Genomic DNA, 72,089 nt, shown 5'->3' with positions numbered 1-72,089 from the left:
TAGTAAGTAAGTGTGTCAATCGCAAACAAAATAGCAGACGGCGACTCAGCAAGACGTACTGATCGATAAGGTTTTAATGAATCATATTTTTAGTCAGTCGTGCTCACAATTTCTATTTTGCTTTCGTAGCTCTATTAAAAGAAATAGCTTAAAACTGGATCGATTCGAATTCAGTTCCTTAATCGCGTCCCTTTCAGCATCATATCTTTGACTCTTACAATCGATGCTGCAACGTCACGCTGGGACTGTACATTTCTTATTCTTATACCATTTGCATATCTATTAATTGTTATCTATTATAACATTTATAACTGAGAGATGGCATTTGTAAACGACCGATTTATTCGCTTGTATAAATCGACCACGATTATTTATGGCTTTAATTCTATCTACGCAGCCACATGGTTATCTTTCTGCAACGTGTGAACGCGCTTCTTCTCTTCTAACCCATACATTTTCAGCACCTTTAAATGGCATGCGCGTGAGTCATTCGTGTCCAATTCCATTTTGTATGTTAAAACATTAAAAGGCCTAAAAAGTTTTGAAAAATTTTACACATCTAATTTAAAGCTTCTAAGACATTTCTAAGTAATCATTATATTTGTAAAAATTAAAAAATAAATTAAATATTTAAAAAATTATTTTTAAAAACGTGATAAAAGAAAGAAATTTTTAGGTAATTTTTTTAATATTAAAACTTTAATTAAAATTTTAAATTGTAGTTAACGTAGTTAACTGTTTATATTCCTATCTTAACTGTCTGCTGGCAATTAAAGTCTTTAAAGGCATCATAAATATTTTGATTATAAAATTTGGTAAATAAATTTTAACATATAAAAAATAAGTAAAGTACAATCCGGCTTTTATGATGATAAAAACTTATTATTAAAGCTCTGGTAGGTATATCAGAATTTTTTCAGATTTTATATAATCCGCTGATAGAAGAGTAAAATTTTTGTTATCGACAAAGAATTAAAATAATTTATAGAAACAAACGATTTACATTAAATTTTCTAAAACAATGTCAAGTAGTATAGACGCATTTAACTCATGTGTACCATTTAACGAAAATATTTGCCCTCGCCCTGATGAAGTGGACTGCAAGGTTCACGAAACGTTGGCATCTCAAGAATAGATCTGGACACGGAGGAAACCCGCGAAACGCATAACCTTTATACAAAAAGCACCCGTGGAAGCCTCAAGAATGTTTGCTAATTATTTATTGATGTGAGTGCAGCAGACATGCAGTGCATTATATTATCTTTCCACATAGATCTAGTCATATCCTTCGATAATTCTGAGATGTACTTAAATTAATCATGGCTGAATTAATCAGTTGGTCACAGTTCGACGACAAGCCAATTATACATATATGCTCCAGAGAATGTATTTATGCGCGATTCGTGCTACTCGACGCAACCGCTAACAAGCGAAACGCACCACAGGCGACTTTAAATCAACTATATCGTATATAATTGTGCAATCGTATGTCGCGATGTCGCTCGTTTAATTTGCGTAACATTTGAATCCAATCGCTCCCTCGCTTGACAGGGGATTAAGTACTTGGAGAATTGCAAGTGTGAATCACGCCGTGTATAGTTAACAAGTGTGATATATACTGAAATATTAACTACATTTAGTTATACTACTTGAAAGAATAATTTTGCTAAAGTATTTACAAATTTAGCTATAAATGTAGATCTGAAAATAATTTTGTTGGACTATTAAAATTAGTAGAATGCTCACACAAGTATGAGCAACATACAAAAAATTTTTACATTCTAATCTGTTTGAGTATACTACATAATTATTTTGATGTCCAACAAAATTATTTGCAAATCTATATCTAGCTACATTTTTAGATATTTCAACGAAATTATTCTTTTTGTGTAGAATCCGATATCATTATATGTATATAGGGAGACGTATATAATTTACGTAACATTATAAATAAATAAATTACGTCGAAGAGAGATTTTTATATTTTTCATCGTCACGCAAATTCATGTAATTTTTATTTTATTTTCATTGTTTCATTTTTATGTCAAGCAAGAAACATACAGTTTTTTATTAAAGACTCACTTAAAGTTTCTTAATCAGGATTTCAAAAAGGATGTCCATTCAAAAATTCTAAAGTCAGACCTAATTTATGTGGTTAAATCGATAAGCCGGTGCACGACATTGAAGATCGTTCGCGTCGATTAGTACTTAGATCGTACAAAAGCACGTTCGCACGTGCAACAGAATGCATGACATACACGAGTGCGTTCACACCTCTGTTGAACATTAGCGACACGCGCGCGTTAGCGATGCAAGTTTTTTCTCGACTTGCACGAATGTTGAGTCGATTGGTTTTGAAAAGAGGTCAACGTTTTCTCAAGAAAATCGAGTCTTTAAATACGCGTTTATGTTCTTTGACATTTAATTTTACTTAATAAAAACGATTTATTGTTTATAGATGTGTGTGTGTGTGTGTGTGTGTGTGTGTGTGTGTGTGTGTGTGTGTGTGTGTGTGTGTGTGTGTGTGTGTGTGTGTGTGTGTGCGTGCGTGTGCGTGTGTAAACGCGCGCTGGGTTTCCAAAATAGTATGAAAACTTCGTAATAATTTTTGTAAAAATGAAGATATCGAAAAACAGACATCGTGAAACACGTGTTCCAATATTTCGAAAAAAGCATACCTTTTAGCATGGATCGAGGGGGTAATTACTTAATGTAATCGTGGGACAGAGTTCTCGAAATCATTATAAAATTTATATGAAATCTCTACGTATAATCCGATAATTACATATGCACGAGAAATCATTGTATAATATTAAAATTAATTAAATAAAATCGTATATTTTATCAAATTACTTCATATATAGTGAAAAAAATTATTTGTAATCAGATAAAATCATATGAAATCATGTAATCTGCGGGACAATATTTCAGCTAGTGGTTACTCCCTCGGCATGGATGCTGATCAGCGATCACCCAATGGTAAAAATTTTAAATGACGCTAGGGATCAAATCGGGGCTTATTTAAAACCTTTTTTGACAGCAATCAAAACGATGTCAATTTTAAGTCATTACGAACGATCTTTTCCGAAAATAGTAGTCATACAAAGGAGGAAATTTCATATACTTCACCAGAATCAGTCCTCCCGCTCTCACACACCTGGATGATTGATCAGCATTCATGTCAAAAAATAGCTTTTTTGAAATGAACAAATGATGTTTCACCGTTTTTCGATATCTTCATTTTTACAAAAATTATTTTTACACTTTTGGGAAATCCTGTATGTGCACACGCGCGCGTGCACACACACACACCAATCTCTAAGTTGGTCATTATTTAATTGCTTTTCACGTCTTAGCTTTTGAAAAACGGCGTTTCCGAGTTATTTCTGCGGAAGACAACATTCTAAAATGTACACATTTAACGAGGTTTAACTTTTGCACGTTTGTCAACATTTAAGGTGTCGCGCCTTGCACTTTCGCAATCTTTGCAAACTACACGTGACATTCGTCAAAATATACGAGTGACAATATGTAACTTAAGCTAATTATTACAGTCATCGCGTTTCGACATTGGTCGTCCGGTACCATTACGACATACCATAACTTACGTGTTCTTATTTATCTGAAATGTTAAAAATATATAGAACCATATCAACCGTACCCTGCGCCAGCTTAAACGTTCTTTTCCTCTCTCGTAAAATGTAGGTACATATATGACAGCTAAGGTGTAAAGACTACCTTGGAATTAGATAAATACTAAGAAATAACTAGAATAGAAATAAGAAAGAAGATAACGATAAGAGCACCAAAGTGATCCAACAAAGATGTGGACGTCGCGGGTCGCAGGTCAAGTGTCGACCAATTTGTCCATCAGATCTGGTCGCACGATTCAGGATTCAGTATTCGTTCTGGACTGTGCCAAGAAAAGACGAGAATTAAAAAGCGATCGCACGTATTTTGATCGGGTTCTCTCTCTCTCTCTCTCTCTCTCTCTCTCTCTCTCTCTCTCTCTCTCTCTCTCTCCCCCCTCTTTTCTCTCTCTCATCCCATGTGATCGGACTCGCGTGTATACCCAAGGTACGACCGATAAAACCGGATACCCCCGCCAACCGAAAAGGGTTAAGTCGCCGGGATGCCTAATGTCGCTACTCGTTACGATTCCCTTATACGTTTACGGAGCGACGTCGCGCGCGAATCGAGATAAAGGTTCGTTCACACTCCGTGTCGTGGCCAGTTCCCAAGTCAGGCCGACTTCCTCGATCTCGCGATCACGTCGATTTCGCTAACGAGAGAGATGCACACGACCAAACCACTGAAAGAGAAAAGATATAGGTAAACGTGTTATAGGTGTTGTAAAAAACTGGCGTTTTTAATCGATTGAAGTACAATTGCAGTTTAAAAAACAAGTTATTTAATGCTTGTTTAAAAATGGAAAAAGAACAAAATTTTAGATGTAAAAACCAATTTGTTTTTAATTCGGGGGTTTTCGAAAAAAAGAATAAATTTTTTTATTGTTTCGCATTATATAAAAATCTGATATATCTCTTGTCAAAACTTTAATAACAAAACTATCACAGTAGTTGGATTGTATTTTATTTATTTTTTACGGGTTTAAATTTATCTATTAAAATTTGCAATCAAAATATCATCGATGATATCTTTAAAGACATCATGTTGCTGGCAGAGAGTTAATTATATTTTATCTCATTTTAAATGAGAAAATTTCTCTTCTTAAGGATTTATGTCTCTTGGACATTAAACGGAACAAATGCGACGGAAGATGACAACTCGTGCAACGAAAATCGTATCGCACTTTGCGTAGGCGCAAATGCGATCAAAAGTCACGGAAATACGAGCTCGTATAAAGAAGAACAAAGCCCGCATAAACATCCTCTCTCTATCACATGGTAAACGGCGAATGTTGGAATATGCTATAACGGAGAGGAAAAGGGCAGCTCGACGATTCCGTTTAGATAATGCGTTATCCAGTAACTCGCGTTATCTTAAAAAGAAATCACAGTAAATTGCGATACTGTCATAATTATCACCAATTGCTGTTTCGTTCAAAGACAGCTAAATTAAAATCTTTAAGAAAATAAAATCGAATTAATGTAAATAGCAAAATATCTTTATGAATAAAATTGTAACTAATAAAATAGTCATTGTTATTACTTTTTTAATAACAAATTCAACTAATTTTTCGTCAGTTAAAAAAAATTAGTTGAACTATTATTTAAAATATATTAAAATAGATTATTGTTATGTTCTGCACAATACACAATCTATATCCGAGTGAAATAAATCTTTTTATTCTCGGATAGAAATAAAAATATCTTTATTGTTTGAGAGTATACGCTCTTTATTCAATATAGAGATAAAAATTACATGCATAAATATAATAAATAAAAATCGATTTTACATTCCTAGGTTGAGTCATTAATAACGTCACATTGCATATACAGCGTTAATTTGGTCAAGTTTAGCTAAATGGAAGAAGACGAGATAAGAGACTTGCTGGATGCGCGCGTTCCGGTCTGCGAGCGAACCTGCGCCGCCGCAGGCGATGCGGTTCTCCTTTAAAATTTCTGCACGTGCAAGCGAGGCCGCGGGAAATCAAGTTCAATGGCGTCTTGGATGAAGATCTAAGCTGGCCGCACACGCGTACGGTCCATACGTGTGTAAGACGTAGTACATGCGTAAGAATCTGCACCGAAGAAGCGCGTCGCGCGACTCTCGCGGGCAGTTGCGTGTGGGCATGATACATGGTATACACATCTTTTAAAAGAGATAGAGAGAGAGAGAGAGAGAGAGAGAGAGAGGAGAAGGGAGAGAAAATAATGTATTTTACTTAAAATGTAATTTTATCTAGAAAACATAGTAAATAATCATTTCCAAATTGTACGTCCTGCAGTCTATCACTCTGCTAAAGAGAAGAAACGCTTCTCTTTTGTAGGAATGCTACATTTCTACATACTTGCTTCACGCAAGATATTATCACATCTCCTGAGTTATTTATGTGTACATATATGTATTTTCTCGCATACAAATTGTCTCACTATACTTGCGGACTTTCCTATTAATCCTGACGACGCTAACATATTTTCTGTACAAAAGCATGCGTGATGTCTGTTGCACAAAGTTGCGTTTCCTGTTATTAAGTTTTTCTTCAACTCCTGATGCTTTGTGAGAGAATGTTTGTGAATCTGTGAAGTTAGCACGATACTTTATTAATATAATAAAAATAGTGATAGTAGCTCTAGTAGCACTTTTCATAGTTCTATAGTTCCTCATAAAAATAAAAAAGTTCCACATTTTTATATTAACCCTTATCATACCATATACAATTTGGTGCCTCATCCATACTATCGAGGGTCACTAGAATCTCTTCGTTTTTTCGCCTCTTCAAAATATAATTCAAAAAATCTCTAAAAATTCACCAATATCCTTTCAACTTTCTAGAATAAATATTAACTCTTTATTTTGGAAAATAATAAAATGTGTAGAATAATTTATAATTACCGAAAGACTCAAAGAAATTTGCACGAACAGGAATCGCTCGGTCACTAGTTACCCATATTGGTACGGTACACGGAGAAAATTTTATATTTAAAATTACTATAACGTGTGATAGTAGCTGCGATCTTTATGTAAATTATAATAAGTTTAAATACTATAGTTATTTTTTTAAAAACAATAATATAACGTAATTTTTACACTTTTTCATAGTAAAAATTTTTTATTACAAAATCAAATATACTTAGCAAATTTTGTTTGCGTACCATAGTAAAAATTAACTGTTTTCATGTTAGAATATGGCTTAACAAAATAATTACTTTATTTACGTGATAAAAATTAGTATTACCATAGTAAAAGTTAAGTCGGAATCATGTTGTCAGAGTCCATCGAAAATACAAGATATAGTAAAGTGTAATTTAAAATTGTATATATATTAAAACTTATAATATAAAATTTTCTCCGTGTAAGGGGTAAGAAACCAAAATTGAAAATATGGAGTGCTAACTTTGTTTTTTAGTATAAAAAATGTGAAATACTTTTTATTTTTACAAAGAATTATAAAACTATGAAAAGTGCTACTGTGATTGATGTCATTATTTCTTTTTTTGTTTATAAAATGTCGTGCTAGCTCCCAGAAATGTCCCTAATTTTCATACTCCCTCTCGCAACAATTTCTATAACCCTTACAGAAATTTAATACTGGCCAATTAATCACTTATTTTTAGTATTAAAAATACTGTCAACAATATATTAGTATATTAAATTTCTATAAGGAAGAATATTCAGTCAAAAAAATAATAAAGAAAGTTATTACGTAAATGATCTACAAATTTTTCTATGCATATTTTAGATCAAGTTTTTTTTACACATATTGGTGATAACAAGTGAACCAAATATTTTTTATTTATTCCGATTCGCGTAGGACGTAGGTAATTTCTACGTGATATATAGGTACATATACATATATGTTACATAAAGCCATAATAAATTGCTAAAACAATTAAATGGCACTAAACATACTAACGCATTTGCCGAAACATATGAAGAGCATCACGTCAACGATTTGATAACTGTTATCTCTCTTATGTTCGAAAAAATCTCCAACGCCATCCATTACGTCCTCTTGGATCGCCCTCGGCGTTCTCGGCGCAGAGCTATAGAGAGCAAGAAGTGCGGCGTGTAGCACGCCCACGTTCCAGCCGAGGCCCACGCCACCAGGACCGTAAGTATCTTGGTGGCCGCGATGTCGTGCGGCCCAGAACGTCCGTTGTACACACGCGAGACTATCTGGATATCTATTCTAAATGTTAGTCACCGAACCGCGGAAATGCTCTTCGCCGAGAAGAATCGTCGTTTAAACGCGCGCATATGATCGTGTCCCGATGGCGAGGCGCATCTAGATCGAGTATTCGGTCATTTATTCGTCTTGACCGTGCACGCGAAACTGTGAGGACGATGCCAGTGAACAAATGCGGTTTCGTCTTTGTATTTTCATTCGCATACATCGAACATGTTCTTGACAAAATTCAGCGAATTTCAAGATTGGAGTTTTATTAGAGAATATCGAAACTATTAAAACTTATATGTTCGTTTCTATCAATGTAATTTAATTTTAATCCTGGTTTAACTAACTCTTCATTTTCTTCTAGTTCTCAGGAACGGTTCCACCAATGTAAGATTAACTTTAATCTTGGTTTAACTTACTGTTTATCTTTATCTTTAAATTAAGAAAGTTCTAAGTGCCAAAGGAAAGAGCCTAAAAATTAGAAAAAGATGAAAAGTAAGTGAACCAAGATTAAAGTTACACTGAGAACAATTTCCAAACTTTATTCGTTCAAAATGTAACAAACGGATATTTCCGATAGATTTTGATCGTATATATATTAAATATATCGGATAGTCCTAAAATTTTATCGGATAGTCCTATAAATACGATCAAAATCTATCGGAAATATCCGTTTGTTACATTTTGAACGAATAAAGTCTGGAAATTTTTATCAGTGTATCTATATAATTAGTAGAAACGGACATTAATGGATCTTTAATTCTCCACAACTTCTTTAACAAAGATCTTCAACAAAGATCTTTGAAGGCATCATCGACATTTTGAGTGCGAATTTTTGTAGATGAATTTAAATCTATAAAGGTAAATAAAATATAATTCGACTCCTATAACATTAAAAACTCGTTAAAACTTTGACAAGTATACCAAAATTTTGTCAGATATTAATATAATCTGAAAGAAGAAAAAAATTTACTGTTTTTCGAAAATTCCTATTGCTGATGAAAGATTGAATTAAAATAAAAGTTAGGACTTATCTCTTTAATTGCTTAATAGAAAGTTGACACTCCGAAATTGGAGGATTTTCGAGAATTTACGAGATTAAATCTTTCGACATTTGAAATTCGAGAAACTTAAGAACGTTACAAATTTCACAACCGTATTTAGAAAATACGAGTCAACGTACTGTAACGTGCTTGAAAAGGTACAACGATGACCCTTGTACTGCCAGAAAGATTCGAGCAACTTTAGACTGGCATATAAAGATCCAGACGAGAGATCGGTCGCTCGAATTTTCGCTGCGACACGACGTAAAAGGGCAAGAAATATATACGATACGCACACACGTTTGTAAGAAAGAAACGCGCGCGCGTTCGGCCGTCATTCTAAACTGCATCCGGCAAAGCGGCGGTTTTTTGCGTCACGCCGGGTATTGCATCCTTAAGTTCTGCCACTTGTCTTGGAAGTGGTCGAATGGTCGTCGTTTTGCAAGCGGAGTTGCAACCCACGAGTGAGTAGAAGCGAGGCGAAAAGTACTCGGCCGAGGAGAAAGCACAAATCCAAGAACTTTCCGAGTTTCTTTTTATGGAATGTATATAATAGTTTTCAAGCACATGTGCAAAGCACATATGCATGAGATATATACAAGGATGGGAAGTAACTCGTTACTTGTAACGAAGTTACAGTTAAAGTTACTTTTTTTCAGTAATTGTAACTTAACTTCGTTACTTTCTTTCCATCTGTAATTATAACTTAACTTAGTTACATCTTTTAAGTAACTACCCGTGTAGAAAATTGTTAAGGCTTAAAAAAGGGCCTTATAAGTATACCCTAAAATTAATCGGGGCCTATTAGTAAAAATAAGTAATACGTCGCGGAAGAGTGATCTTATATCTAATTATTTTCAATGAATTAGAGTGAGCACTAAATTTAGATATGTATATATTTCAATACTACAATGTCTAAGGATTATTTTGATACCATAATCAATCGAGCACCTAATTATTTGACGATCGGATAACGAATAATTTTAGAGCGCGGCGTTCGATCTTGCGCAACGTATTAATTATTTTCAATGACTTAGAGTGAGCACTAAATTCAGATATGTATATATATATTTCGATACTACAATGTCTAAGGATTATTTTGACCATAATCATTCGAACACCTAATTCTTTGACGATCGGGTAACGTACTTTAGTGCGGGGCGCGCTCTAATGTTGGAATTAACACTATTTTCGAATTGACGCTATATTTTAATTTTTTTTTGGCTCTATTTTGGAGCACTAAATTTCCTATGTACTTATTTTTTGTATACGTGCGCTGTATATTTTTTTTTATGGGTTCCAGCTTGCCATTAAGCTGGACCCACCATTTTTTTTTAATTACTACTAAACGGTTTGAGCACTAAATTTCAGAATAAGGTACTAAATTAGCACGTAATTAGCACTAAATTTTTGACCTATTGCGAACTTGATTTTCGATGGTGGGGGATCCAGGTTAATAGGGGTACTTTTGAACTAAGGGTGAGCAAACGATGAGCAATCGAATGCAAAAAAGAAATATTCTATTTTTTAATATTGGGGGGTAGCGTGAAGTTGGCCTCCCAAAGTTTAAATTTCGTATAACTTTTGAACTAAGGATGAGCAAACGAAAATTCCGACGGAGCATTCGTGAGCAAACGATGAGCAAAATGGTATCGATACTACTAGTAAAAATTCCGATGAAAAAAGTAGCTTAAAAGTAACTTAAAGTTACTTTTTCAGTAACTGTAACTGTAACGAATTACTTTTCAGAGTCAATAACTTGTACACTGAAAAAAATTTCTGGTTGAAAATGGACGAATCAGAATTTTCTGGTTATGTCTATTAGAATTCTAGTTGAGATAACCGGAATTCTGGTTGATACTATATTTCTAGTAAAATCTACTAAAATTCGTATTTTTACCAGAATAATTATATTAATCAGAATTCTAGTTATCACAACTAGAATTCTAATAGACATAACCAGAAAATTCTGATTCGTCCATTTTCCAACAAAATTACTGTTTAATCCAACCAGACCATTTTTCTCAGTGTAACGGTAATTAATTACTTTTTGAAAGAGAAAAACTGTAACTGTAATTAATTATTTTTACAAAGTAACTTTCCCATCCCTGGATATATATATTAAAAATTAGTAAAATTATGTTTGCCATCAATCGTTGCTTCATTCGAAATTTATTATTAATTTAGTTCGTTAAGAATGGATGACAAACTAAAAGCGGACGCAAGACGTTTACCTTTATCGATGATAAGAGTCTCAAACTGAGCTAATATTGTGTAACGAGATACTTTAATATTGAGTAAGTCTCGTTGTCAAAAATCAAATAAATTCTATTTTCTTCAATATGTTCACATAATCTCCATTAAATGTCGATATCCTTATCACACGATATCTTACGCTACGCACTAATATCATGTACATATCCTATCTCGAATTTGTCCTTAAAATCTCATAAGCTACATTAAAACGTACCTCTGATTGAGATGATACTTTTCACAATAAATTTCTCAGTAATGGAACTTATTCATTAGTATGGTAAACAATATGATACGAATTTATTTTCATTATCATATTAAACTATTTATTAATATAGATTTAATATTCAGCATATTTCAGTTTTGGCAGAATATTTAACAACCCTCACTTTAGACAAATTACAATTCAATAGATTCCAAAATACAATCCTATTTATAAATTTATTATAAATCAGTGCATATATTTTAATATATGTTTTATATACAAATGTATTTCTGACTTTTCAAACTTTCTTCGTGTTACACGGTACATAAACTAAAAATAGGATCCTACAAACACGAATTGTATATCGTTTAACTAAAATAGATTTGAGATTAAATGATACTGTATCTAACACATGTAAGCCAAGCTAATAATATATGAAACTCACCATTAGATGTACTTAATAACCGTTAAGTGTCATATTTACTTACTCTACGTTGTATCCACACATATATCAATCGCCATTTAATTCTCAGAGCTACCAATATATTTTCGGCCAGCAATTAACCTCTTGAGACAAATGAAATTCAAACGCGAGCGAAAGCATTGCAACTCCGGCGAGCTTTACGCGCCCGCGCCGATTTATTACAAGCGATTAATCTTGGCGACTGGTCTCGAGTTAGCTTCTGACCTTACGGTAGCCTCTCTACGCGCGTAACGTCTCAATTACGCTTTTTGTCATTATGAAATAGCGCATTTTCCGCGGGCGAGGAACTTTCTAATAGAGAAATATGTTACGCCATGCGAACGCTCTCTTCAACCTTCTAATATAGAAAGGTAATTAATCCGGAAGAATACACTAGAATATTGCTGGAAAAACACGGCGATCGAGTCTTCACCGAAGAGAAAATTATACCGAATTCAATATAAAGGAAGTTATTAGATTCGGTAGAAGAGATAGAATTGTAAATCGCGACGTAATATGTCTGGTACATATAACGAATATTTCTGTTACAAAAGTTTAAAGGAATATTACGTGTATATTGTTACTTAATTTATGTAGAAGTCTTTCTTTTAATTTTTATTTTTTTTAAGGAATAATTTGTAAATATATCTTTTATGAAAGTACGTACATGAAAAAATTTAGCGAGATACAGATCTAAAAATAATTTTGTTGAACCATTAAAATAATTAGAGAACGATCAAAATGGTTATTAGAACGTCAAAATTTTTGCAATATTGTTCATCATATTTGAGAGTTCTAATTATTATGATGGTCCAACAAAATCATTTTCAAATTTGTGACTAGTTTTTCAGCAAAATCTTTCTATAAAGAATGCCAGAATTTGTATTCGCATATATGTCTGTAAAAAATATATGTCTGTATGCATACGTTGTTATTTGTTATAATACTTTTAATGAAGATTCTTGTAATAAATAATTAATAAAAAACAAATATTGAGAAAGAAATCACAAAGTATACGTAGGTATCAGTTAGAATAAATTCATTTTATTAAATTGTTATAACCAACAAATTTATTTATTTAGAGAGAGAAAGAGAGAGAAAGAGAGAGAGAGAGTCGTACATATCAGTAAAAACTTAAAATATTTAAAATTTTAATTTTAATCATTCCGTCCAATAACTGAGTAATGTTCACTAATTGGTAGATTTAATTATAGATTAATTATAGATTTCTTAACAAATGCACATATTTTAGTTTTCCCTTCTAAAATTAAAAGATATATGATTACTCCAATTTCATAGTAGAACAGAATATTTCTATCTTTCGTACATTTCATCTATGATACGATAATCCACCTTCTGTATTTTCTACATCTATTTATATCTTTTTACTCTTTCTTTCCCTTTCCGATCTCTAAATGCAAACAGTAGCAACGCTAGTTCTCGTGCAAAGTATAAGAAACGTAATAAACCGCGGAGGAATCAAGCATGGAGTTTACGCGCATGTAGCGTGAGAGTTCCGCGCGATTGCGTCGAAGTCAAAGAGGATAAAAATGCGTGGAGAGAAAGACGATTGCGCATTATTAGACCCAATGAACGCGCGAGCAAGACGCGTATTAATCCGGGTCGTTCGTTTCGAGAGTGCGTTAGTAGTGCGCGCCCGCACTTTTATTTGTCAAGGCGACGCGGGACATTCGCGCCATAAGCTGAACTGTAAACTCTGTGAAATATATACGCAGTGTGTTTCGCAGACAACTTCAAATAGAAGTCACGATGCATAATCGAAGCGTGTGCGTTTGTCGATCCATAAATCGAAATCACAATTCCATGAAGGGTATAATACGAATAATAAATGTAATAGGAAAAATATGTATATGTTATTATATGTATGTATATATTCTAAAACATATCGGTGTAAATTTAACAACACTGTCTTAAAGGATATCGAAAAGACGTCTACATCACAAGAAAGTCTTCAAGATGCCGTTCAGAGAACTGTGTTCTACGGAACTTTTCAAATAGAGATACTTGAAATATTATTTTGATTTCACTTCTTTTTTTATGGCATTATTTTTGGTATCTTTTTTCTGCAAAATATACTTGACGCCTTTTTTTTACATGTGTATATTCTAAAACATATCGGTGTAAATTTAAATCATGCGGTGTCTATATAATTTTCATCAGTGGATTTAACAGTTTAGGTTTTAAATGCACACCAAGATGGTGTTGATATAAGATCTGTTTTTTATTCCTGCACTAAACTGCATTAGAACTTTCTTTCTCGCTTTCGCCAAATATCAAACATGTACCTATTTCGTTTTAAGTTCCGACAGTGTATACTAGTTTAGTCACAGAAAACAAATAAACCCCAGGGGTTTTAAATCCACACCATGTTGGTGTTAATATTATAGTTGCGCTTTCCATTTATATCAAACTCAGATAGTTCTCATTTGTGACGTGATAACTCGGTTAAATGTATCTTCTTTGTTATTTTGATAAGTGAGATTCAACTGAATTTTTACTAACAATCTGTACAAACTTGAAATCGTGCTTTAGTGAATTTTGTTAATTCACATTAAAAGTGAGATTTTGAAACCTATATTTGTTACTCGATAACTTCGTCACCAAAGTAAACAAGTAATGACTAACGCTATTATCTGAAGAAGGAAACTCAGGAAGCGTCCATCTCTGATTTCGATGAGCTTTAAATATATTGTTTTCTAGATAAAAATAAGAGACGCATATTTTTTTTTTTAAGAAACTCGATTTTTTTCTTTCGAAGTGAATATCGTCAAAACTATAAGAGATAGAAAAAAATGTTTAAAATATGTAGAAGTTGACTAATTTTTTTTAAGATTACTTAATAATTATAATTAAAAACATTTCTTTAACTTTTATAAATAAAAATTAATTTAAACAAATTTTTTGAAATTATTATTATATAAATTACTTTTTAAATCATTCACCTTTTATTCTAAAATTTTTCTTTTTCTATCTCTTATAGGTTCGATGATATTCGCTTCGAAAGAAAAAAAACTGAATTTCTTCAAAGAGGTGTTGTTCCCTAAAAGTACAATGGGGCTTTCATAAAAAAATATGTATCCCTTACTTTTGTCCAGAAAACAACATTCAATGTTCATCAAAATCGGAGGAGACACTTCCAAAATCGGAGGGATTTTTCATGGGTAAAAAATACATAACTTTAGACTTTCTTAGTATCACTTGCGTGAAAAAATTAATATTAACATCTGCAACATGGTGAGAATTGTAAGACACCGCATAGTGTTCAATTCACATCGATATCTTTTTAGAGTGTACATATAAAACATGCACTTTCGAATGTGTATATATATAAATCTAAAAGAGACGAAATATAAAAGCACTCACCGAAAAAGTCCTCCCAGCTGACCGAACCGTCGGAATCCACGGCGTTGGTGCTCGCAGCTTCCACATCCGCCTCGCTGCCCATCGTGACGCGCGTCCCTCGTCGAGCAATCTCACGTCGATCGTCAGTGTAATCACGTTGTTACTCGCGAGACACGCCACGATCATCGCTCCGATCGCGCTCGTCACATTGCGCGACGTTTCGCGCCGTGTTGAACGACGCAGCCGCGCGTCCACGAACATGCGCCGATCGCGACTGACATATCTTTCGGCGCCGAAAGTCTCGCCGCGGAAAAAGGTGAATGATCGGAATTATACGATCTCGGATCGACAAACAAGAAACGTACGCGCACACCGAACGGAACGCGACTGACACCACCGACTGCCGTGACCGACACGAAGCAACGCGGCGCGTCAAACTCGCCGAGGAGGATGTCTCGCACGACGCGGTCGCAGGACGAAACGTGACTGACATTCAACCGATTCAACAACCGCGCCAGCACGGCGCGGCGCGGCGCGACGCGGCGCGGAGTTGACGGAGTGCCACGCCGAAAATCACCGAGAGTGAACGATCTCACGAACCAATGGAGGTTCCTGAGAATTCTGTGAAATATACAATTCCGATTCGACACCCCGCGTTTCTAGAAAATACAAATTATTTCGATCTGTATACGTACTATAAAAGATGATAAATGTTATATACTCTTTAAATTCTTTGGAGTGGAATATCTCATTCTGAAGAGTGAAAATTGAGCCAATCTTGAGAAAAAGTAGCTCAATTTTCAATCTGAAAAGAGAGAGATTGTACGTAGTCTTTAGAACGGAATACATCCTAAAAAATTTAGAAAGCAAATGAAGCGAGAGGGATAGAAAATATCCAAGTAATTTTATTAATACTTGAAGACTCGGAAAATAAATGTCAAAAAACTAATATAGTATAATTGAAATTTCCTTGATAGCGAAATTAATATAAATAGTTTTTCGGTAATACCCTGTATTACATCGGAATTAATTATTGTGTGATTGCCAAAAATATCGAATCAATTCAGACTTATAATAGTAATAATTTAATAATAAAGGCATCTTTCCATTAAGGACGGGTAGCTTAATTTCCACCAATGTAAAATTAAAATCGGTTTAATTTATTGTTCATTTTTTTCTAATTCTTAGAAGTCAATTTACTTTTTATCTTTTTTTAATTCTTAGAACTAGAAAAATATGAAGAATTATTTAATCTTGAGATAGGGTAACTGTCCCTATTAATGTACCTTTTAGCCAATTTGCTTATTACTGAATTAATTATTAAATATTGTAGCTTTAATTTTATCTGCTTGCAATCAATATCGGTTTTTCAACTTCTTTTTCTTATAATATTTCTTTAATCTAAAAAATGTTAACACTTTATAATGCTTTTGACAAAAATAGAAAACATGTTTTTGTCCTTATTAGTGAGTCCTCTAACCGGCGATGGCCTTATTAATATGCCCCCAATTTGTGTGCCTATCCACATTTGACTCATTTTAACATATAGTTACTAAAACAGGTAATAAATTTAAGCTAATTGTTTACGTTAATATTACATAAATCATTATTTCAATTATATTTATTTCAAAGTACACTCATAATACAACGTTCTCAGCTCTAATACAAGGCACATTAATAGGGACAAGCTTAAAATCTTGCGGTACGTATTATTAGATTCACATAAATTCCTCACATCTTTCGAAAAATATTTAAAATACTTTAATACTCAAAAAATAAAATATTATCTTTGGTATCGTATGCATTAATAATTTAACTTAACAAAATAAATTTTTTTTCTTATTTATTTGTGCTAGTTTTCTTTATGACTTATGCCCAATTTCTTCACCTCTAGATAACTTTATCCAAAAAATAATATCTCATAGATATACAATGGAGATATCTCCTGGATAAGGTTATCTGCAACTTATCTAGAAGTGAAGAAATTGGGCATTATCGAAATACAAAAGCACACTAATAGTGACAGGCACAATAATTGGGACAGTTACCCTATATACATTTAATGATTGAAGATTCAAGATTAAAATTAAACTACGTTGGTAGAAACAAACATTAGTGCAGGGTGGCAAAAATTCATGTTTTTTTTTAAGAATGAAACATGGTGTGTTTCTTTTTAAATATATTTTTAATGCTTAAAACATGCTTTAAACAGTATTATAAAAAACATGTTAAAAATCGATTAAACATTTAAAACATATTTAAAACATGTTTTTTATCAACTCTTCAATTAGTGACACAAATCGACATAAACGTTGTTCTGTTTTTCTTTATGTTCAATAAATAAAGACAGTTGTGTCGATTTGTGTCATCAAATATATGTACAATGCAAGCAATAAAAGCATCTATGTAATATCAGTGTGTGTATGCAACTTAGATATATACTTATATATAATATTGTGTATATAATACTTTTTATACATAAAAATTTCGACATACTAATTTATTGTTAGTATACTAGCTGTTAGAATTAATTTTTTATAGATCGATATTTACATGAATCGGTTTTTACTATTAATATATATTATAATATATAAAATTAGAAAATCTAATATATAATTTTAAATCCATCTGCGAATACTAAAATTAATTTGATCTAATGGCTTCCGACAGCTAATACAAATCGCTGGAATCTTTCTTGAAATTGTCGAAAAGACGGTATTTCGGAAGATATATTTGAGACGTTTCGATGAGAAAGTGGAACTAAGATGCGCGCACGCATTGCGTAGAATATTAACGAGCGGCGTAACGTCTCTCTCGAAATAAAAGATCTTCTCCTGAATACATATATTGCTCAACCAAGCGCCGTGAAAGTCGTTGCTACACATTCTTACGATCTCCCCCCTTCCTTTCCCCTCTACCCTTTATCCCCCGTGCTGAGTTGCGTTTATTTTTTGGAAGAATACGCGCACCTACACGCGCGCATATATTAGGGATCAGCTACGCGTGCACGATACTTCTACGGAATTGCCGGCGTTCTATTATTAGACGGCCAGCGCTCGCCGTTGCATCCCGCAACGATGAGATGAATGGAGAATGCTTTCTGAGCATTAGGACGTCGCCCCTTAATCCGTCGTAAACGAAAATTATCTTGAAAGATATTATTTAATAATAGGCCAAAAAAACCGATCGTATACGAAGCGTTAAGTATTATAAAAATATATAATTACATATCGTAAGTGAAAAGTTTTCAACTTTTTTTTACTCGGTTTTCATTAACCGCTATTACCGAAGAATTATATATGTACATCTTACATAATAAATTTAACTACTAATTGAATAATCATAATGATAAAAAATATCCGTAAATGTATGTACAAGATTAACGAAAAAAAGGGAATGGCGTTTGAATTTAATTTATAATTAATAATGCTCGAATTAATTAATTAGTTAACATACATTCTGCAGTAATAATTAATTCATGTAATAATTTATATAATATAATAAATATTGTATAAGTTTATATAATTCTATGCACAATATTATAGAGGAAAGAAATCATTCAATCTGTTGATCATACATATTTGTTTTATATTTCGCATCGTATAAACAACGTACATATACAAGATCGCTATAAGAAAATGCCGATGCGAGTATAGTCTAATACACAATTTACTTTATTACATACATTTTCTCTTCTGTTATCTAGCAGTTCTCAGTTATCCAATCATAGTTACACTTGGTTACACCTCCTCTTCCCTTGAAGTAGTTGAACTTAAATTATCTTTCCTACGAAATAATAATCGTCATTTCTCTAACAATACTTAGGAGAATGCGCCCTTATTGCGCGATGACTTTAATTATTACTAGTAAAGTCCACTTTATTACTAGCAATTTATACAAAGTGATGTAATAATATATTGGACCGTACAAAATATTGGCGAATAATAGATACTCTTACTGTAAAGACTTTGCCATTATTTAAATCTCATACGCAGAATTCGATTCGATAATTTCTTAGATACCTATTTTTTTACAAATCAAGGGTCTAATATTTCCACATATAAATATGACAAAATACTTCACAAATAGAAATAAAATATAAATACGAATGATGTACGATCGATGATAGTTAGTCTCAGTTAAGCAGTAACAATTTCTTGTGGCACACACAGGTACATATACATATTATATTAACTTAAAATAATAAAAAATAAATTATCACAAATGTATTGTAAAAAAATTCTAATATAAACTTATAAATGAATCACGATTTGTCAACGAAAGCATTAACAATAAAATTAAACATGAACTAATAATGTTTTTGTAAACTTAGGTTAGGATACCTGTATCAAACTATAAAAAGTCGTAGCAATGTGACAATTGACTAAATCGAGATTTTCGGTATATAATAAGCTCGGAAGTTATGCCATCGATATTTATCAAATCTTTCATTCATACAGCATATTAAAGAACATGCGTGGTCTTATCATATATTTTACAAATGTTCCTCTGTAGTGAATCTTATTAACCTTGTAACATTAGTACCAATTTTAAGTGTCATAATGTAAATTTAAATGTAAAATACATTATGATTTATATTTGTATACTGCACATACATGTAAGCAAGTACGTACTGTCGAAATTAATGTAACTTTGAATACAAATTGTTATTGTACGAGTTAGAAGAACAATGTAAGAAAAAATGTTAACTTTGTAGAGTTAAGTAAAGGAAAGCGTATGATATGTGATGTGCGTAAAACGGAAAGAACCTGTACAAAGAATCTCGGCTTTATACTGTTCAATCTCATATGAATGATGATGGAATCACATACATAAGTAACTCCATAATATTTTACAATTCTTGAGCAGCTGAATAGGAAAAGAGTCAATAGTTATGGAAAACAAGATTTTACAAAGAATATGATAAATTCATGTTTTTTTCTTCGATATTCTTTTATGGTCTATATTGCACAAGATATTCTTAAGTCAAAATTTTGTAATGTATAAATAGGAATATAATAAATTTGACGACTGCCTGCTATTATTAGTTTATCAATTAAATCAATTATTGTATGTCAATGTCCAATTCAAATCATATGTAGCTGAAATATTGATCGATCTGATGGATTTTAATATATTACGCCCATTACACTGCACAAAATTAAATAAATTCAAAATCTAACAACTAAATTGCAATTTATTTGTACAATCAATTAAATCTTAAATCACTGCATCTTTCAGAAATATTTCGACATTTCAAAAATCAATGTTTCTTATAAACATATTAATTCTATTGAATCTCTGCCTTTCATAAAAGGAAGTACTTATTCAGTAATACCACTATTTTGTTCGCTATACAACTATTTAGAATTCTATATGTACCAGATAAAGTTATCAAAGAGCAAATAATACAATAATGAAGCAGTCTTAAATAAATTGGCGCAATGTGTATCTATAACATCATTAATGGATGAGATTTTATCAAATAATACTTAATATTTGCTGTGAATGCCGATGATCATTGTCAGAGGTCTTTGTAATACTAATTTCGATCAATTCGACGTTCGAGTTAAGGTGCATTGTAGTGTCTCCTGTGTCCAGTACGGGCGCATATACTTGGTGCGAAACACTACCGCGTCTCTTAATAGGACCCAACTTTCTTTAAAAAGATGAAATTTTCCTTCTTTTATGTGTAACCTTGCTATTGGTCGAATCATTCTTTATTTCTTTAGGTTGCTCCTGAGCGCCAGATTCTATAATATGCAAATATATCATCAAATGTACATTACATATCTAAATTAAGGAGTATACATATGGTGGCTCATCACTACCGCATCAATTTATAATAACAAATTTTTCTAATGTTTATAAAACAGATTTATAAAAATAATTATTTTCTGCAACAGAAAATGCCAGCAATATTTTTCAAACTTAGTTTAATTTTTTAATTTATATGAGTAATAAAGTGAGATTCTTTGCAAATTGATCATTTTGACGGTGTAAAAAACGACTTTAAATTAATCAATAATTTAATAATTCGCTAAAGTTGATAATATTTAATCAATAATTTAGTTCGTAATACATTAGTATTACGAACTAAATTATTTATTAAATACGACACTATGATTAAAAGTGCTAGTAGATTAGTAGTGATAGATCACACCGTATGTAGATGCTTACGCATGTGTGTCTGAAATACAATCTTACGTTTTCTCTTTGCCATACGTGAACGTGTCACGCGCGAACTATTTCGGGAGTCGGGTACAGAATTGGACGCCTCAGTGATTTTTTTTCTTAATCGCGCAACTTCCTCCATTGCAGGTGTCATCCATTTTGGTTTGAGTTCATTACTAAGATTCGAAAAATCACATATTAAAACAATCAAAGTGCTAGTGTGTGTACATGTTATATATATATATATATACATATGTGTGTGTGTTGTGTGTGTATGTGTGTGTACATGTTATGTACATAAATATATATATATATATATATATATACATATTGCAAAAGTGGATACTTACTCCGATGATTTCGGTATTGCTTTATGCCTAAATGAACCTGATTGTCTCTCCTTCATTTTACGAAGTACATCTAACATTGCGTATGTCGGCAGAGACGGTGATCGCGGAGATATGGACGATGGTGGTGTAAGAGGTGGTGTGAGAGGCGAAGGTGGTGGCAGTTGAGTACTGATTTTTGCAAGTTTGTCTGGATGTAATGCTAATACTGCTTCCCAACTAAATTCTTTTTTTTGAACTGGTTGCTTAGGCTGAGTATTTCGTGTTATTCGTATCTAGAACAGAATATTAAAGTAATAATCTATACTTCGCGCATGCGCACGTATGTAAATTTAAGTATTTTATTAGTAGACACTTAAAACTCAAGCAAATTTTTACCTCGCCGTTTACAGGTCTACAAGGTTTCCTTTCTCTTAAATATGGACGCTCAAAAAATATAGAGCTTGTAATATTTTCATTTGACTCTTTCATGTTGTAAAGACATATAGGAATATTGCCATTTTGACTGCCACTACGTAGAAATAAATTTCGTAAATAGGAATAGTTCGGCTTGGTCTCAAATTCTAGCTCGGTAATGCACTTCATATATTTCATGATCGCAGCTATAAAAATAAATATCATATGAAATAATATAAACGCTATATGCTATATACGTTACACACACACATATATATATATATATATATATATATATATATATATATATATATATATATATATATATATATATATATATATATATATATATATATATATATATATATATATATATATATATATATATATATATATATATATATATATATATATATACATACATACATACATACATACATACATACATACATACATACATACATACATACATACGTAAATACTATATATATTTTTATTATACTTATATTTTTACTAACCTGGTGGTTTTTTCTTGTCAGGAAAGCACTTGTCCATAAATAAAGGTAAGTCTGATAAAAGAATCTCTTTTTGTTGATGAACTTCTTCAGGATTCATAGTAAAACCTATTTCATCACTACCTTTCTCCCAAGGTAACTTTCCACACAACCATTGTATAATGTTATATCCTAAAGTCTCTAAGTCTCCTCTCCTTGAATGTGCTGAAAAATATTTTATTGAATGAGAGAGAGAATAACTTAATTTTTCATTTAATAATAGTTGAAAGGAAATAATAGTTGATAGGAAAAAAGCTCAATTCGTCGAATAAAGTTATTATTAAATTGTTTTTTATGTAATAAATCCTAAGATAAACAGCTAATTATTCTTATCAGCTCTTTTGAAGGAAAAAAATCGTTTATTTTTATAATCTTGATATAAAAAGAAATTACAAACGTGCGATTGTAATATACGTTATTGAAATAATTGACATACTTCCATGATGAGCGTCCCGCGATGTAAATTCTAAAGTACCCTCGTGAGCTCTTCTCTCATCATGTACAAATGGTTTATGTTCACCGGTTCCTGTACGGAAACGATATGCCAGTCCGTAATCCACTAAGTATGCCATTGACTTTTCCTTTCCTATTCCGTTCCCATACGATAACAAGATATTTGGTCCCTTAATATCTGCATGAGCATATCCTTTACTGTGAATATATTCCAATGCATCAAGCTAAAAAAAAAGGAAATTTTATTAAACTGCAATCTTGACTATTAATTACAAAACTCGCAATTCCAAGTGTGAAATTTACCATTTGTACAGCTAACGTATTAACAAGTTTTGTTGGTAATTTCTTTCTATGCGATAGAAATAATTTTCCGATATCCACGCCATATCGAGGTATTACTAGAAACCTGTATCGCTGACCTCCATAAAAATGAGATCCTGATCCTTCGTATGTGGGTACACCAATTATCTTTTTTCCCTGAGATTCACACCAACTTTTGACTGTAAAATATATCAAAACATGAAAAATACAATCATTTGAAGTACACACATAAAATTATAGTTATATATATATGTTAGTTTAATTATGTGTACGTTACTTACTCATGTGCTTCCGTGCTGCTCTTATATAAAAATTCATTTCGACAAATAATGGCCCATTATTATGAGGTTCAATCTTTATGACATACCTTGCATCTTGACCAACAGGTGATGTAATGTCATTAGAGGCTATGGAAGAAAAAGCGAAAGATTAATACATAGCTCTACAAATATAAATTATAGAATATGGATTATTTCAAATGTAAGTGAAAACATATTACAAATATAAGAATATTTACCAAGGTATATGTCTCCAAAACCACCATATCCAATGGTATTCCCTAGTCTCCATTTATTCTGTGTAATATCCGTCAAGATTTCTCCTGCTGGCAGTTGCGCTGGTAATTTACAACCTGCAGCTGCTATTCTCTTCATAGGCACATCTTCTGCTCGTCTTGGCGGCATCCTATCGCTATTAAATCATTCATATATATATTAAAAATTTACTACACTTGACAAAAATATGACTCATCATGTAGAGAGATTCATCCAATATTTGTAAAAAGATTCTTTTTACTATCAAAAGTGTATCATAAGAGATACAACTTTTTTGATACAAATATATGATAGCAATAAATTGCATAAAAAAAGCTCACAATTTTGTACAAACAAGAACATGTCAAGGATATTAATCATTTTATTTTTTCATTTATTTCTTAATAAATATATTGTATACATTTTTTTAGGTGCTTCATTTAATATTAATTATATAAAAATGTCATCATTAAAATAACATTTGTATATCATGTATTATATATTAATTTTGTAGTTGTATAGACAAATTTTTATAATATTAAGGATGCCTACATATACATTTTTAATTAAAAATAAAAAGCAGATGTTTAGTATAAAATTAAAGAATGCAAAGAGATCATATATTTATGTCTTCCGATTTAGGGATAAATTAGATTCTTTAATAAATTACAGATATATAAAGTTATATATACATTTATTTTATTGTTACTCGCATTCATCAATGATTTAATTTCGTCCTCAACAATCTCATTAAATAAGACACATTACGTATATAGCATAGTAAAATATTGCTTTTCTTTATGAATATTATTCATTACTATATACAGAATTGAAATACATAACTCTGTTGTAGGACGTAAATTAAAATATTTGTATATAAAAACTATCATAAATAGACAAGCAGCCTACTGCATGGTTCAAGAATTATAACATCACCCCTATAGCAAATTTAATTACCTGACTACTTTGCATAACACAAAAAACTGTTTTTCAGCACATTAACATCTTTCTAATATGATGCTTGATTGAGCATCAAATTATTAAAAATTGCTTGTAATTTAATTTAATTCGTGATATTATTACAGTAGTTTAATTGCATTTATAAGTCCGGAAAATCAATTCTAAGCTTCGACCGGTATAGACATTTTTAATTCGTATTGATTGTGCACTAAAAGCTAAAGTTATTAAAATTATAAAAATATAAAATATTTAAAGAAAAATAGCCAATATTAATATCATATATATCCATTACATTCTTAAATAGAATATGTATCTGATATCTTCCAGTATTATTCATCAATGAACATTATATTAAGATTTCTACAAATATATGTATGTATGTATGTATATATATATGTATATATATATATATATGTATATATAATGCTCTTTCGAACACACCAATGCAGAGTAGTGCAAGTAACTAAAGATCTGTTTTTTCTAGCTGAACTAGTATACACCAGTAACTAGTATACACTTAAATTGAAACAGATATGTATTTAATATTTGGCAAAAATGAGAAAAAAGTTCTAGTGCAGTCTAGTGCAGGAATAAAAAACAGACTTTAAATTAGCGATAAACACAATTCGCTACTTCCAAAGTCCATTTGCTACGATCTTCTGCAATAACAAACATTTTGTAAGTTACACTAACATACATGATGCAATATTTCTACATATGTACACGGTAAAGGTTCTCGGTAAATTATTAATGATTTATCATTATTATATAATAATGATACATATTTACATGTAATTCACAGTAACCATACAAAGCTACTAAGAAATAATAAAATTTCTTTTAAATGTATCAATTAATTACGTAAAATAACTCGAGTGAATTTCAATAACAAGAGATAAGAGATCATTGTATGTACACGGAAAAATGTTTATTACAAATAAATTTCGATATCAATACTTGATAAGAGCCTCATCGACAACATCGAATTCAATTTCTATCAAACGTGTCAACATGCCGTTCTACGTAACAATAGTATACTTACATGGACGTACGTATTTTTCTAATATCTCTTTTTTTCTAATTTTCTGTATCGGCTTATGTTATTAGTTAACAAGAGGAACTCATATCGCGCATTCGAGCGATCACTCACAGGAAGAACGTCTCGATGACGAGAGACTAGCAGTTATATCTCGCTGAATGCCAAGTGCATTCCGCAAGGTTAGTCGCGAAGGGATTTTAAACGAAAGCCTGGCGTAATACAGCGATATACAAGCGTATGTCGTCGTTCGAGATTGTTCGAAATATCATGCGTCGATGTGCGAGTAACCGGCGCTTTTCCTCAGAAACGAACGTTGCGTATGTAAGATTCGCCACGCACAAAGGAAGGAACGCCTAAACAGTGAAATCGCAGATCGTCCCGATGGTATGTTACAAAGTGCTACCACAGTACGTGCTGCGGTCCCGCAACGTCTAACGTAATGTTGTCGCGTACGTTCGATAGATACGCGAAGCAACGTTTCGCTAACGTCCCGTAGCAGAATGGTGTCAAACAACGCGAGCCTTCGGAAACGCATTCGAAGCCTGCAACAGCTTGCTGAGTCTTGGCCACTCTTGGACGATGAACCGGACGGACATCGACACGGCCGAATCGCGATTCCACCTCGGATACTCCACCGCGCCGAGCTCAACAAATCACATCGCACCGCTTCGAAATACGCTTCTTCGCGGGAGCGCCGATCAGCTGGAATCTGTCTCCAACGACAACGATATTTCTCGCATAGAAGCAGCAAGTATCGCGCGATAAGCGATAATACGACCAAGCGACTCGGTCTTTTTTTTTCCCCGAATGACAGAACGTTACGGAAAGCGATTGGCTAATTGAAATTTCGTACTGTACACGATCTACGGCCAGTAGGAACATCTGTTTTCTAGGGACGGTAGCGTTCTCAGCTGGGGTCTCTAGGAGACTTGAAGGAACACGTTTGCCTATTGGACGCCCATTGGACTTACTACGGATGACATATGTATGTCACACGCGTGTGAACCCTTCATAAAACCGGCATACAACCGGCAACGAGAGAATTGAAACGCATTTTTTTTTATAGGACGGGAAGCCAGTAAAGCATTATAGTGGCATCAAAACAATTATTTGAAGCAAGGAATATGAATTATAAAATTTTACTCGAGGAACAGCTGTAAGATTTTGAAAATAAATCTGTCTCTACTTCTCTCTTTGTCTCGCTCACACACTCTCTCTCTCTCTCTCTCTCTCTCTCTCTCTCACACACACGTTCCTTTCTATCTCAATGGATGCATTCAGCGCGCTATCAGCGCTATTTGTATGTATAATATGTACTATCCTTGTTTCACGTCTAATGGATGATGAAGATATAATAACACAAATAGCGTGAATAGCGTCTCCTCGAATCACCCGAATGAAGTCAACGTAGTTCACTTTTAATCTAGATTCAACTATTTTCTTCTAGTTCTAAGAATTATACCTTTTCTACTAATGTAAATTAACTTTAATCTTAATTCAATTTACTCTTTTTCTAATCTGAAACTAGAAAAAGACAAAGAATTAGTTGAACCGAAATTAAAATTAAACTACGTTGATAGATGGTACATAAATGTTTAAGAAATTTTTCGGCACTGTGAAAGTGCTAATTTTCAGTTTTATAACATTGGGATATTTTAAAACTTATTGTATGAATGTTTTAACCTTTTTCAACTTTTATTCAAGAATATAATTATGTGAAAATATAAAAGATATATAAACAGTAAAACAATTATGAACAAAAAATCAATTTGAATTAACTTTAGTTGATGTTCACGATAATTAACACATAATATTTGATAAATTTTAAAGATTTAAAGGCTATAAAGGCTCTATAGTATATTTTATTCTAAATACATACATCTTTTCTATTATACGGTCAACTTTGAAAGTTGATATTTTACATCAGATTGTTCAATGCGAAAAAAACAGAAGGCCGCACTTGTTAGGGATTTATAGAATTTAGAAGAGTTGAGAGTATCTAATATATAAAGATAAATATACATATACACCAAAATAGAGGATATACATCTTATCTTAAAATATACATATATATAAAAAATCCATTCACTGTAATTGAAATACGTAAAAATGGAATAAAAATGTGCCACATTGACATTATCTAATTCCTATTCGCTATACATATAAAAATAAATATTGAATAATCACTTGAAATACAACAAAAGTGAAATGGCACTATGAAGAGTAAAAGTGTCCTCTAATTCACATGTAGTGAATAAGATTGCATTTATATCGAGCTTTTTTCCTTTAAAAGTCTCACTGTGACTTCTCTTTCAGCAATTAACCAATCAGTTTGAGAAAAAGAAGGATCTCGATACATGCACAATTCCTCACTACACCAGAACAGGACAGCAGTTTTACTGTCGATTGTACATATACAATATGCGCGTGTACTCTAAAATCATTTATTTCACAATCTCCTTCAAACCAGTCGATTTCGCACTTACTTCCCACAGATGGAGTGCTACTTCTGGGTCTAGATCTTTTTTAGAGACGTAAAGTTTACAATCGCGATACAGATGTCCACTTTCCTCAGACAATGACGGTTCTGTTGCACAATGCAATACCGTTTGCGCACCCTGTAAATATTAATTTGTAATAGAAAATAATAATCCATACAGCATGAAATATTTCCAAAATATTTCATTGCAAGATTTGAAATATTTCAGAAATTTTCCGTAAAACATTTCTAAAATGTAAATATAATTGGGAAATCAGTTTTTTAAAGTATTCTTTTTCTTACAATATTTCTAAAACATTTTTGCGAAATGTTTTAATGCAATATTTTTAAATGTTTTATAAACGTTTATGAAATATTTTATTGAAATACTTCAAAAAATGATTTACATAGATATTTCATGCTGTGTGGGAAAAGTCCTACTTTTTCTAAAGGTGGATCACATGTTGATTTGTATATTTACCTGATTTGCAGTGCGTAGAAACATAAGAGCAACAGGCGAGAAAATGATATAATGAAACCAGCTTCTTTTCACGTTTCTGAATAAACCAGTATAAGTAAATCCAGGACACACCATGTAAACATTAACACCAGTATTTTCTGTTCGTTTTGCTAGCTCAGCGGCAAAGTATGCATTTGCAAGCTTTGAGTTACAATAACCAGGATTCATTCTGCTTTTTACCGGTAATCCTTTCTCACCATTCAAGTTTGAAAAATCTATTACTCCAGATTCCAAAAGCTTGGATGTCACTACCACTATTCTGTATGAAAAGTTTTATTTCAACATCATTTTGTCACTTTAAAACATTACTTTATACTAACCTGCTAGGAGCGCTTTCTTTCAGACGATCCAAAAGTAAATTGGTAAGCAAAAAGTGACCCAAATGATTTACTCCAAAATGGATCTCAAATCCATCTTTCGTCAAAGCGTGATCTTTCAGAGGTGCGTATACTCCGGCATTATTGATCAACACATGAATTTGGGAAAATTTCTTCAGTACCTCATTGGCAAATTTTTTAATCGATGAGAAAGATGCAAGATCCAACTCCATAGGAATCTGTATAGGGATAATTCATATATACACTAAGTTAGAAAGTAGAACTCAAGTAAAACAAGTTATTATGATATCAAAATAATGACTCCAAAATGATCATTAAGTCATTTTTCAATCTCTGGTTCATTTTAATGTTATTTTGACATTATTATGACTTGTTGGTCTGCTTGGGTAAGACAGATAAAAAGTAATATAGAGATAAAATTGCATAATTTGATATGTAAAGATTACTGCGGTCCAATTTTATTAAAGAAAGATTATATGCTCACCAATTCGCCAGTAGATATTTTGCTGCGTATCTCTGCTATGGCATTCTTCGCACTTTGTACATCCCTGCAGGCCATGATGATTGTGGCTTTTCGCTTGGCCAATTCCTTCGCTGTCTCCTTGCCGATGCCGGAGTTGGCGCCGGTCACAAGGAATACCTGGTCTTGTAGATTGCTGGTGCTCTTGCATTTTCCCCAAGTGCGCTCTCGGCATTTGCGTAGCAAGCCGATGAGCAAGACCATTGGAAGTATGAAATAACACCACGAAGATACCATATTGACGCCAGGTGACTTTTAACCTCGCGGCATGAGACTGTTTTGTTCCAAGTGTAACACGTGCGTGTACACTAATTCAGTTACAGAAAACAAACGTACGTTGATCGTGATTGATCGCGACGACTGGCTCAAATGTTGCTAATGCATACTAACATTAAGCGTGACACAATATTATGCGCTTTCACGTTCGGTCCAATCGAATGGAGCTTCTAACTTGTCACGTGCAACAGCATGACAGCAATTAAACGCAAAGAGCATCAGTCCAAAGACCAAATCTCAAGCACTTCGAGCGATTTCACATCTCGGACAATCTCGAACAAAATAATTACTGCAACATCACAAGTGCCGCCGCAAACTCCTACGCGGAACTTTATTTACAATCATAACGCGCAAGCGCTGCAACGCAAATACTCCAGCATACGCAAATTTTCACGAGCCCTTGAATATCCCTTTCAATTTTCAATGAGAATTCTTAAAACTTATTCATCTCAACTAGCGTACTGTTTTTCATCATGCCTCGCATCATACTGTTTCCGCGATATATCAATAAAATATTATTTACTATTCTATAAAATATACAGGGTGTCCCGCAACTTTTTGCCAAGCGTTTTTGTGTATAAATAGAGCGGACTAAACTGAGTCGAAAAGTCCTCTATCATTTTGCAATTTTTGCAATAGTTAATAAGATATTAATTACTAAAAATCGCTGAATATTGGTTTTCAATAATTTTTTACTCAAATATCAACTTTACAGAAAAACAGCAAAAGACAAAAGTTGCTTATTTTCTTCTCATAAAGTTCTGAGAATTTTTTCAGAATTTTTTAATGACGTATTTTCTCATGTTGATAAAAATAATTGCCTAATAAGAAAATGCAGTATTAAAAAGTTGATAAAAAATTCTGAAAAAAATTCTTAGAGCTCTATAAGAAGAAAATAAATAATTTTTGTCTCTTGCTGTTTTACTGTAAAGTTGATAGTATTTGAGCAAAAATTATTAAAGACCAATATTCGGTAATATTTATAGTAATTGATATCTCGTTAAACATTGTGAAAATTGCAAAATGATAGAGGACTTTTCGAGTCCGCTCTATTTACACAAAAACACTTAGCAAAAAATTTGTATATACAGGGGATACTCTGTATATTCGATAAAATATTTCAATTTCAAGTTTACTTGTAACTTCCAACATATCGATATTCGAGAATTTTTAATAACTATAAAATAATGTCGATAACAATCTGTTCGCGTTGAAATTCTGAAAAATATTATTACACTTAAAAAATAATAAACGACATATTAATTTGGGCTTTGAAGAGAAAAAATAGCGAAGATACTGAATGCAAAATATATAAGTAATGTAAATAGACTTATATAATTATTTTGTTTTTCACTAGAATAGAAGTGAAGAAATAAAGGAGGAAAGCTAGGTTGCCTTAATTGCTTTGTTAAGTTAAAAAGTAGCTAAGTAATATTGTATAAAGCAGAAGTTCTTAGATCTGTTCTTTTTAGTTAAAGTTCTCGCACGGTTCATCTTTCTTCCTTTTCTCTCCAGTTGAACAGAAAACGAGAAAAGATGAACTGTGCAAGAAGTTTAGTTCACAAAGAACAGAACTTTTTAGAACTCGTTAGAAATGCAATAAAGATTATTAAATATATAACAGGTATATACCTACATATTAACATCATTAATGAAGTGCTATTGAAGATAATGCAATTTAAAATAAAATTGAATTATATAATATTTCATATTTCAGTTAAATCGAATTTTCTTACTCCGTGTATTGTAGACGGGCCTTAATGGAAACATAGTGTTTAAGTACGAATTTAATTTATTTAGCGTATTGAATGCAATTAAATATTAATTATTTTGAAAATGTATTTTTATAATTGTATTCTGCAACATATACACTCACCCTATTCTTCACTTATTTTCAATTACACTTTTTTGTCAATTTTATAAAATATAAGTGAAAAATTATAAAAATTAATAAAACTAAATTGTTGCTTTATATATAGTATTCAAATTAAAAAAGCATAAATCTACGGATCAATTAATATATACACATTATATGTATAAATAAATTATTTATATTTTTAAAATAAATTTTAATGATAATGTTGCAATTACTTAAAATATGTTAAGGCACGCGATACCATATTCTTCCACATACAAATCGACATAATTATTACAGAGATGGAATATTTATATATATATATATATATTCTTATGTAATAAATACAATTTCTCATTCCTTTTAAATTCATATACTGCATGTGTGTAGAGTCATATGAATGCTTTCGTAACATTGGTTCGAAGGAATTAATAAGCTTTGTGTAGGTATACATTAGCTCTCAACTTATAAAGTATATTCTCTTTTGCGGTTCTCCATAAAAAAATATTTCTCATTCATAGTTACGGCCATCTATCATCACAATCTGATACATTAGTGTTAGAAAGATTCTCAAGTTTATGATAAATTGAATTTATATTTTATTATGAATAGAGTGTTTTTTCCATCCATTCTTCCAAGGTGAACGTAGCTGTTTGGGTTTTATCTGGATCTCTCTCTCTAAAGATATCTATAACATCGTAATAACTGGTTTTATCTTATGTTTATATTAATGTTATTAATAATATATATATATATATATGAAATCAATATATAATTAATTTGTAAATATTGATATACACACATTAACGAAACGTGTTAACATACAAGGTCTGTCCCAAAAGTATCCGACCTTTGCCTATATCATGAGAAAGAGCTATTCCGTGATATGAACAATGTCGCCTTCAAAGTAGTTTCCTTCTGAAGCAATGACTTTCTGCAAACGATGAACTCACTTGCAAAAGCAGTCCTGGAAGTCGTGTTTTGTGATAGTCAACAGCTCCCTCGTCGCATTTTGCTTTATTTCCTCAACATCGTCAAATCTTTTGTCCTTTATCGGATGTTTCAACTTAAGAAATAACCAAAAGTCACACGGGACTGTACGGAGGTTGACGAAGTTGAGCAATACCATGTTTAGTCAAAAACTTCTGAATCAGGTGAGATGAATGAATGTTATTGTGGTGCAGCAACCAGTTCCCATTTTTCCACAAATGCGGACGTTTCCTCCTCACTACGTCACGCAATTGTTTAAGAACTTTCAAATAATACTCTTTATTTATTGTACGACCTTATAAAGCATATTCGTGGTGTACAACACTTTCTTGGTCGAAGAAAACAGTGAGCATTGCCTTCACGTTGCTCCGACTTTGACGCGCTTTCTTGGGTCGAGACTCTTCTCTCGGCACCCATTGCGAAGATTGTGCTTGTGTTTCAGGGTCGTAGCCATAAACCCATGTTTCATCGCCAGTAATAATCTTTTTAAGCATCAGGATCTTTGTTGATGGATTCCAGAATGTTTTCGGCAATTTCAACTCGAGAATTCTTTTGATCTTCCGTAAGCACTCGTAGAACGAATTTTGCAATCACTTATCAGAGCAACTCAGATCTTTAGTAAATATTCGAAAAACAATAGTTTTTGGAATCCCAAGGTCCTCTTCTAACTCTCACACAGTCAAACGACGATTTTTGTTGATTGTGGGTTGCACACGTTCCACGTGTTTTTGACGTTGAAGGTCTGCCGGAACGAGGATCACTGTCCACTGAGACACGGCCAGCTTTGAATCGTCTAAACCATTCTTTTATTTATGTGTCACTCATAGAGTCATTATCATAAACTTGACGGATCATGCCGATTGTCTTGGAACATGTGTAGCCAAGTTTTTGGCAAATACAATTTAATACAAATTCTTTGCTCGACTCGTTCAGTCATTGTGAAATGCGACGCTTGGAGTTTTCGACGGTCACACAACGTACCGTTGCCAACTGAACAGCTGTTGAGTCGTGCCGCTTGGTGGGGGTACTTTTAAAGGTCCATCTTAAATACTGAATACCTGTTTTCCACAATAGGATAAAGATATACGCAGAAGATACTTTTGGGATAGACCTCGTATTTTAAAAGGTAATATATATTTTAATAGTTAATATATATAAATGATATATAGAAATTATTAGATAAATGCAAGTTTCACTTACCAATCATTGTTTTAAGTCTGACCGCGCACATTATGTAATCATCGAAAGTAATTTTGCCGTCTTTAGTACCATAACGATGAACCAATATATTAAGAATATGATTGTTTAAACGGTATCCCGCGCTATTTAACGCTTGTCTTAATTCAAATGCATTTAAATATCCCGATTCGTCTCTGTCGTACAATTTAAAAACAGCCTGAAATATTTATAATACCGTAAAAAATTAGGCATACAAATATCTTACAAGATAAAAAACCAAATTAAAAGATTTCGCATTTACCTTCCATTTTCTAATGTCATTCCACAACGTTTTAAATTCTTCAAAACCAAGTTTGCCGGAGTGATCTGCATCTAACATAGCAACCATACTGCGACATACATCTTTACTGAAACCTCTGTCGTGAGTCTCTGCAATTTAAGAGAAAAATTCATTTTGCCTGTTGTAATCTTCATGTATGTAAGAGATAATATCTGACATAAAAATTTTCAAATACTTACAAAAATATTCACATAAAATTAAAATGAAAACGTAAGAGTATTATCTTACAGTTTTTCAAAGGTATTAAAACAGTAATGTTTTCAATTATACGATAAAGATGACAAATTCAACGATTATGGTACAGCTACATTGCGAACTTTACACGTGTGCCGACGAATTTAAGCAATTCGTTAATATTTCATTCTCTGTTAATTGAAAAAGCATGCGGTAGGTATTTTTCATCGAAAAGTTCTGTCCTACCTTGTGGGAGACATAAAGTGTCAACCTGCTAACATCATTTTGACATTCACTATCAGTTCACCATACGAATGCTGATGAAAGCGCGTTTCGTGTGTTAACATAAGGATAAATAATCAAACAAGTGGAACATAATCATCACGGCGTAACACAATTGGTAAAACAATCCTGTGATAGGAGATGTATTTGTCTTACCTACAGGCTTATTGTACTGTTCATTATTACAAACAATGCCGCACAGCAGTGAGATGAGAGTGTCGACAAGCGAACCATTTCCTTCAGTTTCGGGAACATGTGCCTCGCTACGATGCGCCAATTGTGGTAACTCTACCCGTAACATACAGCTACATGTTAGCTTCGAGTTTTACATACGTACACTTGGGCCATAAGAATCCGTAACATTCACGTCTTGCCTTAAATTACAATCTACATTTCTCTAACTTTTATATAGTCTCTAATAATCTAGTTGCTTCAAGAATTAAATATTTTTAACAGAAGCTTATATATCACTTATATAATATATGTATACTTTATACTTGTTTATTAAAAGATTGTATTATTACAATTATTTTCAACATTTTAAATAGTTTTTAATTAATCTAATTAAATAAAAAAATTTTCGAAACATTGATATTGGATTTATACCAATTATTTGAAGGACCCAAATGTATTTATGCATTGTACAAATTACAAGGTAAAAGATAAGCATGCAGAATTTATGATTATTAAATGATCATAAAATGCTGTACAGCGTGCTGAAAGAATAAAGTAATTCATAACGAGGAGCAAATTTGTAGTAAATTAATCGGCTATCAGGCTAAAAATAAACGGTGCAGGTGATAAAATATAAAAAATATAAGATTAATGATAAAGCATGATTTTAAAAATGTATGATTCTATCAATGAGAAACATCGAGCAAATTAAGCATAAAAATTACAAAAAGCTATGAAGCAAAGCTCTTATAATTAAAATAAAATACGATCATGTACGGGAACTATACATACTCGTATTTAAAACTGTACATACTTTTTTTTCATACTTATTTTTACATCAAGACATATCTCGCAGAGCGCAGATAATATTTACCTTTCCTCATGGCATAATCTAGGATATCTTTGAGTTCCATCCAATCCACTTCCAAATCATCGCCAGCAAGTTTCTTGAAGAATTCTCGGACTTTCTCGCTATTGCGATCTTGCTCAGGTTCCTCGGGAACCTACAAATAATACAGAAAAAATATTTCATTATAAAACATAAAAACAATCGTAATCTAAAACAAGTCTAAAAACTCTGCATCTTTTCCATAAAATTTGAATCGACTTTGTAACTATTTTTAAATTACAATATTTAAACACAACTTAAAATATTTTGATTTAGTTTTTTTTCATTAATATGTAAAATTTATGTATACAGTATGAGCCATGAAAAATAGTAATGACATTTTCTAAAAGATACGAAAATAGCTGTAAATCACAAGTGAATTCAAAACATGGACGTAACGAATTCATTTCTTTTTCTCTCATTTCTTATTGATTGTTATTAATGAATTTAATTTCTACTATATACATCCTATTGCCCTATTTTACCCAATTTTTTTGTGATTTCTACTATATACATACATTCACAGTATACTCATTATGCTTATTTATATTATATCCTACACGTATTTTCGAATCAAAGCGGTTGTAGCGAAATAGAATCCAAGACTGTGTTCACCAGGGTACGCACTATTATTTTATCTTTATTTGACATTCGGTGAACAACAAGGATAAAATGATAATGCCCTAAGTTCTTGAATATAATCCTATATTTCTTTAATTTCTTATTCATACATAAAACATATTAGAGCTTTCTATTGTCTCAACATACAAGCAAGCGTTTTACTTACGTTATCTCCATTTCGATCCTCCTTACCATCCGCAGGATTAATTACCTAAAAGCCAAGCAATGTAAACGTGCGGCTCGTTAGTGATTAGTTACCATTGTGAGCAACATTTTTCACATAACGTGAGTCAATTATCAGATGGTACGACAGCATTAAATTTTGCAAGCATTAGTTGAACACAAAACTTAATTGCATAATGTTGGTTAATTCTACATTTTTTGTGCAATTTAACATAAATTTAATGCATTTCTAATCTGTGATTACACTTTTTTAACACACAATGCATATATGTATTCATCAAACTGAATTATTAGTGCTGTCAGTGCCAGTGCTGTGAATTATTATTAGATGTCTTCTAAGTTGTGTGATTTGTCGCATTAGTATGATTCATCAATTCTAAACATTAGTATAAGCTGACAATCTAATGTGCAAGAATTTTGTACACAACTATCTTTGAAATTTCGATTGGAACTTTCTGATTTAAATATATGATCTGAGAGATTTTTTTTTATCATCTTTCAATTTGTTACAATAAACAAAATAATTCGTATTGCTTAGGATTAATCTATTATTATCCTTACCCTATCATCAACTTCTCCAATACCAACTTCTTCATCATTTTCTCTGTAAACAAACAGAAATACTTGGATAAAAGTTCTTTAACATCGTGTTATTACATTACAATATCGCAACAGAACTTACTCCATATTATTCTTGTTCTCAGAGAAGATTCTCAGCAAGAATTCACCTTCCTCGTTTGGATCGAAAGTACTCGGAACTATGCAGTAAACACCTGGCGGTAATTTGAAACGGCACGTAACTTCCCGTAAATTTATAAATGCTGGTGAACGTCCAACAGAAGCGTTGTACTTGAAAAAATTAATATCTAGTGGTTTTGGTAGTCTCTCCGGATAGTCTAACTGTAAAAAAAGTAGACTTTTAACAGAAAATATTTTATATTTTATATTTTTTATCTTCTAACGTTGATTTCTTGAAAATTCATGTGTTTCTTGAATGACATTTTACTTATTAGTTTTTCAGTACAAAGTTATGTAATAAAAAATATAATTTATAAACAATAATGAAACTTTATTTTCTTCGAAATGTCGAAGATAAATATTCGAATTTTCAAATAAATCAAATTTATAATTCTATTGTGCTGTATTATTAGACATTATATAAGGATCAATTAATTTCACATACATGATATATCGCGAATCCGATAGTGAGGCAATCAGCACCCATCCTTCTTTGCGCTCTTCTGTTTTTTTGCATCAAAGCAACAATTACGGTACACTTGTCATCATCGTCATCCGGAGATTCCAATGTAATACGGTACTGCGGATTATGGCAGAAGGTCTCTACAAAATATATGTTTTTTGTTTAACGAGAATGCTCCTACGAAATATATATTTGGCCAGTTCGATATATTTACATATCTCACCTAAAAAGTTTCTGCAACCACCCGCTGTTACTCCGCGCACCCACTCTCCTTCGAACACGCTCATCTCCCAGCGTTTCTTCCCGGCGCTGATATCGTCCGTCGTTAAGGAGTCTGGATTCAAGTTGCATATCTCGAGTTGAGTAAAGTGGCGGGTAAAATCTTGGAACGACATCCAAAATTCACCGTCCATGTCGAATGTCAGGCCAAGTTCCTCTTTCTCATGATCGGGAATAAATCTCCATTCTGGTGATCTATCGACAGATGACGAAAGCGTGAACTTGGAATCGTAATTTTCGAAACATAGGGGAAGACTACTCACTGATCGCTCCAAGGCCCATTCCATTCTGCCTCGTTTCCCCAAGGATTCCGAAGCCTCACTAAAGGTATAGTACCGTATCGATTTGGCATCTGGATCTCCACGTTCTTCACGCGGGTGATGCTGTACGCGTGACCACGTATTAATCCTTGTGGTGTTTCAGCCTCCAATACGTTGGGGTCGGGCTAATAGGAGAACGGATCAAAGTAATAATCAATTGAAGCCTGCGATATATAATAATAAATATTATAACTGCTTATTCACCTCGATAGAACAACCCAGTAACGAGTTTCTCTCAGAGGCTTTTAAGAGAATATTGAACAAGTTCGGTGGCGTTTCGTCCATTTGATACATTTCCGTTACTCCACCAGTGAAATCCTCCATGGCTTCACAGGTTGTGCCGCCTTTTAATGCCTCGTAGGAACCATGAAGTTTTGCATATGCTTTTTCGAGAAGGGCGCTCCAGAATTCATTCTTCTCGGCCGAATTAAGATACACTAATTCTCCACGACAGGTAGGCAATCGATCGTCGATCACTACGTCAACCCATCTACCGTACTGCCAAAACCTGATAAACGTATAAATCTTATGTAAGAGTCCTTTCCAAGCTAGTAGCAATTTGTAATTTAACAGAAAAACTTGTCACACAAATATCGCAGAATTTAGATAATATATTCATGATATTCTACTCAGTAATTAATCTACTCAGTATAAACATTCCGATTTCTTAATAAGAATGTAAATTAAATTATGTTTTGCTACGTTTTTATGAAATTGCATGCGTTTTAGCAAACCTGAAGTGAAAGATTCCAGCATAATTTTCCTCGAAGCTCTGATCCTCTGGCACTATTTGAAAGAACAAATTCGAATGCATGGTCAGATTCGCTACTGCGGCCAACAACCAACAATCTCCCAGCTCTCCTTGCTGAACATCGAATCTTGAGAAACCCTCCACGAAGAGCTGAGGATCGTCCACGATTTCCTGCGAAGTTAGCGCGTTGTAGGTAATGTTAAGACCATTCTCCTCGCGTGTTTGATTTGTAAATTATTGTCGACGGCAGCTAATAAAACTTAGGACAATTCAAAAGATTTCTAACCATCGGTCGTTTCCATTCTATGTATCTATCTGGTCTGCGAGAGAAATACAGTGACGAGTCATTGGCTGGAAATTCAGGATCTTCGAAGAGTCTTCCTGTCGCCAGGCATTCTCGTCTCAAGGTATTGAAATCTTGGACTTCCCCTCGTGGTCTGAGGCCGGATCCTTTCTCCCCTAACTGCGAACATCAGTTTGTGCATGAAGTCGTGTATACGCGGATCTATTTTCGAGAAAAAAAAGGGAAAAAGTTGCAATTTTGGCCTACGTTATAGCAGGGTTTTCCAATAAAATTTTTTGTTGTTCGTATCCCTTTATCTTCAAAAGATTTGTTATGCTCCCACGTTGTAGAATCGTGGGACTTGTTCGGCTTTGCTGCCGAATTTTTAGGAACAGACTCGCGTTTGGCCAAGTAAACGATATTATTGTTCTTGCCGATTATCCTATTATTCGTGGATTTTGTAGGCTCGACACTAGATCCAATTTTCAAAACTGCCAGACCTTCTTGCATGTAATTGGAGTAGCGATAATTGGTATATTTGCTACGTCGTGAATCCATGTCGGCGAGTTAACGAAGCGGATCGCTTTACATGCATAGAAAAGAATAAACGCGTGTGCAGAGAAAAATCGTCACGTAAGCAAAGCAGATTTCTTCTCGAAAACATGCAGCCGATACAAAATGAGAATTAGAACTATTCGCTACCACGAGAAGTTTCATTGTTCGAACTTCTTTATCAGATAGCTTCGATACGGCTATCGTTTGTGGAAATAGTGGTATGATAACTATACCGGAAAACAACGAACCGCAATTTAGATTGTGATATTGTTTAATAAGGATATGCGAACAGCTGCGCGAACATAAAGAGATAGCAAATTAGTACACGGTATGATGCAGAAATGCATTACAATGAGTAAAGTGTATTAGCCAATAAATATCTATGTCAATATAATAATATAATGTGCTTTCAACAAGTAACGCAAGTGATACGGTGTGACACAATGGATCATTACATCCTTGTTGTTTGCCAATCTTAAACAAAGATGACATGATCACTGTGTGGCACTGTGTTGCTTGTTAGAAGGCACACATAATAAATGTCTGCGTCAAAATATACTTTTATTTTATCTTATCAATTATTATATATACTGTATACAATTATTTTTTTATTGTTTTTGAAAATATCAAAACATCTGATAGTTGAACTTAATAAAAGTAGACAGCTATGAAATGAAATGCAAAGAGCGTAAGTATATATATTCTAAACATTTTTTTAGAATTCAGCAGTCGAAAAGAAAAATTCCGATCTTCTTTTGAACTATTTTCAACTTGTATGGTATATTGTCAATGATTAATTTAAACATACATTATAAATTGATACACAAAAAGTTATCGTATTAAAAGGTTCTGAATGACATGCAGATGATAAACTAAACCAATTACGTTTTGAATTATAAACAATTGCAAAAGAGCAATATTAACGAAATTAATTCAGTAAATCATTTATTATGCTACTTATTTATATTATTATTATGCATATAAGCATTTAATTATTTAATATTTTACCTATTTATTTAATAATTATTTTTAATTATTGTTTACATCCCGAAAAAAAATGTTTCATATATAATTATACATAATTATATACAAAATTAACATATTTTATATACAATTATATGCATATAATTATGTATAAAATATGTCCATATTTATAACATTTTATCCCGGGATTCTATTTCATCGTCGTTATTCTTTTAACTCTTTCAATACGTGAACAAAATTTGTAAAGTTAGAATTTAAATAATTTACATGTTTTGTAAAAACACGTGGACGGCATGAATATCACTGTATTGACGCATGTTATGACGCATATCATTTTTTCTAATGAATGAATACGTATCATGCAAGAATGCATTGTATCAGTTACACATTTCTCGTACAATGTCGTCATCACTATTGCCATCACCATTGGTGTTGTTAGAATATCTTGCATGCAATGTACTTATATTACAAAAGACGTGAATAATTGTGTGATATTAAATTAAAGAGAGTTTTAGTATTCACATTGTGAAAGATTATTCAAGATTAATGTCGATTTTTTAATATAAATTTGCGAAATATTTCTAGAGCGGGAAAAATAGGAGAAGGTGTTAAATGAGAGGAATTGATCAATCGTGCGCTTTTCTCGGTGTTACGACATTTTATTCCAATATGCTATGAACAAGTTACATGATTTTATATGTGAAGATGTTTAGTCAAGCTTCTATTTAAAAAGATTTATATATTATGTTGTGCTTCTAGTAAAACACAACAAAGCAGTTTATCTCGTAGATATATACATATTATTTTTTATAAAACATTTATCGATAATTTTTCCGATTATTTGTATCAAAAGATATCGGAAAGAAAATGATCTAATTCTTTATAATTACTTTTCTATTGTTTATATATTTCTTGCAAGAAGAGAACGCGACGTGATAATCGATTGCGACGAATCTCGTTGTAGCGATAGGTCTGCATATCAAGTGATACTGGGTAAAGGGATACAAGCGCTTCTCAAGCGTTTGTGAGAAAATCGATTAAAAAGTTTATTGGTCTTCAATAATTTTTTACTCAAATATACTATCAACTTTACAGAAAAACTGCAGGGGACAAAAATCATTTATTTTCTTCTCATAGAACTTTAAGAAGTTTTTTAGAACTTTTTATCAACTTTTCTTTTTGTCATATGAAAATACGGTATTAAAAAATTCTGAAAAAATTCTCAGAACTTTATGAGAAGAAAATAAACAATTTTTATCTCTCGCTGTTTTTCTGTAAAGCTGATAGTATTTGAGTAAAAAATTATTGAAAACCAATATTTAATGATTTTTAGTAATTTTTAATCGATTTTCTCACAAACGCTTGAGAAGCGCATTATATCCCTTCATCTAGTACCGCTTGATATGCAGACCTATCGCTACAACGAGTTTCGTCGTAATCGATTATTATCACATCGCGTCCTCCCTTTGTTAGTTACCCTAAGTAGTCATCACAACCATATATTGACTGCGTTCTACTTAAAGCTCATAACATCGTGGAATCATTTAATCCTTGTCGTTTATCAAATATTAACAAGGACAAACGATGCTCGTGAGCGTTGCGAGTGTTAAGGGGAATGCAGCCCATATTGAATTACGACGTCAGAAGTGAGAAATAACACGTTAATTTTTATTACGTGCCATTTATAAATAAAGACAATTTACACTGCCGGAAATTGAAATCCCAACACCATGAAGGAGTTGTGCTAGATGAATGAAAGTTACACAGAATGTTTGTTTACATGAGTTATTATATTGATATCTATTACAAGTGGAATGCTATTCCACAAGATGACATCCGACACTTCTACGATCGGATGCATGCACGTTTAGAGGCCTGCATTCAATATAGAGGTGACTACAGTGGGTATTAAGTCGGAATATATTTAGGCCCAGTTTCACAACTCACGGTTAATTCTTAACTAAGGTTCAGGTTGTTTCTCATCTCTTTCCAATTCTAGAAGTGGAAGGAGATAATGAATAAGTTGAACCTCGGTTAAGAGTTAACCGCGAATTGTGAAACTGGGCCTTAATGTTTATATGGCGCTACACTCATATCATACGAATTGTGACCTTGTAATAGATATCAATAAAATAACTCATGTGAAAAAATATTCTGTGCAATTTTCATTCATCTAGCATAACTCCTTCATGATGTTGGGATTTCAATTTCCGGCCGTATAGATAAAACAAAATGATGGGATTGCTTTCAAATATTTGTGAAAATGGACGATAACTATGCTAATCTCCCCTGACAGTTAATAAATAATCGTAAAAAGTAATAAAAGGCACATTAAGTGCTTTTATTCAATGCGCATGCGTAGCTTATTTTTACTTACACGTGTCTTTTATTACTTTTTACTATTATTTACTGACTGTCAAGGAGGATAAGCATAGTTTTCGTCCATTTTTACAAATGTTTTAAAGCAATCTTGTCATTTTGTTTTATCTAAATTGTCTTTATTTACAAATGGCATGTAATAAAAATTAACGTCATTTCTCGCTTCTGACGTCACGATTCAATATGGCTGTGGTGACTACTCAGGAACCTTATAGCGTATTTCACTGTCAGAACCGGTGCATACTCAGTGCACATTAAAGCTGTTGTACATTAACCTAATCTGACTGTAAAAGTGAGATCTCAGTTAATAAAATACCCAATGTATATTTTATCAAATATCACAATAAAATATATTAAGGATTTCGTGGTTTAATTTATTTCTATATTTTTATTAAACATACATTTTTATGTCGACTTGTCAACAGCTTTAAAGTGCACTGAGTGCGCACCAGCTCTGCCAGTGAAATACACTATTAGTGAGAAACAATTTGATAGAATCTCAAATTAGGAAAATTACTATTTCTAATAATTCAGAAAGTAAACTAAAAATTTTTTTAATAAATTTATTCTTAATTCATTCTTAATAAATAATAATTATTTCATTAAAATTTACCTCAATTTATAATTTGTAATTTATAATAAAGAAAAACAAAATATAGAAATCAATACCCATCAATGCGCTGCTACTTAAAAAATACATCGGGTAATGAAAGATTTATTTCGACAAATACTCGTCTTGACGACACCAAGGTTCTACGAAAAATTCGAAGATTATCTACTAGTGAAGATACTGAAACGGAGTCTGCGAGCTTCATGACTCATCGGCTGCCGGCTCTTTGCCTCTGATTGTGAGAGACAAATAAGCGTACCACTTTGATGTTGAAGAGCGACGGTAAGAATCGCTTGATCTCGACCGCCGTTTTAACGAACATGTCCTCCTCGGTGCCACCTCCATCGCCGTAGTAACTCATCGCACTTGCTTTCCTCTCTTTTTCTTCTCGGCTACGCCCAAATCCAAATTAAATCTCAAATGATTTCGAAAACACCGATCGTTCGAGCGAACGACGCAGCTCGAACTTCTGCCTGATATTGTCTCGAATGCCTCGATATCCGTCACGTTTTAACTAGCACGGATTACGAAGCACGAGAAGATACTCCGACGCGGATGCGAAACCGTTACGACCTGACAGATTCTACGCCGGGCCGGATAGATTCACCCACGAGGATAACCATTAACCCTCACCCATGGTTTTTCCTTCGCACGTCACGGCAGGTGTGTACGCCAGTATACAGTAGTATACACTATACAGCTCTCGAAATGACCTTGATTGGCTCGATGGAGCCGATGGAGGAGGCAGGAGAAGGCGCACGCTCACCATTCACTGGCGGCTTTCGAATTCTATAAGTCTGTTCTCTACAGCTGAACTACTAGAGTGTACACTTTTGGAACTTAAAGTGAGATAGATATATGTTCGACATTTGGCGAAAATGAGAAAGAAATTTTAGTGCCAGAATAACAAAAACAGACCTACTGTTCACATTATAACGGTTAAACGCGATTGGCTGTCATCCTTAAATCTAGCCAATGGTTACGCTCGTCTCAAATTCGCCGCCATTTTGAAAACCTTGAGTCAGCATGCGCGCGATTTAAAACGATAGATATTGCCAATGGTGATCCTTGTAACTTCTAATTAACAAGACTGTTTAAACTTAAACCGTTCGAAATTAGTTGTCGTGATCTTGAAAGTGTCAACTGCTGTACTACAAGTTGCTTCAAAATTCTCGAAATATGTAAGGTATGTCATACATTGTGATATACTCACTTCGATCTTCTTTGTTTCTTGTCGAACGAATTCTGGCTCGAATATTTCTCTGTTCCATCCAAACGAATTCATTTTCGTACACTTGAAAATTCTTATCCCGATGAGATCTGCGAGCTGTTTGTTGGAAATTTGGCAACGATCGGTAGAGTCCAATTTATTCCATTGACCACATGTCTTCTTGACAACGTCAATATGATACTTCGTTCTCACTAGTTAACTTCACTTTTTCTGCACTGCTATTGTCAATGTCACGATGACGCCGATTCTTATCAATTGCGCGAATTATGACTGTAGGAAGGTTATTCGTCGTTCGTATGGTGGATTATCTTTCTGAATGATCGTATTGTATGCCACTTCTGGACAGTACCGTATATGCAGAGCAGAGAAAAAAAAGTTCATTTCTTTTAACAGGTTTGTTTTGATAGGAAATTAACTCTCATTTATTAATGCTAATTTAATGCATTAATATATTAATTTAATACATTTAATATTAATTTAGTACATTAATAATAATAATTAATTTGTTATATTAATTTTTTATATTTGTTATATATAATTCATATATTCTAAATTATAAATCAATCACTGAAATAATCAATGTTCATAAAAACATTTAAAAATATATATATATAAATAAAAAAAATATATTTCAAATTAAATTCAACACTTAAGTTATACAGAGTGTCCCCGAATTTTTCGTAACACTTTAATAGTATGTTTTGTAAGCTAAAGAGAAAAAAATATTATACAAACATAGGTCCTAAAATGTTTTATGTGTGTTTATTTGAATTTAATTTAAATTTATCATCTATTTTGCGAAGTAAAGGAAATTTTCTTATAATGATGATTTTTTCTATCCTCAACGAAAAAGATGATAAATTCAAAATTACAGAAATAATCAATATTCATAAACATTTAAAAAATATATATGAATAAAAAATATATGTCATACGATATCAAGGTTATATTGACATGAGCAGACAGCACTTTGAGATGCAAACTTTATAGGTAAAATTGTTTCTTATACATTTCTCTCATATTTTTGTTATAATTTATCCAGATTATTTATTATTAAACTTTTTAATAAAACATTTTAAGATCTATATAGATTTATATAACATTTTTTTATTTCAATTCATATATATATATATATATATATATAGAATAGGATATACCATATTATTTGTACAGAAAATTCGGGGAGACTCCTATCTCTCTCTCTCTCTATCTTATATGTGAAATTTCTTAAAAGATGCGATCATTGACGATCAATGACAATAATTGAAGTTATAATATGATTTATTTGAAAATCAATTGTCTCTTTATGAAATTGTAGAATCTAGAATTCGCTTCACCTACTTCTATTCAGGACGATGCAATAATAAATTTTACACTGTATCAAAATATTTATTGAATATCTGTTAAATGTTTAACCCACACCAGATGTCTAAAATGCACTACTGATTGATTTTTGGGACGACTGCCAAATAGTTCCAATTCCTGAAGATCAATACTACTTTGATAGAATTACTCGAATCTTAAAAAGAAGTTCCGTCTGTCGATGATTTATATTATTATGACTTTTGCGTGTCGACAATCGGTTCCAACAATTGTCTGTAATCACACGCAATTATAATAAACACGCAATTTTGCCGATTTGTACACAATAGCTAAGCAGAATCCGGGATCGTCGTGATATCGCCTAATAGCGAAATAGTCGCGATTATCTGACCGTGTCTATTTGTTAGTTTTTACAATCACCTGGAGGAAGTAGGATCTATCGCGTTTTGTGGAAACCACTCTCTACTACGTCACGGTCGACTTAATTGGCGCGGAGTCAGAATCATTGAGTTACGACACGGTGCTAGTTATCGCGACAACGATTATTGTTGCAAACAGTCTGCACTTCATTTTGCTACTGGTACCGTAGTCATGTATATTCGTACATATGCCAGCTCAAACGCGTTTGCGTTACCATTTTTAGCTTTTATTGCCACTGGAAATCGTGCACCGCACAACACGATAGTCGATATAAATCCGTTATAAAGCAAATGTTTTCAACGTCTGTGAACACGCAGACATTATTATGTTGCAAAGTAAATAAATATACTGGAAGGTACACAAAAAGACTTGCTGGAACGCAAAATTGCAGGGTACGATTTCATAACTAAGACAGATTTTTAATCTTATATATTCCAATAGAAAATACGAAATAATTCCTGAAGTAATAATTTTTCTATGATTTACTTTTTAATGCTTTTATATGTAAATTGACAACAAGAATCGATATGTATAAAAAAAAGACACATATATGTATGTAAATATGCAAATCACCTGCTTTATCAAATGAAAATTGTTTCTGACAGGATTGACTTATTGAGCATTTTTTTATTTTTTATTTAATTATCTATCCTTTCAATTCTTCGATTTTTTTTCCATGATTGAAGTCTATACACATTTAATAGTTAAAGGGATTAAGGCCCGGTTGCACCAACGTTATTTTGAACGAGACTTAAAACTCTCTTTGTCTCGTTTTAAAACCGAAAAAGAGACAGAGAGAGTTTTAAGTAGGAATGCACCGGATATCAGGAAAGTATCCGGTATCCAGTATTATCCGGCACTTTTTTACTATCCGACCGGATAGCCAGATATCATTAGTATCCGGGAATATATCCGGTTGAAATTTGATATCATTAAATTATTGATTTTTTCTTATATAGATGTCCTAGAGATAAGTATGCATATTCATGATGCTGTAATATCTTATACATTATTGCAAAATTACAATCTTTTTTTGTACAGGCTTTTTTTTAGAAGACTCGGATACCGGAAAATGTCGGATATCAGACTCGAAGAAATTACCTTCTCGAATACTCGGTTGGATACCGGATATTCGATGTTACATTCTGTCCGGATATCCGATATCCAATATCCGGCAATTTTATGATCCGATGCATCCCTAGTTTTAAACCTCGCTTAAAATCAAAGTGACGTTGATGCAATCGAGCCTAACGGCTTAAGACGCATAGAAGAGAATTAAAAAAACTACTATTTGCAGGCAATTCGTTCTCCTAGCTTTTTAATAATAATTCTTTATTTAGTATGATAATTCAAAAGTTACATTCTTTTTTGGTGCTATCAAAATTGTGGCACTGTTTTATCGATCCAAAGGCACACCCTTGTGCGTTTCATGGTCACTGTGTCACATTAAAGCTGAACTTAATCTCTTATCCGATGTTTAGATATGATATACACGATTACCCAATTAGCAATTATTGCTATGTCGCAGTTAAATTAATGAAGAGAATCGTTTAACCAGAAATTACTTCACAAAATAAAATGACACGTGCACAGCGATCGTGACAAATATGGACATTATTATTTAAAATGGACTAATTAGTTTCTATTATCTAATTTACAGATGTTATTATCAAACTAATTATTGCTACTACTTTGCAGCTGTCGTTATGTATATTGCGTAATGTTGCAGTGCCGCTTCTCAATGATAAAACTTGTAATATCAAATATATGTAATTATATAAATGTAAAATGTATTAAAATAATTGCACATTAAAATAATTGCACATTATAGTAATTGCACATTACAGTAATTGCACGTTAGATTAATTGCAAATAAAACGTTGTATAATTGTTTTTTATTATATGAATTTTATCTTTGCAAAATTCCATAGTTCCACAATTCACCGTGCTGCCCATAATTACCCTTATAATTAAGTCTGTCTGTGTAACAGGACCAATATCGTGGGCGTTTTGCGAATCACCGCATCGCAAAACGTGTTAATCGTTTTTCTGCGCAATCCGGAGCGCAATTTCGAAAACCTGGTTGCAGGTGACGGCACCGGTGATACCGATTCTGCACCGCACGCGGTATCGAAAAGGACGCTGACGAGCGTGTGGTACGTGATACACTGGTTAGAATATCCGGTGAGATTCGCTCTGTTTCGGAACCAACTGTCCCTTCTCTCTTCCATCCGAGCTGTGTCGCTGACGCGACACCGATATACGATGTAGTCACTTGCTTACACGTGCATTGCACATTGAACTGTTCTTTTCCTTATAAAGTATTCTCGTAAACGGTACCAAAAAAGAAAGTTCAATTCGTGAACCGGTTCTCCATCACTCCGTCATAATATATTATATAAATTTGTTTATATAAATATGAAAAAGAGTAGTATCAATTGTATTATATGTGAAATATCGCATATAATATATCGAATAAAAAATTAGTACTTTTTAATTATTTATTGCTTTTAAGAATATTTTTTAATAGAAAAATAATTTCATTAAAAATTGATTTTATATTTATTTATGTATGTATTTATAATTTATTATATGCTCGAAATTAATATATTATCCTTATCTCTCTTTAATTTTAAGACGCATATGAATTAATTTGCGAGTTTCGCTGTAAATAAAACTCATAATTTAATAATATTAAGAGCTTACATTGGCTTACAAGATTAAGTAAATTTAAGTTGAAGCCACGTTTTCGACGGAAATGGTACAAGTTATTTTGGGAATTTTGAAGAAGCTACATGAGTCATTATATGTTATGAGAACAGCTCAGACGGTTCTTTTTCGCCATATCAGATCAATGATGCATATTTTCAACGTTTCGTAATCGTTTTGTAAATCAATTGACAATTGTTATCAGTGAGAAGAGTAACGCAAGCTAGATACTAATTTAATTGACATCACACATGTTAGTTTCGTTGTCAGTGAAAATCGAGAGAATGAATAATCCTTGGCTTCAGATAAAGATATTCTGGCATTAAACCAACGGACATGAATCAACATTTGCAAACAATGAAACTATTAATGACAACATGTAAATGAAATATACGTTTATCTTTCTGAACATTTATCTTTCTAATCTGGAATTTTTTAATACTATAAAAATTGTTATTACAAATGCTTTTAATTTATTTTTTACGTATAACTTAATTTATTCTGTTTCATAGGTTTTTTTCAAAATCTCTTTAAAGCTATTTAATTTTTGAGTGCCTAATGCCGCGATGCTAATTTTTAATAAAGATGAATTTAAAAGATTCTTAACGTAGTTAACAAAACTTCAGTAATACAGCTTTGGAACTTTAAACATTGGTTAAGATTAAAAAAAAATTCTTAAATTTTTAATATTTTATAACTTTTTATATAATTTAATCCTTTTTTAATTGAAATACTGCTGCTGTAAAAAAAATAACTTTTAGCTTTACAGAAGCTTTCGCAAAATTCTTTTTAAATCCTAATTTTCAAAGGATTGCGAAACATTAAAGCGTTGTGTAGACATCACGAAGACGCGAGCATGAGGGCAAAATGTTAGATGTTGCGAGCCTAAAAATATGTCGACTATACGCATCGTAGTTCGCGCGTACGAAAGGGATCGTGTTTTACATTTAAAAATGAATTTGGCAATGTGCCAGTGATACATCCGAAAAAAGTCTTCCCTATAGCACGAGGACGCGCGATTAAGAAATTTTGAAAGACGTGCAAGTTTTACTTATTAATGTTTTCTAAAATGAACCACTGTCATTCATTGAGCCAGAAAACATTATAATGACAAACCTTGAAAGTAGTATTGGCAGGATGGTGTACGTCGCCAGAACCAGATAGCCCTCCTCGCAATAAACGTGACAGAAGATTGTAGCGACCTAATGTCGACCACGCGTCTTTGGTTGCTTGTACAGGATATCTAACAATAAGTAAAAATTTGTATTTTTTTCTTTAGTGTAAAGCACATGAAAAAATGTTGCCGAAGATGCGTTAATACTGAATAAGAGAGAGTGAAGAAAAAAGAAAAACCATGTATTTTTTATCTCCGTGTCTAGATTCATTATTAAAATACCAAGATTTCGTGAATATTGTAATTCACTTCGTCAGAACAAGGCGAGAAGTAGTAATTAAAGTCTAATATTACATTTATTGTACGACAAATTTTTCGAGCGTGTAAATTGGCTGCAGGAAAGATTCTCAGATCTCTCTATGACCAACAAATTTGAAAAATTTATCGTAAAAATTTTGTCTGACAAAAAACGAACAAATGTAACATTAGCCTGATACAGTATAGGTCAGACTGCTCCTCCCTCTAAGTGAACTGCAACGTTCACTAAACGTTGGTATTCTAATAATGGATCTGGACATGTAGATAAGCCATGAAACGCATAACTTCTGTATAGGAAGTACCCGTGCAAGCCTCAAAAACATAAAAAAAAATTAACACCAATCTGCTTTTTAATAAATTAAATATAGATATGAGACAAGTGTCAAAACAGGTCAATTAATTGCTAAAGAAAGATTTAAGAGATCAAATTGATTATTTTTCTGTAAGTTATTCAAAGACTGCTTCGCAAATGTCTGCTTTATTCATTAAATTTATGTTGTTTTAATTCTTCTTATTTTCTGAATTGACTCGTCAATTCTGTAAATCTAATTTCCAAGAGAGGAAGTAGGGTATAATATTTACAATTAAAAAGAAAAATTTATATTAAACGACCTCTCTCATCGAAACAATGTGATAGCGCTGATGTTTCACATGTTACTCGTCTCATCTCGTATCGCAAACAAGCGCAAAACTTATTACAGGAATTAGAGCGTGACGGCTTACCCTTTCGCAAATTTATATGTTTTTGGCGGACGACCATCTTCGACGATAGTTTTAACGTAGTAATACGAGTAATTCGACATTGTTTCGTGTTATAGGGAGTCACGAGGAATACAAAGCGAGGACAAACGGGGTATGCTCGGGATATGCGCGACACCGGAGTTCCATGCGCGAATTGTCATACAACCCGAATCGGACTGTCACCCTCTTTCCTTCGCTGCGTGTTCGCATATGCACGCTTAGTCTGACACTATGCCGTCGTTTATGCTGTGCTTATATATTTACTCCGCATACTTGTATGCACGGGCGTATATATAGCCGCCGCGCCGCCGATGTTACTGAGAAAACTATGACGCTTTCCGAGATGTAACAATGTTGGTGTCCACTGTGTCCAGCGCAGAGATCTCGTTGCCAGCGCGATGCATGTGTTCCTGAGAATACGTCGACACCAGAAAATGAACGATGCACAAAATAGGAAGGAAGAGAGAGATAGCCAACAATATAATGCCAACTTGCTCTTCAAATTAGAATTAGACATTCAAGCTAGACAGCTGTAAGTGGTGTACCACTTTCGATTAATTTACATGCTAAATAAATTAAGAGATGTAAAGAAACGGAGCCAATCATTTTTTTAAAAGAGACTATTGTACGAGACATTGAAGAGTTTTCCTACAAGTGCTTGAAATTTAAGTATTTATCGAATTTATGAGATTCATTTAATGACTTTATGATTATCGAAGGGAAGTATGAAATAGTAATACACCCTACCTTCCATAAACACGCCTTTATTACGTTTCACGTACAGATACATAGGCTGACTTTCATACGCTACGCGCACGTAAAATACGTCGTTGTAAGAAAAATAAAAAAGGGCTCGTGCTCTTTTTATTTCCTTTCTTCCCCCCCACTTTTCTATTCCCTAAGACGCATTTATCGCTGTCCACTTTACGATAGTGATGGTGCACCAATGAGGAGTTCATAGATCGTCGCCTCTTTGGTTAGAGAGAGTCACGAGGTAGACGATCAGCCTACGGAGATTTTTTACATCGATATTACAGTGTAACATTTTACTTGACAGCCATAGTACCCTTCATATCCGTATTGATTCCGTCGGAATCCTTAATCGTGTAAATAAATAGGACAATACGGCTGTACTGTCTTCAACCAGGGATTTACTTTATGTCGAAGACAAGACTACTCGCATTTCTTAGATGATTTTTAAATGTCAAATATATGTACATCACAAAAAACATTTTCCCAATCTGTAATTTCCAAGTACGTATCCACGTTTTAAACGTTGATTTCACGAGCTATGTCACTCTGATTAATTCAAAGATCCATGTTAACGAGTGATTCAATAATTTTACAAATTTCTGCCCCATCGCTATCATGCAATTAGGAAGTTTACTTGACGAGATCATCTTGCAAAGTATATGGTTGTACGTGTATATATGTGACGCTTAACGTATTGAATACATGCTTACGTATTTGGTATCTTTCGTCTCCTCCGTATGTACATAACTCGCCTGTTTTGCGTTCATTTGTAACAATCTCTTTTCTTCCTTTCTACTTACGATAATCGCGTGTCTTTCTTATGGAAACCAATGTTCGGCGCGCATCAAAAAAGCGTCGTCTATGAAGAGAAATTCGAAGGTTTCCCTCGATTCTCATTCACAGGAGGGTCTCCTCGGAATAGTAACGACGCGAGTATTCGTTGTCCTGAGCCCACGGAGGCGAGGAGAGTTCTACGAGCTGCGTACCCCTTATAATCGCAGTCGTTGTGGCCGATCGTTGCAGCTGCAATCGACGAGCAACGTTGCAGCCGAGCGCGGCCGGGCAGCCTCGTCAACCCCCCTCGGATAAATCTCAGCAGGAACACTCTTCCTCCCTTGGCAGCTCGTGACCCAGGGAATCCTTCATTGCAAAAATGAAGACGTAAAATAGAAAGTATTACATCGGAATAATTGCATTTCGATAATAGTGCAAGAAAAATTATAATCATTAATGTGCTTCCTCTAGATCTGTTTCTGAATTTACTAAAAAGTAGTAAGTTCAGAGAATCTTCTAAAATATTTGTAATCTCAAAAAGATGTCTGGTCGCAATCGAGGAGTTTGCACATGAAAATGCGCAAAAATATTATATATAAAATATATCGATGTACTAATTCTATTTTTTATTTTTTATTTTTCGAAATATTAATTTTTCTATCATACCTACTGCATACATCTTTTACAGATTTGTAAACCTTTATATTTTTGAAATATTATTCTGTCATGTTTCATGGAAAACCCCTTGATCGTATAAATGTTCGAGTTTGTCGGTGGACAAATTGCGTTAAGTACCTTCGATCAAGGACCACGGTCATGTACAGATGGAAACTTTGCAGGACGTCGAATGTAGGGGAGAGGTCAAGTTACCTTCCTTAGTTCCATACTGCCCGGCGTGTATGAACTGCTCAAGCGTTGTGTGGTGATCTTCTCGTAAGGGATGGTGCCTCTGCAGAGCGCGCTCGGGTCCAGACTCAGGGTTGCCTTCAAGGTATTCTTCTTCACCATACCGTTCACATTACTAACATTGGCGTTGAGGCCGATGATACGACTTGGCGAACAAGAGCGCGTGTTGGGCGATGAGTTCGTTATTGTGTCGGGCGGAGTGTCCGAGGATTGTGCTATCAGAGAGTCGGAATTGGTGTCGGTAGTCGTTGTGCTCTCATTACCGTTTTTACGATCCGTTATTGCGCTATCGATGTTGGCAGTCATATGACGTTCATCCTCTGGACGGTTGTTGCCATTGTCTACATTATCGTGGTCTTCGATGTCACTGTTTCGATGTATTGCCCTGTTTTCTTGTCGATCCGATTGGTCGATCCTACTTTTGTCCTACAGAGATCGTATACATAATATACCTTAGTATTAATTTAATTGCAATTGTAAAATGAAGAAGTATAGGGTAACATTAAAATAGTTTTAAATGTAATGAAACATTTTTTTTTTTTCATTACTACTAATTGTAAGATCCTTATTTATACCGGCTTATTTTTTGCACGTCTTCGCTCTACATTTATTTTAACTTCTAACCATATTATACATATAATTTATTTTAATAGATACGAAACTTATGAAAGAAGAATTATGATAGAATATAATTAAAATAAGATAATAATTAATCTAATAAGCGTAATGATTAAATACAATTAAAGTAATGATAAATTTTCTAAAATTTCCAAATATGTACCTTATTTTCAATCACATCGTCATCATGATCTTCATCATTGTCACTGTTGTAAATTTGTTCAAAGGTATCCATACTAGAATCACAGGTGTTGCAACCGAATCCTTGCTGACATCCCGTTGATTTCGCGTAAGACTCGCCGTATTTCTCCTCGATCGATTTTTCATTTTCGGAATCGTAGGAGGTGCAACCCATAGCTTGATCCACACGACGTGCAACGGAACGTGGATCGGTGACCCTCGGTTGTATGTAACCGCTATCCAACTGTCCAAGTTTAAAGTTCACTTTCTACACGTATGTTGAACAAAATATAATTTTTTCGTATTTTATTTTATAACTATACTGACATTAGACCGCACATTGATGCATTCCGCTTCCGGATCCGGTCTCATAATTGTTATCTCACGATCGCAAATATGTGGCAATATGTCAAAATTAGGCGTGGGTTTATTTATTACATCAGGATCCTTTGTAAAAAAAAATATTAATTCGTAAATTATATTGCCTTAGATAATATTTCGATTAAATAATAAGAATAATTTTATATGACAGAGATATATAAAGTTTATAATAAAAGCAATATAGTTGAAATTCCTATTGTACTCTCACCTGCAAACAATAACCGATTCTTTCAGCAATAGTAGAGAAACTTGGCCTGTCGTCAGGCCGTGGATGCCAGCACCGCGTCATGATTCCATATATAGGATCTGGGCATCCCGCGGGTTTCTCAAGACGACCACCAGACTGTACCATCGACATGACTTCACGATTTGCACATCCGGTGTAGGGCATATATCCGAATGACATAATTTCCCACAGGAGCACGCCGAAGGCCCTAAAAATTATATTATAAGAAATAAGAACGTTATAGGCTTTACTTCTTTTTTATCATTTACATTAATGTGATAGTTCTTTTTTCGACTATAGAATTTGACTTATATTCAATGAAAATAAATTACATAAAAATGAAAAAAACGTACGTATTTTTTAAAAAGAAAATTGTATGGGATTGAGAATGACATGTTTTTTTTTAAGCAAATATGAAATACTAAGTCTCACCAGACATCAGTTTTTGTAGTGAATATGCCGTCCAAGAAACTTTCGGGTGGCATCCATTTTATGGGTAACATCGCCTTGCCACCTTTCCTATAATAATCGCTTCGATAAATGTCCCTGGCCATACCGAAATCTGCGATTTTAACGGTACGACCCGGTGCTTTAGTTGTCAACAAACAATTCCTAGCGGCAATATCTCGGTGTATAAAACGCGCTTCCTCCATATATTTACAGCCGTTTGCGACGTCATAACCGCACATAACAAGATCTAGCATTGTCAATGATGTAGGTCGGTCCTGCAAAATCAAAGATATGTATACATATATATGTCATAGAAATTAGATAAAAATACGGATATTAATTAGAAATATTTGAATAAACCACATATTTTAAAGGTGCAAAGTTAAGAATATAGTGCAATATTTCAATCTCACTTTCCTCTTGAATTATAGTGTTGTCATAATGTTAATAATATAGTAAGTATTAATAAATGTTATTAATACTCACTGATCGAGGCCGTTCTTCACGTAGAAAATTCTTAAGGTCACCTCCGGCTAATAATTCGAGAACGATGTATCTGGGATGTTTGTCAAAAGAGACGCCGATAAAGTGTACTATATTCGGATGATTAAATTTGCTCATTATTAACGCCTCCATCATGAAATCAGCTTCTGCTTGCGTCGTGGATAAAAATGGTAGTGTCTTGACGGCGACGGGGTGTTCGTCACCTCTGTATTTGTAAACGCCCTGAAAAACTTCGCCAAAGGCGCCTTGGCCTAGAGGTCTGCATTAAAAATATAATCGATCATTCTTACTTTATTTCACACAACTAAAAAAAATTAAGCTTTTCTTTTATTTTTTACGTTCGAATTTTTGGAAAATCTATAGATTTATACATATATATATATATATATATATATATATAAACGCTAGGAAAATAATCAATTTGTAAAATTGTTTGGTACATCTCATTTTGATACGCTATTTATAAACATTCAGAAAATAAAATTCAATCTGTATAATTATTTATCTAATGTTAGTTCTTCCTTCCTTTTAGGAGACATAGTCGATAAAAATCGTTCGTTCTTCTTGATATTCAACGAATAAGAAAGCTAAATCGACTACGTTTTAAAAGGAAAGCAGTCTAAGTAAATATATTACTGATTGATATGCTAATTAGCCTTGGTGTATTATATATTCGTACTAACTTTACTAAATCGATACACTCGCGAGGTATTTGCGGCAAGTCCTTGAAGCTGTAGAGATTGCCAGCAAACTCGTAGTTGGGGTTGTATTCGGTCATCATCGTGTCCGACTGGTGTCCTGGACGCAATGCAGCTAATTCAGTGCCGTTGCCAAACATCACTTGGCGGCGATGGGAAAGCGCTTTCTGTTTTTGATACCGTTTATCTATCGGATAATATAAAATATGCAAAAGAAACAGAAATACGGAAGATCGAGAAATCGATATCTTATATTATTTAATCTATTATGTTATAAAACTCTCAAAGTTTTTGTGTACGTACAAGATATTAGGCAAATTCCAATAATAGTAAGCAAGCCAATGATTACAACTACAAGTTGGATCATGTACGTTTGATGACCATCCTTGGAATCGTCAGCCACTAAAATTTAACGTGATTTTATTTCATATTTGGATGTAATAATGAAAGTGATGATACGTCCACCATGGTTGTGCTTACTGATGCAGGATTTTGAATCGTTACTGAGCAACCAACCCTGAGGACAGAGACACTTGGTCTCACTCAAGTACTGATCGAACGTGACGCAACGGTAATCGCAACCGCAACCGCTGATCGCGGGTATGACGAAGACCTCGCCTTGGCCAGAATGAGCTGCAGCTTTGAAATAAACATCGGTGAGCTTCTGATTGGCGTATGAATAACCACCCTCACCACTTCCATCATTCTGTCCAGCATTCCCACCTAAAGAACGCAAAGTTACTTCTATAGTTACTTCTGCGCTAGTGCTGATGAAGATCATTATGTACAATATATAAATTTAGGTCAAGATGGATTTTAATCAGTATTTTTTGTTTCTTGATCTTAATTTCGTTATCTCAATTGTAGTTTAAAAATATATTTAAGAAACGTTTATATAATAATATGCAAATATTGTAGATTTAAATATATTAGCGAGATTTATGGTGACATCTAAATCACTTTGTACAATATTTTCATATTTCTCCTTACCAATGTAACCTCCGCCACCACCCCCTGATTGGCAACCACCCCCACCTCCGCCAAAGCCTCCATCACCATGAATTTCGGTTCCCGATTCACAACCGATACCTCCTATACCTCCATAAATTAATGGCGTTCCCCATGCCTTCCGTTGAAAATTAGGCCATGTACCATTCCAACTAGCACCAGGTCCACCTTAGAAGCCGAAATTCTACTTGAATTTGCATTTCAAGTTGCATTCTTCTTATAAAAATGCAGCTCAGATATTTTTATTATACATTTTAAGGAAAAGAACTAGTTACCCATGTGTTCTGAAAAATTGGACGGAGAAGATGAAAGTCTACCCATGGGAAAGGGACCGCGTCCATGCTGTAATCCATCGTCCATAGTAGGATTCAATCCTAAACCACCGCCACCACCCGCGATTAAGATGGGCTCCGGATCACCGTTTGCTTTCAACTATAATCGGTGTTATATCGAATTTGTATATAATAATGAGAAGGAAATTAATGGAAAACTAAAGTAAGACTTTCTTGTGCAAATATTATTATAATTCTAATATAAAATATATGTACAACTTACAATCAACTATAATAAGAAGAGATATGCATCTTTTATTTTTTTGTTATTTTACTAAATTTACTTAGGATATAATATTTACTGTGAAAATGGCAGTCGCACCACCGCCGCCACCACCAGGATTGCTAAACTGAAGCTTCTTCACTTCTCGCATTTTTGATGTCTGCGATAGTGATAAGTCGGCATATCGATTCGACGGACAGATAGTGCTTTTTAAGCCAAGAGCCTGTTTGAGAAGATCAATAATATTAATTTGTTGTAAACAATAATATGAACTAAACAAATAGAAAACATTTCATAATTTATAATGCAACTCAAAGAAAAAATTTTATTTTTGCAAAAATATAAATAAAACTGATCATGTAGAATGAAATTCTTTTTAAGCTTTTTTAAAAAAAACCGATTTTAAAATATTCTGTAGGAGGGAGGGAAATCAATGTTGAAACATTTTCATCAAACAGTAGAATTCATGGAAAAGTATTAATGAAAGTTATAAAGTAAAGAAGCTTAAGAATATAAAAATAAGTTTATTAATATTCCAGTTCTCACATTTTATTTTCTTGAAAATAAATGTTTGTGTAGAAGAAATATTTATTTATATCTTTATTATGTTATTTTATGTAAATCTTTTTTCGGTCAGCAGTACTCACTTTAGCACACGCATCCGTTCCCTTTTGACCAACCATGAAGTATAACTGGTCGCCCTTTTGGAGTTCTATGACACCGCGAACAAATGCACCCAAAGTGATGCCGGTATCGCTCGAGCCCAAACCTCCTCCTGCTCCGATGGCGATTAAACTGTTTTCAAAAACAATATTGTAATTAGACAGGTCAAAATGGATGCACCGTTCTATATTTTATTTATCATTTCCATACATCTCACGTATATGTAATTTAAAGGTATAATTTTTTCTAATTGGCTGAGTATGTACAGCCATAGATTGATCCGCGTACTAACGAAATTTAAATCTTACCCATCTATTTGTGATTTATTATAAATGGACGCTTCTTCGTGCAATCACATTTTAGTAAATCATTATTTTAGAACAAATCTTTTTGATTAAGTTTCTTGTAAAGAGAAACATATTTTTAATAATATGCGTGGAAAAAATTACTTTTTTCATTACAAAGCTTACATTTCTGAAAGAAGTTAATAACAAACGATAAATGTATATGACACAGAATAAATAAAATTTTCGATCATCTGTGAATTATCGATTTAATATTAATTTTATAATCTCTCTGTTAAAATTAAATTACCTCCTTGTGTAATTAAATTGATATTATCATTAAGCTAAACTGTCTTGAAAGCTCACTATTGTAAATCTATATTTCTGAAAAGATTTGTCTACTAACGTGTAGTATTCACCGCGTGGTGCAGTCCATCGTTGGACTCCATACAAATTAAAGGCCGATCTTTCCTCGTCTTGTGTCATTGGCGGTATGAACAATTCTACATTTGTGTTATTATATTTTTCAGTACATTTTTCATCAGTAGGACCGGCTCTGCCGAAAGCCGCGCAAGTAGTAATTCGAATAACTGAAAATAATATAACTAATGTAAAATGTAATTTGGTAATATTTCTGATAATCCGGAGAAAAATATATATATATGGACATATTTTATATTATATAATTATATATAATTTTATCTAATTTTATATAATTATATAGGAAGTATTTTTTTCCGGTTTTTCAGAGTATGAATATGAATAAGATATTTTATTATTATTTTTATCTGTTAATTCTAGCAACATATGACATACTTAAATATTATCTTTAATACACACATAATTATTACAAAATTTTATTTGCTTTTTATTTTTTTAATTTTTGTGCAAGAGTTTTTTAACAATAGAAAAAATGATTTGATAAATATATGGATAAATAAGCTTTATAAATACATTAAGCTTTGAAAAAAATAAAATTTTCTATTAAAAAAAATAATACAAAACGCATAAAAATATTTTTCGAAGATTTTCGATCTATGATATAAAATAAAATTAACATATTGCAAAGTATGTATAAATAATATTTAAAAAGAAATATATTTAAAAGAACATAAGTAAAAAGAATAATATTTAAAAAGTATAATTAAACTTTATCAAATGCATAACTTCATGTACCTGTCTCATTTACAAAATCTGGATGCTGCGGTGGTATTATTTCGGACTCGACGGGTGCATAGTAATTAAAATTACCTACAACTTCACGTGGAACTCCTGTAGAAAAGAAACATTCATATGCGAATGGTAGGTAGCCGGAAATAGTTAGTACGTAATAAAGAAATCTTTAAAATTATGTTAAAATTACCAATGCCAAAACATTCTCGACTCAAAGAAATATCGTCAATTGCTATATCACTTTTGGAAGACATCCCTCTGGACGCTTCAAATTGCAAGTGGTACCTACAGATATGCATATTTTATATCGATAAAATTTAATTCTTTATTTTTGAAACGAAAATTAGTTAAATTTTACGTTAAATGCGTATACACGTAATTTTCTGTATTTACCTATATCTTATATCAGGTAGAGCAACAGCTTCGTTATACCAAATATCGCTATTAGTTCCGTAGGACCACCACAAGTTTTCGGTATGATTTCCGTGTGGTCTTACTTGGACCAAAAAGAGTCCAAGAGATGCGGCATGTGGACCATGTTTGTGATAGAAAAACCGTACCTAAAAACATTGTCCGTTTCTAAGATATTTGTTAAAATAACTGGTACAAATCTTTCACTAAAAGTAGAATAAATTTTTAGATGTAAATATCTATTAAAATAATATCTGTCAAATTATATTTTCCAGATATAACATATATTATCAAAAAGAAAACGCATTGTGTATTTATATATTATTCATAGTAAACAAAAATAAAATCCAAATGGTATAACCTAAGCAGTAGTAGTTTTAATACTCCTTAATAAAATTTGTAATAAAAAAATAAAATACATTGAATAGTTATTAATGTCTTAACCGCAGATGCAAGATTAAATAATAAATAAGTCCCCCCTCCCCTCTCTCTCTCTCTCTCATTAGATAAATTAAATTACTTTGATTTTGCTTCTTATAATTCATGATTTGACTTTATCGATCTCAGACTTGAGTTACTTGTTCATTTGATTTAATACCGTTTTTAAAAAATGAATATACATATCGATTCAATACTTCTATTTTTAGAAATTTAACATACCTACATTAATATTATACCTATATTAAAAATGTTACATCTATATAACATATTAGCTAGATTATATCATTAAATAACCGAATAAATATATGAACGTACTTGACATGATTTATAATAAGGGCTTTTAGGGTTGCTGGCGTAAGGTGGTGTTGGATTATACAGAGGACTTGTAATGGTGCCTCGACTGCCATATTTCATATCTTTAAAAGCCATGTTTACAAACGCGTACGTTCCTGCCAAATAGGTGATAATTTTATTTTTTTGTTTATATGTTTTCGCCGCTTGATCTAGTCTCAAGTACATACCGGTTTCATTACGGTAAGTATGATCGTAACTGGGTCCAGTTCTTTCGGTCGGCGTAGGACCTTTATGAAGAGTCCAATTTAGAGGTCTTTCAGGAACGTTCGCCCATCCGCACCAACCATCTTCGAAGTTACAGCTCGCGTTCTTCGGAATCTTGTCTGTGAAATATTTTTAATATTCAATTGTATGAACCTACATCTCAAAGACGAAGCATATAGAATTTTTATGTCATGAGTTCTGATATTCAAGGAAATATAAAGTGACGAATTTAGGACGTACGCACCACACTCGAGTGCTTCGTCCTCGCCATCGGGGCAATCTTTCGTGAAATCGCAGATACGGGTCCTGTTTAAGCAGGAACCGTTGTTACACCGAAACATATCTTCCGTACAATCTCCAATAAATTCTAAAATAGACACGATAAAGAGTTACCACTTCAATTATAGAACTAACTTTATATACTGCATTAATTTCTTTTAATACTGTGATTGCCTTTGCAATCGCATAATACATCTTCTTCAAAATCAACTATCGATTATTTATACTTAAAAAGCCTTAGAATATAATCAATCTTATTTTTCATTTAAATAATTAATGTATGAATTCCATGTATGAAGAACGCGTGTAAATTAAACAGAGAGTAAGGTCATTGTATATACAAATGCCACAATCATTATTAAAGTATACACTGAGAAAAAAATGCTGTTGAATCAACAGTGTTAGTCTAATTGGGAATAATTTCGTTAATTTAAGTTAATTTAATGACAGTACTAATGAAACAAACATGTCATACTCCTGTTTCAATAAACAAATATTTGCCTAAATTATACAGTAGCAATTAAAAAATTTTCTTATTTCAATCATATATTATTATGTAGTTCCAAAACAAATATTTTTTTATTTTAATTACATGTGAAATAAAAAAGCTTTTGTAATGCAATTGAATTTAGTTTAATCAATTAAATTGAACCTGTTATTAGTTTTACTGCATAAAATGATTAATACAAATCAACGATATAGTCAATTGACCGCGAGCGGTTAATATAAATACTTCTTCAAATTGATTAAAATATAATTTACATAATCTAACAATTTTTTTATATAGTTTACAAATAACTTGTCATATTAAATTTAAATATATATTACATGAATCATCAACATCTGATTTACAGTCAAATAGAAATTATTTTGTATTGATTACACATCTACTCGATACAATTGAAATATACAATTATCAATACATTTATCTAACAATATAGTCAATTTTGTTACAATTAATACGAATATATCTTGTAATTGATTGAAATATAATTTACTTGATTTAAGAATCTTTTTGTACAATTGTATAAATTATTTATCATGTATTATACAATATGTTTAAATATTATATAAATCATATGTTTTATTTATAGACAAGTAGAAATTGTTTCACATTGATTACACATTTGTTTGACAATCAATACATTTATTCGCCAGACATGATCAGGGCACCTATCATGGAACAAGTCAATGGATTTCGATTATTGGAATTATTCAATTATTCCCTAGATTTTTATTGTGTTTTCTAAAGAAAACGGAATAATTCCTATTGAAATCTATTTCGACTTGTTCCATAGGTGACCAGAATGGGTCAAATAACACTCGAATGCTAAAGTGTTCAGACAAACGATTATAGCTAAGCGTTAGGCCAATACATGCATCCATTTTTTGTCGTACAACGAATTATTCAAGCGTGTTAATTAACTGCAAGACAGAAAGAATCTCGGACCTCTTTGTCCTATAGCCAATCAACAGGCTTGAAAAATTTATCGTACGACAAAAACGGACGCATGTAATATTGGCCTCGTTAGATTACCACTTTAGAGATCTTAGGTTCGATTACCGTTTTTAAAAATTGTAAAATATGCGTTTTTAAAAATCGTAAAATATCTGATGCATAATTATAATGAACTAAGTATATGTGAAACCAAATATATGTATAAAATAATTCTACATAAAAATAATAAAGAAAGTAAGAACTTATAATGTAAAAATTAAAAACAATTATTTTTGAAAAAAAAAATGTAACATTCGAATCAATTACATTGATTCGAAGTCAAAGTTGAATTTATTTCGGAATTAGTACTACTAACAACTTATTGAGTTCCTGTTATTTTGTAATATAGTTCCATTAACTTTATAAATATTTTATACAACTAAATTTAATATTGATTTAACATAAGGAAATGTTCTTTCAACGTGCTTTTAATTTATCATTATATGTCCTTAAATCAAATTGATATGTTATTGTTACAAATAAAAAGATTAAAATTAAGTCAATAACAAATAGAGTTGAATTAACTACTTATGTTTGTGACAATCCGTGATACATGCATTTATTTGACTCAATGTATCATTTTATTCATAGCAGCATTTTTTTCTCAGTATGTAGGCGTCATTGATACAACATGACAATCATAATATTCCATTAACATAATTATTTGAAAATATTTGTAATTACCTGGAAAGCAATTAACTAGGCGAAGGTTGTCAACGCCGATGCTCGAATTAGAATAGGGTACGTAGACCTCTAAAACCAATTTATAGGATTGATCAATCGCGCGTAATGAAAAACTTATTTTCTTCCACCTAAAACAACGTTTAAGCATATTTTTTAGATTTGTTGTCTGAAAATTTATATTATCACAATATCGTAAAAAATATTCTTATGCATATACATGGAGGTATTATTTCCGCTTTTTGTCACCGCAATGGAGCTCATGTTGTTAGTTTGTATGACGAGATTTATGAATCCGTTTTCCATTTCCACCATATAAAGTGAAAATTCGATGCGGCAACGCGGACCCGTACGAGGAATCGATTTGGACCATATATGAGCATCCCCTGTGCCGCTGAACCACAGAAAGTGGCCTTAAAAGGAGAACGAAACATTAATTAATTTTCGTACAGTTTTACTATGTCATATGGCATCGTAATTATATTTTAATTTTAAAACGATTATAGATTGGATTTTTGCTAATTTTAGTTCGATTCTAGTTTTATATATAGACCAAATTTTCGGTGTCATGAATTCATGATCTTAGGATTATATAATAACGCATTATTTACTTTAATCTTTTTCTTTATGATAATTTTTCTTTTGAAAAATAATGTATGAAGACTACACTGAAAAATAATGTATGAAGACTACACTGAAAAAAAATTAGCTAAATCTGAGTAAATATTTCTTGAATATTGCCAAGTAAACATTTATTTAGAACAAATAAATATTTGCTCAATAAAATATAATGATACTTAAATCAAATTAATGGTTCTTGTATTAAATAAATATACACAGTAAAAAAGAAAATGTTAATTTTAACATTTTTTACATGTCCCAGGAGATCCACTCTAAATTTTAAGTTAAAGTAACTCATTCGTCTTGTGTTATTTATTAACGAACTAGTAATGTTAAATAATTGACACAATACTTTACATTTATATTTGTTATTTTGACTTTAAGGGTGATTTAAAACTAACATATAAAATAAGTAGAGTACACAGAAGAGTAGTTGCAGTAACTCGTAAGAAAATGTTAATAAAACATTTTTGTTCGTATAATGTGAATGAAAAAATTCTTAGATGTTAAATTGACTTTGAGATATATAGATTAATTGAAACAATTGTGTTAAAAACACTCAAAATAATATTCCATTTTTAATTGACATACGCAATTGTTAAGTTAGAATGGTGACATGAATCTAACACATCAAAATATTGCAAAAATAATAACATATCAGTTGTATGTTGATTTTACATTGAAGTAGTAATCAAAATGTGGTGACACAAGAAAAATTCTACATATGGACGCACGATTTTTTACTATGTATGTTTACATTTAGTAAATATTTACTTGGCACTATTCAAGAAATATTTACTCAGATTTAGCTAATTTTTTTTTCAGTGTACTCAAAATTTTCGTACCATTTGAGGAATTGTTAGCGTCCGTGTTCGGAAAAGCTCTTGACGGACTGGTGCGCGCTTTAACTTTCTTAAAACCATGGGTATCATTCCACGCCCAATCGCAATCCGTGTCGAGGTCGCAATAGCCCATTTGCGGATAGTGAGGTGAGTGTTTTGACGGTAGAGCCGCCAAAAGATCTTTAAAACTCTTTCCATGCCACATGCTGATCTTAGAGCCGCATGTCAATGTGATATACCAACAAATCAGGACGATCCCAAACAACAATCTGCCGCTGCCGCCGTTATGTACAGACACATGTCGACGATTACACGTGCGACTCGTCTGACTATAACCCGCGATGGTGGTCGCCAGCCTCGGCCGCGTGTCGTTGATCATTACTTCGCAATTTCGTCCAGTGGCTGTTTAATAATTTCAGACGAGGTCATGCGCAACATCGCGCATTCTGCTTTTCGGAGATAGCAGACATGATTCTACAAACGTAGTTGCTTCTTGATGAGAATTAGAATTTAGAAAGAATTCTGAGAGAGAACGTTGAAAATGTACGTTTCAAGAGTACTAGCGACACGATGAGAAATTTACAACGATGAGCGCAGCGAAATGAGTTTTGATATCATGGACCTCCTTGGATATGATCGTCTTCCATTATTTCCCAGACTGAAATCACGCATGCAAGTATTTTGATTTAGAAATAATTATATTTAATAAAATTTTAATTCATATATAAATATATAATAATATTATATATTCATATATAAATCAAAATTTTATTAAATTGCGGTATTATGTATATATGTAATAAAATAATAATCAATCAAATTGGGCTCTTGAAATAATTAACTAAAATACACAAGAATGAATAATTCTTGTGTATTTTAATTAATAATTTCAAGAGTCCAATTTGATTGATTTATTGTTTTAAAATAATAATAGTAATACTAATAATACTCTAATAATAGTATTAATTATGTATGCATATAATACTGTCATCTTTTATGTTTTATACAATGTGATCACATTTTGTTTAAAATAAAATAAAAAAAAATGACTCTTGTATTTTTTTTAGTGAAAGGTAAATGTCTCGGTTATTATCATTTCAAATTAAATTTGGATATATTAGTCTTTATGTGCATTCCTATTTATTTGAATTCTGATACGTTAGTCTTTATATGCATCTTATTTCCAATTTCGTAATTAATAGAAAATTTATATTAATTTTGATTAGTTTTTTATAATTATGTCATATCTAGGGAATATATTTTTTGTAACTATACATATATTATGTAAGCGCAATATTGTAAATTTACACATTGAAATTCAATATCTAAAATTCAAAAATATTATGTCCATGCCGTCATAATAAAATAGTGAATGATATAGCAGAGATTATGGAATTCCACGAGAGAAAACGAATTAATGAAACGAAGCCGAGAACGCCGGAAATGGAATAATTCATTTCCCGATATTCCTTGATTTCCGGTTTGCGCGCGCGGACGAAGTTATGCCTGTCCGCTGCCATCATCGGTATTTCAGAGGCGATGCTATAACGTTTATTAAAAGCGGCCAACGTTAAAATACATTTCCATTTATTTAGTTCTGCATCGATTACGATATCTTTTAGCTTTCCCGAGTGCAGAGAGTGCATCTTTCAAAGATGAAAAATAAATATTGCTGATGGATAAATATATTTTATTTATAAAAAAATCACAAAACGGAGAAAAAGAAATAGAGAGAGAGAGAGAGAGAGAGAGATGAGGAAGTTGAACATATTTTTACTAATCAGATATTATTTTTAATTACTGATCCGTGAATTTTCTAAAAAACAGGAAAATCAAAGAATGAAAAGCTGCAAATTTATATTTAATTCCAGTTTCAACTTCAATTAGATACAAGTTTAACTTCTACTTTTGTTTCAGCTTGTTTTAACTTTAACGCTTTAGTTTCATTTCCAAACTTAAGCTATTTTTATTTTTAGAAATACTTTTTATACATTATACATATACAAAATATAAATAATTACACACGTGATGAAAATTTGTCAGTCCGACGCTGCGACGCGCACCGTGTCGAAACTACGCCTCGAAAATTGCATAAAGAGTAACAATTCACCCTATTAGATCAATTCCACCTACACGTATTCTCTCTCTCTCTCTCTCTCTCTCTCTCTCTCCGTTTCTTTAGTGAGCAATGCGATTACTTGTCAGAGCGTAGTATTGTCGTAGAATGCGCGGTGGTTTAACGCGCTTTAACCCACCTTTATTTTACTGATTCTTACAACGACGAGTCGCTCCGAATAGAACGAAAGTTTTTCGAAAATGCATCCGTGCGATTTAATCTAATTTCCATCGAGATTTTTATTCACTTTTCGAGTAAAATTAGTGGGGCGGCTATTGTCAGTTTGGTATATCGATTAGATCGTATATCGAACACCCGCGCTTGCCAGCCAATTGCAGAATTCTCGCGACGCGGTAATCACATTCGAATGCCATCATTAATCTCAAAGAGCTTCGATCAAAACACTCGATGTCACGATTCATCAAGCCGCTTAAGGGGAAAAAAGAAATTCCAATACAACGTGAAAAACAAAAACACAAGGAAATACGCGACTGTAAAAGTGAAGACTTTTACGAAAATGAAAATTATGGGATAGATCTGGAAGAACTAGAGAACACTCTGGTATCTTTCTATTGTACTTGAACTAATAGGCTTGTTCTTTTTGACTGAACTTTTGCACCAATTCGTCTTGCCCCCTTTTCTCTCTAGGAAGAAAGAAAAAAAAGAAAGATGAAGTGGTGCAAAAGTTCAACCAAAAAGAACAGGTCTTATGATACTATGATTTACATATACATGGGGGAATGATTAACAGCGTGAACGATTTAATCAAATCGATTATCTTATATTATTCGTATCATGTTACTATTAATATTTTTTTAATTAAATAAAAAAATCCTGTATTTTTAAAGCGGATTTTGTACTTAATTACTTCTGTGTCAATTTATATATAAATTCATATTCTTTTTGCAAACTGCGTGCCGAAATTTGTTTTCGGTCTTGAAATGCAATCATGAGCAGAACTAGAATAGTATTATTATTCATATTAATATCTTATTATTTATATATATTTCCTTTAAGAAACTTTTTACCTGATGAAAAAATCGTGTACAGTGATGATTAATGATATTTTATTCACGACACATTATTAATTCGAAAAACTCTCTTTTTCTCTCTTTGTTTTTCTCTCTTAATTAATTGAACCCTCTCAACACAAACTCTCCGCCTATCTACAGAAGCACCAAGACACAGCGCGATCTAAAATGTACTGCGCGCAGGATATAGTAACAACGATCTGTCTGATCTCGTATCTCGTTAACAGCAATCGAGGAAAGCGTTTTGCTCTCCGTCTTTCCTTCAGCCACATCTCCCTCTCTCTCTTTCCCTCTCTTCCGGAGGATTTGAGCGATAGCTTGGCTTATGGTTATTTCCGCGGATTATATCGCACCCTCGTTTTAATATAAATAACATAGCCCGTGCCTCTCCAAGTATCAATTTCCAAGAGTCAAGAGCTATCAAGCCAATTCGTTAATCAGTATTTACAAAATTCACGTATTTACGCAAACGCGTTCACGTAATGATGCTAAAGAATTTATGATTTACGATGCGTGCTCTTTGTAATATGCAAACAATAGCCCTTTGAACAACAAAAATTGTCGCAAAGTCAAAGCAGACAATGTCGTAACGTAATTAAGACAAGTTACGTCAATACCGCTATATGTAGTGTTACGTAGAGCTTTCGATCGTAATGATTTCTTGCACGTGTCGCTTTTGTGATCGTACAGAAAACACGTGTTTTCCTTTGTTCCCCTTTTATAGAGTTTCAGAGTATAAAAGAGTAAAACAGAATATTAAAAAAATAAAGGATTCTATTAACAAATGAATAATTTTATGTTCGTTTAATTAAACGATTATAACGTCGAAATCAGTATATAAACGATTACTGTGATTGAGAATAACTTATTTACTATTATATTTGATATCAAATACTGCGATAGTCGTTGTAACGTAATTACAGATACATTAGACACTTTTTATATATATTAAAAATGTATATTTTTAATATTAAAATGACATTTTAAAAGATTTTTTAGATATATATATATGTATTTTTTAAGATATGTATATATATTTATATTCACATACGTAAGGATATTATATATTTTTTTCCCTTTACTTCATTATATTGGCTAAGTTAATGAAATACATCTGAATTGCCACTATTGCTCAAAGATATTGATATAAACATATTTCTAAAAATAAAAGATTGAATTTGTTCTTTTCTTTCTTAATATGATTATCTATTACGGTTTTATTTTTAGCGATCAACATCACGCAAGGCATTTTTAGCAACAATAATATCAATTGATATTATTGTTTATTTAATAACATGGAATCACGCTCGATAATGGTCAAATCCTGCGCGTAGCTTTTATATTTCTCCATTTATGTGCTTCATGTTTATATTTTTTGTAATTTTTAGAGACACGATTACACACTGAAAGCTTCATTAATAATCCAAAATTAATTGATATCATATATAATAAAGATTATTTATTAAAAATTGATTTTATTTTTAATTTTACGAAATTTTAATTTATTTGATGCGGTGGTGATGCATATATAGATACACGGATTCGAAATTTCGATAATTAGTATGCTGTAATAAAGCGATTAATATGCTGTATCAAATGTCATATTACCACGTACGTATGATGGAAGAGTCCTTCTCGCTTCCATTTCACATTGCCATCCGAAATTCGGTATCAATTCCTTCAAGATGCATCGGTAAGACTCGCGTGTGTAACAATTTGTGTATAACAATTCTTCTTGTTAATTATCTGAAGCACCAAACCCACCACAATTGAGAAGGTCTATCCGATGATATCAAATAGCACTCACAACGATATCAAATGGGTTTATTGCGTCTGAGAATTTCGGGCATACCGTGTGTTCGTACTACGTCGATCGGTCCGAGAGGTACCCGAGGAGATCCCGGGTATCTCGGGTATTACACTTCGCGTTCGATCGCACATGGAACTACGAGATCCCAGAGTAAATTTCCGTGGCAACACCGGATGGGAAAGCTGCGTCCCTTCCACCCTGGCTCGGGGAAACGTCCGACGAGTATTGGAATTTTGGAGATGATTTACGAAGCACGAAGATCCCGCCTGAGCATCCCGCCTATGCGTGGATACGCACGCGTGCGCGCGTACATCGCGTGAAAGCGATGGACGTAAGTAGGTGTGATGACCAGGGAGAGATTACGCACGCAGGTCGCAGCATCGCGTTCTCTCTAGTAGGATAGGACCGCGCTCCGGCCGGAGGACTCGTGCCGCCGCTCTTTCCGCTCCGCTTTTCGGTGCTTATCGATCGGCTGTCTCTCCGTCTCTACTCTCTCTCGCGGCCCTTTCGCACACACCCCTCGCGAGAGACGTCGCGTCGTCTCGTTGCTCCGCGAACGAAGGTGACTTTATACGACGACTCCGCCGCGCCGGGCCCACCGTCACAGCCGAGCAGTGTCACTTAACGTTAATCTCGACCTTTAAACGCTTCGCGCATAAGGACACGAGGATGCTCGTCAACGTCG

General features: G+C 32.8%; 4 protein-coding genes across 12 annotated transcripts in view; all 4 read right to left on the bottom strand.

Annotated features, from left to right (window-relative positions):
- Nucleotides 1-20,456: 20,456 nt before the first annotated feature.
- Nucleotides 20,457-27,020, bottom strand: LOC108764403 (serine/threonine-protein kinase VRK1). 2 transcript variants are annotated; one of them, XM_018512646.1, is made up of 10 exons: nt 25,909-27,020; nt 23,891-24,063; nt 23,655-23,780; nt 23,356-23,552; nt 23,036-23,276; nt 22,564-22,764; nt 22,028-22,251; nt 21,653-21,924; nt 21,336-21,478; nt 20,457-20,881 (listed from the first exon to the last, which is right to left on the bottom strand). In XM_018512646.1, exons 2-10 carry the CDS (start codon nt 24,054-24,056, stop codon nt 20,790-20,792), a joined length of 1,662 nt encoding a protein of 553 aa, XP_018368148.1. In that variant the 5' UTR covers nt 24,057-24,063; nt 25,909-27,020; the 3' UTR covers nt 20,457-20,789. The 2 variants fall into 2 exon arrangements, with proteins under 2 accessions (XP_018368148.1, XP_018368149.1); XM_018512647.1 differs by having other exon boundaries at nt 26,017-27,020.
- Nucleotides 27,021-28,002: 982 nt separating this feature from the next.
- LOC108764380 (retinol dehydrogenase 12) lies at nt 28,003-30,372 on the bottom strand. The gene is made up of 4 exons (XM_018512610.1): nt 29,727-30,372; nt 29,225-29,460; nt 28,866-29,163; nt 28,003-28,523 (listed from the first exon to the last, which is right to left on the bottom strand). Exons 1-4 carry the CDS (start codon nt 29,997-29,999, stop codon nt 28,350-28,352), a joined length of 981 nt encoding a protein of 326 aa, XP_018368112.1. The 5' UTR covers nt 30,000-30,372; the 3' UTR covers nt 28,003-28,349.
- A 1,754-nt stretch (nt 30,373-32,126) lies between these two features.
- Nucleotides 32,127-45,390, bottom strand: CalpA (calpain A). Of its 8 annotated transcripts, none has more exons than XM_018512601.1 (15): nt 39,827-40,260; nt 39,563-39,739; nt 39,260-39,447; nt 38,730-39,033; nt 38,469-38,650; nt 38,150-38,400; nt 37,909-38,066; nt 37,408-37,625; nt 37,287-37,329; nt 36,709-36,753; nt 35,907-36,036; nt 35,015-35,146; nt 34,364-34,491; nt 34,084-34,279; nt 32,127-32,581 (listed from the first exon to the last, which is right to left on the bottom strand). In XM_018512601.1, the coding sequence occupies exons 1-15, from the start codon at nt 40,115-40,117 to the stop codon at nt 32,496-32,498; spliced, it is 2,529 nt and encodes an 842-aa protein (XP_018368103.1). In that variant the 5' UTR covers nt 40,118-40,260; the 3' UTR covers nt 32,127-32,495. The 8 variants fall into 8 exon arrangements, with proteins under 8 accessions (XP_018368103.1, XP_018368104.1, XP_018368109.1 ...); XM_018512607.1 differs by lacking the exon at nt 39,827-40,260 and adding an exon at nt 45,301-45,390 and having other exon boundaries at nt 32,128-32,581; XM_018512606.1 differs by lacking the exon at nt 39,827-40,260 and adding an exon at nt 44,347-44,755 and having other exon boundaries at nt 32,128-32,581.
- A 7,217-nt stretch (nt 45,391-52,607) lies between these two features.
- Alk (Anaplastic lymphoma kinase) overlaps nt 52,608-72,089 on the bottom strand; it is a 19,539-nt gene continuing 57 nt past the window's right edge. The window contains exons 1-26 of the mRNA XM_018512600.1: nt 71,210-72,089; nt 66,995-67,105; nt 66,451-66,921; nt 65,205-65,397; nt 64,988-65,115; nt 62,771-62,893; nt 62,490-62,645; nt 62,284-62,417; nt 61,510-61,676; nt 61,307-61,401; nt 61,120-61,215; nt 60,350-60,533; nt 59,644-59,791; nt 59,076-59,219; nt 58,717-58,873; nt 58,424-58,609; nt 57,914-58,156; nt 57,737-57,835; nt 57,419-57,620; nt 56,718-56,994; nt 56,214-56,506; nt 55,764-55,989; nt 55,502-55,621; nt 55,158-55,418; nt 54,341-54,802; nt 52,608-53,836 (exon numbers count right to left, since the gene is read on the bottom strand). The exon at nt 71,210-72,089 is cut by the window's right edge and continues 57 nt beyond it. Of these exons, the coding sequence (XP_018368102.1) occupies nt 53,789-53,836; nt 54,341-54,802; nt 55,158-55,418; nt 55,502-55,621; nt 55,764-55,989; nt 56,214-56,506; nt 56,718-56,994; nt 57,419-57,620; nt 57,737-57,835; nt 57,914-58,156; nt 58,424-58,609; nt 58,717-58,873; nt 59,076-59,219; nt 59,644-59,791; nt 60,350-60,533; nt 61,120-61,215; nt 61,307-61,401; nt 61,510-61,676; nt 62,284-62,417; nt 62,490-62,645; nt 62,771-62,893; nt 64,988-65,115; nt 65,205-65,397; nt 66,451-66,826 (4,518 nt within the window). The 5' untranslated portion in view covers nt 66,827-66,921; nt 66,995-67,105; nt 71,210-72,089 and the 3' untranslated portion in view covers nt 52,608-53,788. The remainder of the gene's footprint in view (nt 53,837-54,340; nt 54,803-55,157; nt 55,419-55,501; nt 55,622-55,763; nt 55,990-56,213; nt 56,507-56,717; nt 56,995-57,418; nt 57,621-57,736; nt 57,836-57,913; nt 58,157-58,423; nt 58,610-58,716; nt 58,874-59,075; nt 59,220-59,643; nt 59,792-60,349; nt 60,534-61,119; nt 61,216-61,306; nt 61,402-61,509; nt 61,677-62,283; nt 62,418-62,489; nt 62,646-62,770; nt 62,894-64,987; nt 65,116-65,204; nt 65,398-66,450; nt 66,922-66,994; nt 67,106-71,209) is intronic.

This window comes from Trachymyrmex cornetzi, unplaced genomic scaffold, assembly GCF_001594075.2.
Source record: "Trachymyrmex cornetzi isolate Tcor2-1 unplaced genomic scaffold, Tcor1.1 scaffold416, whole genome shotgun sequence".
NCBI lineage: Eukaryota > Metazoa > Arthropoda > Insecta > Hymenoptera > Formicidae > Trachymyrmex > Trachymyrmex cornetzi.
This window is presented reverse-complemented; position numbering and strand designations above follow the sequence as displayed.

Coding starts and splice junctions, on each gene's coding strand:
- LOC108764380 (XM_018512610.1), bottom strand. CDS start 29,999: ATGGTATCTTCGTGGTGTTATTTCATACTTCCAATGGTCTTGCTCATC. Junction 29,461..29,726: donor AAATATCTACTGGCGAATTG/GTGAGCATATAA, acceptor ATCCCTATACAG/ATTCCTATGGAGTTGGATCT. Junction 28,524..28,865: donor TTCTACGCACTGCAAATCAG/GTAAATATACAA, acceptor TAATATTTACAG/GGTGCGCAAACGGTATTGCA.
- LOC108764403 (XM_018512646.1), bottom strand. CDS start 24,056: ATGCCGCCAAGACGAGCAGAAGATGTGCCTATGAAGAGAATAGCAGCT. Junction 23,553..23,654: donor AGCAGCACGGAAGCACATGA/GTAAGTAACGTA, acceptor TATATTTTACAG/TCAAAAGTTGGTGTGAATCT. Junction 23,277..23,355: donor ATACGTTAGCTGTACAAATG/GTAAATTTCACA, acceptor CTTTTTTTTTAG/CTTGATGCATTGGAATATAT.
- CalpA (XM_018512601.1), bottom strand. CDS start 40,117: ATGGATTCACGACGTAGCAAATATACCAATTATCGCTACTCCAATTAC. Junction 38,401..38,468: donor AATGGGCCTTGGAGCGATCA/GTGAGTAGTCTT, acceptor ATCTGTCGATAG/ATCACCAGAATGGAGATTTA. Junction 38,067..38,149: donor TGGTTGCAGAAACTTTTTAG/GTGAGATATGTA, acceptor TATATTTTGTAG/AGACCTTCTGCCATAATCCG.